We start from the raw sequence: 72089 nt of genomic DNA on the forward strand, positions 1-72089 counted from the left end.
AAGTTGGTTTATTTTGACCAGCTGGACTTGGCGGACTCTTGTCCTAATAATAACAGAGTCCCAAATAGCACTGTTCAGTCCCTTTTATACAGAGGTTTAAGACTAGGGAGACAAAGGGTGATGGTATGCAAACAGAACTTTGGTTAGTTTCTTCAGTGTTTGATCTGAGTATCAGATAGGTTATTTCCTTCAGGTGAGTTGCATATTCCCCACATTCCAAGCCAGCTTGGATTTAGCATATCTTCCATATTCCATCTGGATGCAACCTTGAATACACCTTCAGTCTTACATCCTTTCTGAACATTCAAAGACTGTAGGACCTATATTACTTATTTGGACATTTTGGGGACTAGGTATACTTGGAAACAATTTTGAATTTATGCACAGGCTATATCATATTCCCCCTTTTGAGGCCAAGCTTAAGTTATTACGCTTCGGCATCACTATTGTCTGAGTCCCTCTGGACTGACTGATATGTATATAGAGCCATGAGATGGGCGGCTGTTTGCCTTCTTACTATACCATTTATTAGGGTGCACATTCTGTTTATGATGAAAGGGAGGAAGCATGGAAGAATGGTACATGCTCCTATGAAGAAGGCAGTTATTCCCAGTAGAAGCTTGAAATTGTTTACTATTGACTGCTAGCTTCCAAAGGGATTATTTAAATTCCAACCATTCCAGGTTTGCACTGGGACATGAGCAATTTTTACTATTTTGCTTGTAATTTCATCAATAACATTTCCAGTGCTATCTAATTCAAGGCAGCAGTTAGAGAGATTGAACTTTCCACAAACTCCCCCTTCAGCTGCCAAGAGATAGTCTAGGGCAAGACGGTTTTGATAGATAGCATTTCTGAATTTAGTTTGCTGTTGGGCTAGTAAGTTTAGTGCATGGGCAGTTTCATTAGTTATTATCTCTACCACAGCTTGTAGGCAGATGGTTCAGTTTAACATATAGATAGGGGTTCGATAACCCCACATGCCATCCTCTGTCTAAGTTGCTGGCCCATAGTATTGGATTATATGCCCAGGGGGCCATTCCTCACGTCCCCAGTTAGTGACAGCCCTTTTTTCTCTTATGTTTTGATATACTGGCTGGCTTAGCTCTTTCCCTTCTGTTAAGAGAATGAGGAAGAAGGAGGGTTTTATTGTGCCAAGCATACAAGTTCCACACCAGTTTTGCAGAAGTTTTCAGAATGCAGCCTTCCCACAAATGCACTACAAACCATTTGGGGCAGTAAAGGGGCCCTTTGCATTGGAGTTCCACACTGTGATTAATTTGGGAAAAGAATGATTTATGAGAATGAGGTCAGATTCATTCCATGTTCCCCAAGGCTCTGCTGTATTTGTGATATAATTTTGGAATTTTCCCCCTGTACATGTTAGGTTTCCAACAGCTATAGAAGAGCTTAGGCAGGCCCTTGAAGCACAATATTTTCCTATGACAGAAATTTACAAGGGCCACATACTATCTTGGGGGACAGCTGGGAGGTCAGTTGCATTATATGGTTGGCTGTAATTGTATTCCCTGTTTTCCCAGGGCCATTGGTCTCCCATATTAGTACTTCCACATATGTAGCATGAGGAGACATTTAAGGCTGCCCCTACCACTTCAGCCAGGCTTATAAAGAGGTTTCTTGCTGCCTGTGGGATGGAAAAGGGCTTTTCCATTTCTTCATAGAAGGAGTGGAACACAGAATGGGCTTTATTTGTGAGTGGATATTCCCAATACCCAACCCAGATGTAGGCTCCTGGGTCTATTCCTTTACCATCAATGCAGAGGCCCATTTGGACTCCCTGAGTCTGCCAGGATTCAGGTTTAAGGATAGTGAGATTTAAGGGGTTACATTGACCACGTGACAATTAGCCAGGGCCATATCCTTGGTGAGGATAGCCATTTGTTTAGCTATGTCTGTGATCCAGGTGGCCCAGGTGACACGACCAGTAGGGGCAGTAGTATGCACCTTTGTATTTGCACCAAACCTCCCCCCCCTCCTTGGGCTGCACTTTTTATTTCTGGAGCACACATATGCTTATTGTTATGAATATACATCTGCTCCCAGCTGAGCCCTCCACAATCTGTGTTCCATGGTATTCCGGAGTCTATAACTTGACATGCATCAAATAGGAGGGACACTCATTGGTTCTGGCTAGTGACTGAGGTGGAGGAAAGTAGCTCTCCATTTTGATCAAGCACTCTTATTTCTCATTTATGGGAGACTGTTGGGGGTCTAGGGTCATAGCAGGTTATTTGGCCAGATGTGTTACAGACAATATAGAAGATTTCCTGCAACTGACAGGTTGTTATCTGGTCCTTGCAGGTGTAATGACTATGATATATTAATGCGGTGTTGACATGGGCCCCTGTCCGCACCTTTTGAATACATGGCTCATACTCTGTGGTGTCAGCCTGGGACCAGGAGAGGGTTAGGGCTAGAAGTAGGAAAAATAGCCAAAGGGGCATTGTAACAGATTAAACCGGATTCCTAATTTTCAGCTGTGTGTAGACCAATCAGCTTCCAGGGTGTGATTGGAGCAGAGCTCAGTGTTCTGTTCTCAATCTTCAGTTGTGCGTGGACCAGTCAGCTTCCAGGGTGTGACTGGAGCAGGGCTTGGTGTTCCCCTTTTTTGCAAGATGAGTTTGGTTGAGCTGTGGGATCTGAAATATAGGTCCAGGACTCTGGGGCAGCTTGCTTGACTCGGCTATGGTGTATCCACAGGGTGATTTCAGCTACTTTAACTGCAGTGGGGATGGATAAAATGACAAGATAGGGTCCTCGCCATTGAAGGATTAGTGGAGCTGACTTCCAGCCCTTGACCCAAACTGCATCTCCTGGCTTGTACAGGTGTACAGAGCTGTCTAAGCTAATGGGGGCCCTTTCTTGGATCCAGTGATGCAGGTTTTGTAGGGTTTTTCCTAAACTGATCATCTGCTGAGCTATTGATAAGTTTCCTTTTTCTCTGAGATCCCCTTCTATATTTCTGATTAAGGGAGGAGGCCTCCCAAAGAGGATTTCATAAGGGGTTAGGCTTAGTTTTCAGCTTGGGCTGGCTCTAACTTGTAGGAGAGCACTTGGAAGTACTTGCACCCATGTTAGCCCAGTTTCTTGGCAAATCTTGGCAATATAAGTCTTTGTTGTATGGTTCATTCACTCTACCTTTCCTGAGCTCTGAGGATGGTAAGCAGTGTGCAGTTTCCATTGGATGTGTAGTGCCTTTGCAATCTTTTGAGTGATTTCAGAGACGAAGGCAGGTCCGTTGCCAGAGCCAATTGAGAGCGGTAGCCCATAGCAAGGAATGATTTCCCTGAGGAGAACCTTAGCTACTTCTTCAGCTTTTTCTGTTCAAGTGGGAAAGGCTTCCACCCAGTCAGAAAACATGCAAACAAGGACTAGGAGATATTTATAGCCTCTGGATCATGGCATTTCAGTGAAATCAACTACTAGATCTTCAAGAGGCATACTGCCAGTTCTCTGGACTCCTGGGGCTCCTGTGGGCCCCTGGCGAGGGTTATTCTTTGCACATGTCACACACCGTTGGCATACAGCATGGGTGATAGTGACTAGTCTTGGTATGTAGAAGAATCTTTCTAACACTTCCTTAAGATGGGTTTTTCCCAAGTGTGTGTTCTCATGGTAGTCTTGAACTACAGTTGCTGCTAATATTTGTGGCACAACTATTCTGTGATCAGGCAATGCCCACCATCCATTTTCTCCTTGTGTCCCACCCTCAGAGAGTATCCATTCTCTCTCAGCTTGAGTGTATTTTGGCTCTCGGTGACTCAGAGGCTGCGGGACAAGAGCAGGCAGTGTATACTGGAGGTTCTGATAATTAAGAGGTTGAGAAATGAGAGCAGTGGCCAGATTTTCAGATAGGGATCCTTCCCATGCCACTCTTTTTGCTTCAGCGTCTGCCCTCCAGTTTCCCTGGGCAATGGGGCTGTGGCTTGTCTGGTGTCACTTACAGTGCATTACAGCCACTTTGACAGGCTCCCAAATGGCTTCTAGTAGCTCCAGAATCTGTGTGCCACATTTAATGCTCTTCCCTTCCGAGTTAATGAGTCCCTTTTGTTTGTATAAGGCTCCATGTGCATGCAGGGTAAGAAAGGTGTATTTGGAGTCTGTGTAGATGTTAACTTCAGCTCCAGCTGCAAGTTGCAGGGCTTGGGTGAGGGCAGTGAGTTCAGCTTTATGTGCTGATGTGTTATCTGGGAGGTGTTGCACCTCTATTGTGGTTTCAGATGTTACTGCAGCATATCCTGCTCGTTGATTGCTGCCCTGCATAAAGCTACCCCCATCTGTGAAGAACTCCATGTCAGGATTTGCCAGTGGCTGGTCTTGGAGATCTGGCTGACTGGAATATACTTCTTGCAATATTTCCAGGTGGCTATGGGCTAGAACCCCTGGCTCCACAGGTAGCAGGGTGACTGGACTTAGGGTTTTTACAAGTTCCAGCTGGATGAATGGATTTTCACATAATAGGGTTTGATATTTAACCAGGCAGCTGTTAGTAAGCCAATGTGTTCCTTTGGCTTCTAAAATTGTGATTACTGCATGCGGAACCCGGACAATTATAGGTGCCCAAGAGTTAATTGTATAGCTTCCACTGTAAGCATGGCTGCAGCTGCTATGGCTTGCAAACATGAGGGCCATCCCTGGGCTACAGTGTCCAGTTGTTTGGATAGATACACTATAGGTCTTTGCCAGGAACCAAGGTATTGAATGAGTACTCCTACTGCGATGCTTTAGTGGTTGTGGTGGTAGAGGTAGAACAGCTTAGTGAGGTCTGGAAGTCCGAGGCTTGGTGCTTCCATTAGAGCTTGTTTGAGAGCAGTGAAAGCATTTTTCTGTGGGCTTTCCCAGAGCAGGGGATCATGATTCCCTCCCCCCCTTTGTGGCTTCATATAAAGGGCGTGTGAGGACCCCAAAATTGGGGATCCAATTGCGGCAGAATCCAGCTGCCCCAAGGAACTCTCACAGCTTCTGGTGGGTATTAGGCTCAGAGAGACTACAGATCACTTTCTTTCTTTCAAGTCTCAATTCACGGTGCCCCTGCATTATTTTATAACCTAGATATTTGACCTGAGGTAGGCAGATTTGGGCTTTTTTCTTAGACACCTGATAGCCTTTTTGCTGTAGATGCTTCAAAAGAGCATGGGTTCCACCAGCGCAGTCTTGATAGGTGGGACTTCTGAGAATGAGGTCATCTACATATTGGAGAAGAAAACAGTTATGGCTTCCTGCTTTAAAGGATTTGAGATCACTGGCCAGGGCTTGTCCAAAAATAATGGGTGCATTTTTAAATCCTTGAGGCAATCGCATCCATGTTTGCTGCCTTTCACCTGAGTTTGGATTTTCCCATGTAAAGGCAAAAATTGGCTGGCTCCGGGTGCTACCCAAATGCAGAAGAAGACAGCCTTAAGATCTAGGCATAAAAAGTAGATTGCCGATGAGGTTATTAAGCTGAGAAGAGTGTTAGGGATTAGAAACCACAGAATGAAGGGTTATTACTGCCGAATTGACTGCTCATAAGTCCTGGACTGGGTGGTAATCCCCATCAGCTTTTTTAACTGGAAAGAGCGGAATGTTCCACGGAGACTCGCATGGCCTCAATATGCCCTCATTCAGTAATCTCTGAATATGTAGCTGGACCTTTTCTTGCACTTCGCGTGGAACTGGATATTGCCTCATGCTTACTGGACTGGCCATAGGCTTTATTTCAATAATAATTGGAGGAATGTCATGTGCCATCCCCATTGGGTTTTACCCTCTGCCCATACCTCAGGCACATCTTCAAAGGGAGCTGCATGGCCATGGATTGGCCAGTCTCACTGAGGCAAAACAGTCTCCATTCCTCCTGCAGAGGAAGGGTTAGCACTATATTCGGAGGGTCTTGTGGCCTGTGTCAGTGTGGATTGCCCTGTGGCATCAAAGGTGGGGTTGAAGGGGTCCTCATATATTTTTTTGTAATGTAATATTTTTACAAAATCAATTTTAAAAAATTTAAAAAAAAAAAAAAAGGTAATTTGAGCCTGCAGTTTAGACAGCAGGTCTGGACCCAGGAGGGGGACTAGGCACTCTGGAAGATAAAGGAATTCGTGAGTGACCTCCTTTCCCCCAATGTCGCAGTTCCTCGCTTGAAGGAAGGGCTGTTGGGCACTTTTGCCAGTTGTCCCTACGATAGTGGCTTGTCTTTTTGATAGAGGCCCAACTGGCTTGGTCATTATAGAATGTTGAGCCCCAGTGTCAACCATCATATGTATGGTGTGGCCCCCAATTTGGACTCAAACCATAGGCTCTGTGGGGCTGAGAGAATAGGAGCCTGGTCTGTCCTAATAATCTCTATCAGAGTCCTCCATTCCTGCCAGCCCAATGATCTGATCTGCAGGGGTTTTTTTTGAACCTCTTCAGACCCAGTGTTTGGGTTGTGATGCCCCACTGGCTTTTCTGGCTAATGTTTTGGCTGCAGAGGCCGGGTCAAGTGGCCAGCTGGGACACTCTCACTTCCAATGTCCATCTTCTTTGCAGTATGCACACTGATTTTGCCCTAGACATGGGTCTTTCCCTCTCCTTGGGGCTGGGGCTTGCCAGTTTACCTTCCTTGACACAGGAATGGATTTTTCCACAATAGCCACTGCCAGAAGATCTGCCTTTTTTTTCATTTTTCTATTTTCTTCCCTTTTTGTTTCTATATCACGATTGACATAGACCTTAGTAGCTACTTCCATGAGCTGAGAGATATTCATTCCAGCAAATCCATCCAGTTTCTGCAGCTTTCTTTGGATGTCAGTCTGTGATTGGGCAACAAATGCTGCATTTACCATTGTTTGGCTCTCAGGAGCATCTGGGTTAAAGGGCGTGTATACACAAAACGCTTCACACAGTCTCTCATAGAATTGAGCAGGACTCTCATCCAGAGCCTGTAGAATTTGACTGGTCTTTGCCGTATTCACTGCCTTGCAGCTCCCTGCCTAGAATCCTTCCACTAAAGCCCTATGGAACGTTTCTAGTCAGTTGAGCCCAATGGCGCTATTCAGATCCCACAGGGGATTCTTTCCTCTGGGAACTGCAAGCGGGGGTATTGATCACTGTCCAATGTTCCCTCAGGTGGGTGCTCTCTAAGCCAGGTAGAGCTCCCTGCATGACATGCATTCTCTCTTCAAAGTTCAATAAAGTCATTATAAGTTGTTTACAATCAGCCCAGATGGGTTTGTGGGTTTGTATACTGGACTGGAAAAGGTCTGTCATGGCCTGAGGTTTCTCCAAGAATGGTAGGGTGTGGCTTTTCCAGTTAAAGAGATCCATTGTCATAAAGGACTGATAGATGAATGTCTGGTTTCTCCCCTGAACCTGGCCATCTGCATCGTAAAAGATTGGGGTCCGGGCTTCATGGAGAGGTAGCTGGAAGGCAGCCTTTCTCTTTGCTCCCTCTGCCCCTGGGGCTCCCTGTGGTTTGGATTGCCCCCTCTCAGCATCTCCTTCCTGACTGATGGGCAGCACTGCAGTGGCATTGCCAGGGGCAACCGGCTGTAAAAGCAGCTAGTCTGCATTTTCCCTTGTGGAAGGTGCCAAAGACCACTGCAGAGATGGTAAAAGCTGCTGTGGGGATGACATAGGGCTCTCAGGTGCAGATGGCAATAAAGGCAACTGTGGGGATGGTATAGGTGCCCTCTCTGATGGCAACAAAAGCAGCGGCAGGGATGGTGTGGGTGTCACACTTCCCTGTGCAGATGATGATGACAGGGCACTGCTTAGGGAGACTAGCTCATTTTCATTCCTTAGTTTTGCCGGGGTGGGAGTCATTGCATAAGGTGGTGGAAATTCATGTTCGTATGACCCTTCAAAAATAAGTGGATTGGCACTGGACTTGGGATGCACTTTCTCTGGGCCTTTTGCACGATGATCGTTTGGTCTGGTCCCTGGGATGGCCCTCCTTGGTTTCTGCATTAAGCAAATTCTAGCTTCCTTAGTCACGCACTTCCCTAACCAAGGTGGGTTTTGGCTCACAGCATTTTCCCAAGCATTGATGTAGGGGAATTGGTCTGGATGCCCTGGATTTCCAGTTACTGCATCGTGGACTTTGTGGATGATCTGGGGGTCCAAAGTGCCCTCCTGGGGCCACCCCACATTGAAAGTTGGCCATTCTAACTCACAAAGCATCCTAAGCTTTCCTGGCTGAAACCTTATGCCATACACATCTTCATGGAATGCACAGGGGAAGCTTTTCAGCATACAACCTAACAGGGTTTTACTGTGTGTGTTTCCCATTTTCACCCTGTGCCGGTGGTGCACAATAGTCACTCAAGCCTTACGTTTTGTCCGTCTCTGGCTGCATCCCTCGCGGGAGCTTTTGGCACCTCTTGACCTTAGCAGATCGGTAATAGCCCCCAATACAGAAGAGGGTCCCTGCAAAGGACCCCAGACCGCCCTTGATCGTATGAGGTTGCCACGGAACTGCGGATCAGGACTCCGCACTCGCCCCGCAAAAGTGATTTTCTGCATCTCACTCAGGCGCCACAAGCACACGCACACAACCACCCCCCTTTCCTTTCCTCGGACCTGGAGAGGAGACAGCTTCCTCCTGTATTCTCAGGACTACTAGGGCCTCCCCTTTGAGAGTTGATCAGGCTCCCTCCTAATTTTAGAATTAGGCTTTTCCTGCACTATGCCCTCGGGGGTCTTACCAGTCCATCGTGGGGAGCTCCTTGCTTTGTTCTCAGGGATTCTCAAACCTTCTGGTGCCCCCAGGTCATCCGGGAGGGCTCCAGTGAAGACTGCAAACTCTTTCTGGACTCAAGTGGGGTGCCCAGGGGCACCCAGGGCTGGGTTTCACCCAGGCCCTCCCAGCCTCCCCGGAGACATCTGGGAGGGGCAAACAACTGTTGCCACCTCTGACCTCAGTGCAGTCCCATCTGGGTCACCAGAAATGTTGTAGAGAAATTGGGTGTGCACAGTATCGAAGGCCAGGACACAAGAACTCTGAGAAGGAAGTTGGTTTATTTTGACCTGTCGGACTCAGCGGACTCTTGTCCTAATAAAAAAACCAAGCCCCGAACAGCCTTTTTCAGACCCTTTTATACAGAGGAAATAGGATTAGGGAGACAAATGGTGATTGTATGCAAACAGACTTTTGGTTAGTTTCTTCAGTATTTTATCTGAGTATCAGATAGGTTATTTCCTCTAGGTAAGTTTGATTTAACACATATTCTCCACATTCCAAGCCAGCTTGGATTTAGCATATCTTCCACATTTGTATGGATGCAATCTTGAATACACCTTCAGTCTTACATCCTTTCTGAACATTCAAAGACTCTAGGGCCTATATTACTTATTTGGACTTTTAGGGACTAGGTACACTTGGAAACAATTTTGAATTTATGCACAGGCTATATCAACCCTGATTTCAATGATCAATATTAACTTTCATTTTTGTCTTTCTTTGGATGCAGATTGGGAGGCAGTTGAACTTTGTGTGGTTACATGTGTACTTGAATACTTGTGTTGGTGTTGAATCATACTTTAAAATGCCCTGAGGCACTTACTGCTCAAACCCAGTAAACTGGATGGTCCCTTATAATGTGAATATGATCACACCAAAGAATGCCTCAAATACAGTTTTTTATTTTTACAAATTAGATACATAACTAAAGGACAAAATGGGTCTAATCAGTGGTTGATTTTTCTTCCTGGGTTTGTTGCCTGATTGGATTTAATCTTTCCAAACATTTTCCTTTATTGCAGATCAACTCTGATATAACTTTGTATGCAAGTATGTGGGGCTCTAAACTTTACCAGACAAGCTTGCATACAACCCATCATTGATACTTTTGACTCCGTCTAGAATCATAGAAGAAATCTCTTAGAGTGAAGTATAGGAGCTAAATAACTACTAAGTGCTCAGGTTCACTTGGAGTGCTTTTACCTTGTAGATGAGAAGTCTTCTCACTTTGAATGGCAGTACAAAGGCTCTACTCAGACTGGTTTTCTTCAGTGCATCATCTATCTTTCTCAAGGGAAAAGAGTTCACTCTTGGGAAGCCTTCAGTGCCCAAAGGATAATCATACCACCTTGTAGGACTTCTTAGGCCCTATCCTTGGTTCCATTCCATTCTTTTTAGCCAGTGTCTTTATGGAACTTAGTTAAGCAGGAGCTCTTAACTATGACTGAACTGTCATCATTACTGGTCAGCCTCACAGTTTTAGTTCCTGGCCAGTCTCACAAAGTGGCATCTCCTCTAGCACCCCACTCTACAAATTGCTCTAGTTAGGCCACTTTCTGACTGAGTCCCAAAGGACAAATTGCCACCCTTGCAACTGACCTGTCATACTCTCTAGCTTCAGAAATAATCAGGTCATGACCAATTTGTTTCATCTGTATCCCCATCTACTTCCTTCCCTCCAAATTATTTGAACCATATCCCCAACAACCTATCATTTCCTTTTCAGTCCCAAATGTCAGTTTTGTGGGAAGTGGTTTTGAGTTAGGAACATGTACCTGAACAGAAGGTCCACTCTTTGGCCACAGACTTTGCTTCTAAAGAAGTAACAAATGAACCTCTGAAATTCTAATTTTCTGTTCTGTAGAACATGGTCAAGATTATTATAATATGTAAAATGTCTATGATTTGGATAGATTGGCTTGGCACAGAAATATATAACAGAATATTGTTTTTTTCTATTTTTTATTTAGGGCTGGTACTTCAGTTTATCATACAGATTCACAACCATGTAATAGTTCTTTCTCCTATACACACACACTAATTTTTCTCTTGAGACAAACTTTCACTTAGAAAGGGAAATTAGTTCCAATTTGCCTTATAGTGCAGAAAACTTCAGTATATTATTCTAAGATTTTTCTAGACTTTAAATAGGAGTAGCACAAAATGTAGTTATGTTACCCTCTAGCAAAGTTTAAAAAATTATATTACCTTTACCTCAGTCAGGAATTTTATCCTCTCATGTTTATCTTCTAACCTCCTGCATTTGTCCCCTATTGTGTATTTTGGGTGTAAGGATTTGGGTCATTCCTTGGATGAGAAAAGGCTAATGGACTAGAGAAGGGAAAAACCTTGAATCCTTTAGGTTGATATTTATATCACACTTGGGAATCATGTATTTATAAATGGAATTATATTTTCCATTTATTTGCAAAGTCTCATGGGTCTAGTACATTATTTTTAAGTCATGTTTAACAATATTTATGAGATTTTTTTAGGTTTAAAAGTAAAACAAAGTTACATATGCTTTAAATTTTAAATGAATGCACAATGAATGTAACTCCTCTCATTGTCTGCTAATAAATGTATTATATTTTAATACCACAAGGGAAGAGAGCTATAAAAACATCCATTTTTGAAAACTTTGATTGTTCTTCAATAGAGCGTTTTCTGGCTGTTATTCATTGTAGTAAAATCCCATTATTGGCACTAAGGTTGATTGACTAATGGTTTGCTGCCACAGTGCAATGTAGCACAAGTAATGACAACTTCCAATCTAGCCTCTTATTGGAAGACTGTGAAGAAGCTTTTCTGAAAAACCCTGAAGGAAAACCACGATTAATTTATCATTGTTTGGAGGATGGGAAAGTTAGTTCCAACTCTGTCCAGCAATTGATTGATCAAGTTTCTAATCTGAACAAGACCAGCAAAGTCAAGGTAAAATTCAGAGGGTTTCCATTTTTAATCTTCTATGTGAAAATTGATAATAGAAATATCAAGAATAGTGGGATTTTAACAAAGACAAGGAAATTAGGTAAGGATATTTTCATGTAAATTGATATTTGCTTCCATGTCTTTAAGGAACTAAGAATGAATCAACTCATTCATTCATTCATTCATTCATTCATTCATTCAACAAATGTATTGAGTACTACTTTGTGCCAGGCACTGTTTTGGTACTTGGGATACCAAATAAAATTGTAGACCTTTCTATTTCAGTGAGGAGAGACAGATAATAAATAAGTTTAATAAATAAGCAAAATATATATTATGTTAAAAGGTAACAAGTGCTGTAGAAAAGTGATTGTAAAAATATAGGCAGGTCCCTACCTCACACCATATTACAAAAATCAACTCAAAATGGATCACGGGCTTGGGAGCAGGTGTAGCTCAGTGGTTGAATGCCTACTTTGCATGTAATGAGGCCCTAATCCCCATTACTCCTTTAAAAAAAAAAGGATCAAGGACCTATATGTAAGAGACAGAAGTATCAGACTCCTTGAAAAAAACATAGGAAAGCATCTTCAGGACTTTGTGTTTAGCAGTGGTTTCCTAGACTTTATACCTAAAGCAGAAGCAACAAAAGAAAAAGTAGTTAAGTGGGACCTCATCAAAATTAAAAACTTTTGTGCCTTAAAGGACTTTATTATGAAAGTAAAACAACATCTTACATAATAGGAGAAGATATTTGGAAACCACATATCTGATAGAAGGTTTTATATTTTTTTTATTTTACTTTTTAAAAAACATCAATTTTATTGATATACATTAATAAAGCATACAATTCATGCAAAGTATATAATCAGTGGTACTTTGTATAATCACATTCATCACTTCAGTCATTACTAGAGCATTTTCATTATTTCAATAATAATAAACAACAAGTGGACAAACAAGAAAATTCTTCACTTCTCAATTTTCTATGCTTTTCCTGCCATACATAGCTGCTCTGTTTCTGGCTATCCCTGTACATTTATTTATTTTAAAGCAGTTTTATTGAGATATATTCCCATACCATACAATCTATCCAAAGTTTATAATCAATGGCTTTTAGTATAATCACAATGTTGTGAACTCATCATCACAGAAGATTTTGGAAATATTTCATTACTCCCCAAAGAAAAACCCCACACTCCTTAGCAGTCACGTCTCAATCCCTCCATCCTTCCTCAGCCTTACATAACCACTAATCTAATTTCATCTTTTTAAATTGATTTATATTTACATTTTATATAAATGGAATCATACAATATGTTGTACTTTGTGTTTGGTTTCTTTCATTTAGCACAATATTTTTTGTCTGATATTAACATCTTGTAGTGTTAACATAGTTCAGTTTCAAAGAAAAATGGTTTTATATATGCAGTTTTACCCGTATTCATAATTCACATGCAGTATTGCCATACTGTACATTCCCATGTTACATTTTTTAGCTTTCCTTTTAGTAATATGTGTGACCTTAGACATTCCCTTTAAACCACTGCCATGCCTACATAATAGTACTGCTAATTACAAACATGTTGTGCTTTCAGCTTTTCATTTCCAAAATTAACACACACCTGTTTTACAAATTCTGCACAAGTTAACCCTCAGCTCTCCATTCTCTAAGCTCATTCTATTTTCTGGTGACCCATACTCAAGTTATTAATTCCATGTACACAATATATTTAGTTCACAGTAGCACAATCATACAGCATTTGTCCTTTTGCATTTGGCTTGCTTTGCTCAACTTAATGTCCTCTAGCTCTATCCATGTTGTCATATGCTTTATGACTTCATTTCTTCTTACAGCTGCATAATATTCCATTGTGTGTATACATCACAGTTTGTTCATCCATCTATTGATGGACACCTGGGTTGCTTCTATCTCTTGGCAATCATGAATAATGCTGCTATGAACATCGGTGAGCAGATTTTCTGTTTGTGTCACTGCTCTCAGTTCTTCTGGGTATATACCTAGTAGTAGTATTGCTGGGTCATGTGGCAAATCTATAGTCAACTTCTTTAGGAACTACCAAAGATTCCTCCACAGTGATTGTACCACTCTACATTGCCACCAAAATTGAGTAAGTGTTCCTATCTCTCCAAATCCTCTCCAGCACTCATAGTTCTCTTTTTAATAGTGGCCATTCTAATAGGTGTGAAATGATATCTCATGTAGTTTTTATTTTTTTAAAAAAGAGACTTAATTTTATATTTTTTACAGTTTTCCTTTTTTTCCCTTATTCTCCCCTCCTCCCCCACTGCCCCATTGTCTCCTCTCTGTGTCCATTCACTGTGTGTTCTTCTATGTCTGTTGTATTCTCATTAGGTGGCTCCGGGAACACATCCTGGGACCTTCCAGAGTGGGAGAGAGGTGATTATTCTCTTGCTCCACCTCATCTCCCTAGTTCACTGCGTCTCTTATTGTCTCTTCTCTGTGTCTTTTTTTGTTGTGTAATCTTGCTGCGTCAGCTTTCTGTGTGGGTGGCTCCTCCTGTGCAGGGCTGCACTCCTTGCATAGGGGACACCCCTGTGTGGGGCAACACTCCTTGTGCACAGCGCACTACACTTTGGCCAGCTCACCACATGGGCCAGGAGGCCCTGGGTATAGATTCCTGGACCTCCTAAACGAGAGGTGGAAGTTCTATCCATTGAGCCATATCCTCTTCCCTGTAGTTTTGATTTACATTTCCATAATCTCTAGTGATGTTAAACATTTTTTTCATGTGTTTTTTTGCCATTTGTATATCTTCTTTGGACAAAGGTATATTCAAGTCTTTTGATGTTTTTAATTGGGTCATTTGTCTTTTTATTGTTAAGTTGTAGGATCTCTTTGTATGTCATGGATATTAAACCCTTACCAAATATGTGATTTCCAAATATTTTCTCCTATTGAGTCAGCTACCTTTTCATCCTTTTGACAAAATCCTTTGAGGTGTAAAAGTGTTTAATTTTGAGAAGGTCTCATTTATCTATCTTTTTCTTTTGTTGTGAATTCTTTGGGTATAAAGTCCAAGAAACCACAACCTATCACAAGGTCTTTAAGATGTTTCTCTACATTTTCTTCTAGTAGTTTTATGGTCCTGGCTTTTATAATTAGGTCCTTGATCATTTTGGGTTGGTTTTTATATAGGGAGTGAGAAAGGGGTCCTTTTTCATTCTTTTGATTATGGATATCCAGTTCTCCCAGAACCACATGTTGAAGAGACAGTTTTGGCCCATTAACATAGCATTGGTAGGTTTGTAGAATGCCAATTGGCTGTAGAGTTGAGGGTTTATTTCTGGGCTCTCAATTCTATCCCACTGATTAATGTGTATCTTTATGTTTTGACTAGTATGTTTCAAGGTTAGGCAGTGAAATTCCTCACACATTGCCTCTCTTTTTTAGAATGCTTTTGGCTATTCAGTGCACTTTCCCTTCCAAATGAATTTGGGTAATTACCTTTTCTATTTCCTTAATGTAGGCTGTTGGAATTTTGAGTGGTATTGCATTGAATCTATAAATCATTTGGGAAGGATTGAAATCTTGATATTTGATCTTCCAGTCCATGACCACAGAATGTCATTCCGTTTGTTTAGATCTTCACTGATTGCTTTTAGTACTGTTTTGTAGTTTTCTGCATATAGGTCCTATACTTCTTTGGTTAAATTGATTCCTATGTATTTGAGTCTTTTTGTTGCTATTGTAGATGGAATTTTTACCCTGATTTCCTCTTCAGATTGTTCAATACTAGTGTACAGAAACCCTGCTGATTTTTGCATGTTGATCTTTTATCCTGCCACTTTGCTGAACTCATTTATTAGCTCAAGTAGCTAGAATGTCAGCACTTGTTTAATAACCATGGTGACAGTGGGCATCCTTGTCTTTTCCTGATCTTAGAAGGAAATCTTTCAGTCTCCTTTATCATAATAAGGAATTTTCCTTCTATTCCTATCTTTTGAAGTGTTTTTATCAAGAAACACTGGATTTTGTTGAATGCTTTTTCTGCATCAATCAAGATAATCATGTAGTTTCTTCCTTCAATTTTTTAATATGGGGAATCACATTAATTTATTTTCTCATGTTAAACCACTCTTGAAAAGCAGGGATAAATTCCACCTGGATGTGGTGTATAAGTCATGATATGCTGTTGAATTCTATTTTCAAATATTTTGTTGAGAATTTTTGCATTTATGTTCATTACAGATATTGAACTGTAATTTTCTTTTTTTTAATAGTATTTTTTTAAAGATTTATTTATTTATTTCTCTCCCCTCCCCCCCACCCCAGTTGTCTCTTCTCTGTGTCTGTTTGCTGCATCTTCTTTGTCCACTTCTGTTGTTGTCAGCGGCATGGGAGTCTGTGTTTCTCTTTGTTGCGTCATCTTGTTATGTCACTTCTCCGTGTGTGTGGCACCATTCCTGGACAGGCTGCACTTTCTTTCGCACTGGGTGGCTCTCCTTATGGAGCGCACTCCTTGCACATAGGGCTCCCTATGCAGGGGGCACCCCTGCATGGCAGGGCACTCCTTGTGCACATCAGCACTGCGCATGGGCCAGCTCCACACGGGTCAAGGAAGCCCGGGGTTTGAACTGCAGACCTCCCATGTGGTAGATGGATGCCCTAACCACTGGGCCAAGTCCACTGCGCTTTTATAGCATCTTTATCTGGCTGTGGCATTAGGGTGGTGTTAGCCTTCATAAAATGTTTTGGATAATTTTCCTTTCTCTTCAATATTTTGGAAGAGTTTAAACAGGATTGGTCCTGGAGTTTTCTTTGTTGGGAGATTTTTGATGATAGATTCAATCTTTTTAAAAGTGATTGGTTTGTTAAATTCTTTTATTTCTTTTAGTGTCAGTGTGGGTTGTTTGTGTTTTTCTAGAATTTGTCCATTTCATCTAGGTGGTTTAGTTTGTTCCCATACAGTTTCTCATAATATCCTCTTATAATCCTTTTTATTTTGTGGGATCAATCGTAATTTCCCCCCTTTCATTTCTGATTTTATTTATTTGCATCTTCTCTCTTTTTTTCTTTGTTAGTCTAACTAAGGATTTTTCAATTTTTATTGATCTCAAAGAACCAGATTTTGGTTTTGTTGATTTTCTCTATTTTTTGTTTCATTTATTTCTGCTCTAATCTTTATTATTTCTTTCCTTCTGATTTCTTTGGGAATGGTTTGTTGTTCTTTTTCTAATTTCTTCGGTTGTTCAGTTAGATCTTTGATTTTTAGTTCTTTTTTCTTTTTTTTTGATATATGTGTTTAGGGCTATACATTTCCCTCTCAGCACTGCCTTTGCTGTATCCCATAAGTTTAGATAAGCTATGTTCTCATTTTCATTACTAATTTCACTTACTTCTTTGGCCCACTGATTATTTAGGAGTGTGTTTTTCAGCCTCCACACATTTGTGATTTTACTTCTATCCCATCTATTATTGATTTCCAGTTTAATTCCATTGCAACCTGAAAATGTGCTTTATATAATTTCATTCTTTTTGTTTTATTGAGACCTGGCTTGTGACCTAACATGTGGTATATCCTGGAGAAAGACCCATGAGCACTTGAGAAGAATGTATAACTTGCTGATTTGGGAGGCAGTATTCTATATATGTCTGCTAGGTCTAGCTCATTTATCAGATTGTTCAAGTTCTCTGTTTTCTTGTTGATCTTCTATCTTGTTGTTCCATATAACGATATGAGTGGTGTGTTGAAGCCTCCAACTATTGTTGTGGGTATGTCTGTTTCTCCATTCAGTTTTGCCAGATTTTGCCTCCTGTATTTTGGGGTACCCTGGTTAGGTAATAGACATTTATGATTGTTAATTCTTCCTGGTGGGTTGTCCCTTTTATTAATATATAAGGGCCTTTTGTATCTCTCATAACTTTTTTACATTTAAAGTCAGTTTTGTCCAAAATTAGTATAGCTACCCATGCTCTTTTTTGGCTACTGTTTGCATGAAGATCTCTTTTTCCAGCCTTTCACTTTCAACCAGTTTGTATCCCTGCGTCTAAAGGAGTCTCTTGTAGGCAGCATGTGGATGGCTCATGTATTTTTTTTAAAGATTTTATTTTATTTTATTTTATTTTATTTTATTTTATTTTATTTTATTTTATTTTATTTTATTTATTTATTTATCTCCCCTTCCCTGTCACCCCAGTTGTCTGCTCTTTGTGTTCATTCACTGTGTGTTCTTCCATGACTGCTTCTATCCTTGTTAGCAGCACCCGGAATCTGTGTCTCTTTTTGTTGCGTCATCTTTCTGCATCAGCTCTCCATGTATGTGGTGCCATTTCTGGGCAGGCTGCACTTTCTTTCACACTGGGTGGCTCTCCTTACAGGGTGCACTCCTTGTGCACAGGGCTCCCCTATGTGGGGGACACCCTTGCGCACATCAGCACTGCATATGGGCCAGCTCTACACAGGTCAAGGAGGCCTGGGGTTTGAACTACAGACCTCCCATATAGTAGGCTGATGCCCTATCCATTGGGCCAAGTCCGCTTCCCATGGCTCATTTATTTTTAATCCATTCTGTCAGCCTATATCTTTTGATTGGGAGTTTAAGACATTCACACTCAATGATATTCCTGTAAGTTAATTATTTACTTCCACCATTTTATTCTTTGATTTTCATATGTCATCTTATTTTCCTCTGTCTTATTTACTCTTTGGTTATTCTTTCTGCTATTCTTGTCTTCTGTACTCTCCTGCAAGCTTCTCTCTCCTGTCTTTTTCTTTTAGTCTGTAAGGCTACCTTTAATATTTCCTGCAAGGGTGGATTCTTTTTTATGAACTTTCTTAGTTTTTGTTCATTTTTGAATATTTTAAACTCACTTTCATATTTGAAGGACAGTTTTGCTTGATAAAGAATTTTTGGCTGGCAGTTTTTCTTTTTTCATCTCTTAATTGTATCATACCACTGTCTTCTAACCTCCCTGGTTTCTGATGAGAAATCTACAGTAAGTCTCATTTGGCATCCCTCACATGTGACGGTTTGTTTCTCCCTTGCTGCTCTCAGAATTTTCTCTTTATCTTTGATGTTTGATCTTCTGAGTAATATGTGTCTTGTGGTAGGTCTATTCAGATTTATTCTGATTGGGATACATTGTGCTTCTTGGACATGTAAATCCATTTCTTTCATGAGTGTTGGGAAATTTTCAGCTATTATTTCCTCAAATACTCTTTCTGCCCCTTTTCCCTTCCCTTCTCATGACATATACATCATTGCATTTTTGTGTTACCATTCAACTTCCTGAGCCCCTGCTCATTTTTTCCATTCTTTTCTCTCTGTGTTCTTTTCTATCTTCAATTTTGTCTGTTCTGTCTTCTGTATCACTTATTCTTTCTTCTGTCATTTCGAATTTGCTGTTATATGTTGCTAATGTGTTTCTAATCTTACCTTTCATGTCTTTCCTTGCCATGAGCTCTCTTACTTTTCTGTTCAGTTTTTCTGGTTCTTCTTTGTGCTTCATCCATGTTTTCTTGCTGTTATCTCTTTAGCCATATTGTCTTTCAATTCATTAATTTTCTTTTGGAAATTTGTGTACATCTCATTGATTAGTTGTCTCAGATTCAGTGTCTCTTTTGGAGCTTTGGTCTATTCCTTTCCCAGGGCCATTTCTTCCATTTTCTTAGTATGGCTTGTAATTTTTTGCTGATATCTAGGAATCTGGTTAGGAAGGTGAGTTTACTCAGATGCTCAATCACTCTTTCATAGGAACTTAGTGGGAAAAAGCTGTGTGTTATTCCTGTTCTTTGATTCTTGGTTTAACCTGATCTGGGTCTTTAGGATTGTCCCTGTTAGTTGCTCAAATCTGGACCTGGACCCAGTAATGGATTGCAGACCTGCTTCCAAGGGCCTTGGGAAAGGAGGTTGTAAAGGCCGGATAAAATTTTTTTTTACGGGTAGTAAGAAAAGGTATATTTATTATTGCACAGTGTCTCTCAATACATTTGAAAAAGTCATTCATATTTATTATCATGCTATTTTTCTTAAGAAAAAAAATTGTTACCATTTCACAACTCTGCTAATACCACATAATGCCACAAATGTTTTAATTTCAATAATAAAAGCATTAAAAAACCTTTTTTCTCTCTTTTAATATGTTCTTCCTCCCAGTCCACATATTTTCCCCTAAAATCATTTGTAAGAATTTTGAAGATTAAACTTTGCCACAATTGTGTCTTGGTGTGGAAGTATTAAACTATAAAAGTAAAACCTATAGCATTAAAGAACAGATACAAATAAGAAATGTGGATCTGACAACATATCCAACTTCACTACTAATCAAAAAAGGACAAAAGCAAGATTGTACTTCCAATTTTTAAATTGTAATAAATACACACCAAAAATGCTTGTACATGGAGAATTGATCTACGTTCATGTCTTTCAGATGGATTCTCAAGTATCGAGATTGTAGTTCAAAACCTATGAACATTTGCAGACATTTGAAGAATATTTTCAAAGTATTTTACAGAAGGACAACACCAAAGCATATTTCTACCAGCTATGAATGAGAGCATCTCTCTTACTGCTGGCAAGCATGAAAATTGACAATTTAAAAATAGAAAGATTTTCCACCAAAGTTAATGGACAAAACATTTGAAATCATATTTGCTTTAATTTCCTCCCATGCACTTCCTTAGTTCTCCAGCAGAAGGCGATTGTTGGCAGCCTCATTTCAAATCCTGGTTGGAGTATGTTTGCTGCAACAGGGACCATATCAGTGTGATAGAGGATCCTGCCCGGAAGTTAAGAGCCTTATATTCAAACTTCTCTGAGGCAGTTCTCCAGCCTTTGCTGGCAGTCCCATCCCTTTTCTGAGGTAGGGAATAAGTCCACTCCCCTCTGTCTTCAACCAGTCCAGGTCAGTAGAGAGGGAGATTGAGAGGGTCGGCTCTCCTTAGCCCCTTGGTGGCTTCCAGGACAAACAATGGTGCGGCCCCACCTGTCCTGGACAGGTTCATAGGCACAGCAGACCAGATTTGTGGGTCAGAAGCTGAGTCAGCCTTGGGCTGCATTCCTCTCTCCCCCCTTTCTGAGGAGCTGGATCTCTGGGGCCCCCTTTGTCTGTAGCTGCAAGCCCCAAGGCCTGGGAATTCAAGAGTGTCTATAGGATGGGGAAGTTGCCAGACTTGCTCCTTCTAACTTACAGTTTTACCAATGTGATTCTTTTCCTTTGCCCCTCTCTCTTCTGGGCAGGGTCCAGCCTTCTGGTATGCTAAGCCCTACAAGATATTTTTCCAGGCCATTTCTGCCTGTCCTCTAGCTATTTTTCTGGAAGAGAAGAGAGTCCTATGTCTTTCTCCATCTTTCTCTGATAGAGCTTTAATTTCCAGAATATATAAAGAAATCTTGCAACTTAACAAAAAAGACATATAACCTAGTTTAAAAAAATAAGCCAAAGATTTGAATAGGCATTTCTCCAAAGAAAATATTTGAATGGCCAGAAAGCTCATGAAAAGATTCTCAACATCATTAGCCATCAGAGAAATCAAATCAAAATCACAATGAGATACCATTTCATACCCATTAGAATGACTGCTGTTAAAGAGGTGGAAAATGGCAATTATTGGAAAGGATGAAGAGAAATAGGAACACTAATTCATTGCTGGTGGCAAAGTGAAATGGTGCAACTTCTGTGGAAGACAGTTTGGCAGTTCCTCAGACAATTAGGTATAGAATTACTTGATGACCTGGCAATCCCACTACTAGGTATACAACCAAAAGAACTGAAAACTAGGATTTTTTCCACACTGATGTTCATAGCAGCCTTCTCCATAGTTGCCAAAAGATGAAAGTAAGCCAAGTGTCCATCAGCGGATGAATGGATCAACAAAATGTGGTGCGAATATATATATACAGTGGAACACTGTTCAGCCATTAAAAGGAGTGAAGTTCTGATGCATGAGACAACATGGATGACCTTGAAGACATCATGTTGAGTGAAAAAAGCCAGACATAAAGGACCAGTATTGTGTCATGTCACTGACGTGAAATAATTTTAATAAGCAGACTCGTAGAGTCAGAATCTAGAATGTGGGTTACCAGGAAATGGGGTGGGGATAGGGAATGGAATGTGAGGCATAAAATGTACAGGGTTTTATTTGAAACGATGGAAATGTTTTAGTATAATGCATGATGGTGATGGTAGCACAATATTGTGAATGTACTTAACAGCACTGAAATACATATCTGGATGTAATTAAAAGGGGGAAGACTAGGTTGTATATATGGTTGTAGAGTAACAATTTTTTAAAACTCTGTGGAACTGCACTACACAAACAGTGAGCCTTAAATTAAACCTTGAGCTATAGTTAATAGTACAATTATAAAAATTATCTGGTTCAGAACATACTTGGCAGAGGAAAGAGCAGGATCGGAGGAAATGGGAGTGAGCCTGGCACGTTTAGGGAGAGAACAGAGGCCAGTATTGCTAGAGCAGAGTGACGGAGGAGAGCAGAGGAGGAGAGAGAGCCAGAGGCAGCAAGTGGCCTGATCGTGAAGAACCTTAGAGACCATTTAAATAACCTTGGCTTTTCGTTTTTGGAATGGCATAGGAGCCGTTGGAGGACTTGAAGCAGTAGAATGACAGGATCTGACGTGGTCGTGTGACAGTGATGTCTTAAGCTGCTGTGTTGAGAGTAGACCTTGGTTTGGAGGGTCGTGGGGGAAAGCAAAGTCAGGGAGCTATTGTAGTGTTCCAGGCAGGAGACGCTGGTGGCTTGGACCAGGGTGGTAGTAGAGGGGGCCATGAGAAGTGGCTGGATTCTGGATAAATTTTGACAGTAGAGCCAACCAGGTTTCCTAATGGATTACATGTGGTTAGAGAGGAGAGAAATAAATAGCAATATATGACTACAGATATGCTCTGTGAGTGGCCATGACAGGTTCTTCTCTGTGCTTTTCTCGCAAGGACTGAGTCTTCTCTCTGCTCACTGAGGATTAGTGTAAAGAGAAGCCTTTTTATAGTGACCTTTCTAAGAACATTGGGAAAAACAAAAAGCTGAGGATGGGTTTGAGAGATGTGTGGCAGGATTTTAGAACAAATTATAGGCTTTGCAATACTGTAGACTGAGATACCTTGATATATGTGTTTATAATTAGTGTTAAGAGTATATTGAAAACAACTCTAGGATTTCTGTGCCCAGCCAGAATTTTTCTTTGCATCTTTTAATGTGGAAAAGACAGCTTGAGAGTAGCAGACATTAAACCAAAGAACTTTAAGGATAAAAAGAAGTGTACTTTTATTATAGTTCATCTCCAGAACCATTTCATTCTTTGTTTTAATTATTTTAGTATCAAGCTACTCTTTCAGGTCCCATGAGAAAAGATATTAATTCCCATCACTTACCTTTATCCTATAAATACTGCTTTTTAAAAGCAATATACCAGAATGCTGAATTTATTTAATCAAAATAGGAGTAAAATAAGCTCTCTCTACCATGATTTATACTTGTAAATGTAAAATGAATTTCCATGCCAATTCACTTGATAGGCTTTTTGAAACCATTCTAGTTTAATAGTCTAATCTTATCAAATATTAATCATTTATTAACCATATGTATGTTCTTTATAGATAGGGCATTCTTCTTTCAATAAACTCAGCAAAGTACCATTTTTATATAGCAAAGTATCATTTTGCTTTTTATATTTTGTAGAGTTATAACTGCTAGTATAAAATTTGATACTGGTGTATTTCAAAGGTTATTTATGTTGAGTGGTATGGAAAAAAGACAGAATTTGCACACATAGGCAAAAAATGTATACTTTTTGTTTTGTTGTAACATTGTCCACACAAAATCCCCTATAACTGAATGCTCTGGAAAATATAAAAATACAGACTCCATGTGACCAATGTGTGACTTCAGACATATTACTGAACTTACCTAGTTTCCTTCTCCATAAAGTGGGGATAATAATATTTTCCCTGTAGAGTTGTTGTGAGGATAAATGTAAAGTACTTAGAACAGTCCTGGTGCATTATCTAGCGTTATAAAATTATTTATCCCTATATGGGAACTCTGTATTTTATGCATGATTTTTCTGTAAACACACAACTTCTCTAATTTAAAAAATGTATAAAAAAGTGTTTACCACTACTACTCCCTCCCCCTTCTGTTATTCTTATTTGTATATCTTACTTTCACACTTCTCTTTTTTTCCAGATCATTGATCACTCAAGAGATCCTGTAGAAGGAGTATATAAAACTTATGCTTATGTAGAAAACATTATTAAACAGGTACATATGCAAACCCTGTAAGATTTTCATCTAAAATATCTTAGACTGTTTTCCGTAAAATGGAGTTTTCCAGAGGAAACCACTTTTTTTTTCAAACCACTTGTTATTTACAAACAATGCGGCTGTTTCTGTTGGCAGTTCGTCCTCACGATCTTACCATGATATTTCTCGCACTAGGCATCTTTCTTTCTCATCTTTCTCACAGAGGTCTCTGGTGCTTGAATGCTTGTTATATGTAAAACATATTTCAAAAGTGCCAGTTCAAAGGTAAGTATTTAAGGAAAACTTTAGGTTTTTGCAATAGAGTCTCCTTAGCTTTCCTGTACACTTCGAATTTTTATGTATCAGAAAAGTCCTTCTCAAATGTTTCCACCACATGATCCCTGACAGCAGAGGAGGAGGACAGCTCACCTCTAGGGTCTGAGAACAGAGGACCACAGAGGTATCTCCAGGTCAAACTTTCTTTGAAGCTTCAAGTATTATCTTGAGGTTTTATAAGAGTTATATATTCTGCTCAGTAGTATGCCTGTTTATATTTAATATAAAAATCAGCTTTAAAGTATACATTAGCAAAAATGCTAATAATGATTATAAAACAAAATAGCCCCATCTTCAAGTAAAATGCATATTAAAGGAAAATATACCATGGTTAGCCCCTTGACCCCCTTCCCAGGGTACTGGGGACCTATTGAGAAGTAGGGGATTAGATTATCTTTTCTGATTAATTTGCATTACCAGTATGGAGATTTGTTAGCTGAGAAGAGTGAGCTCCAAACCTAATGATACGAGTTCTGCCAACACCATTTGTGGAGTATTCTTTAGTCTAAAGGCTATTACCGATTTTGATCTTTTCGATAATATTGTGAATTTTAGGATCATGATAAGTAAAATGCATTGGGTAGAATGAATGGCCACAAGTAAAAATGAACTTATTAACCATCTTCTAATGCTTGAAGGACAGACAACATATTTTCAGTCATCTAATATGAAGACTAGACATAACGGCAGAGGTATTTGATACCAAGAAACCCCATCTTAGTAATTAAATTCTTATAAAATGTAACACAATCTATTTCTTAGGCATTAATACAAATTTTTAAATTTTTTCATCCACCAGATATAACCAAAGATATTGTGAAACATTTTTCAGGAAACAAATTCCATAAGATTCAAATACCCCCCTAGCTTTATTTTTAATAAAAGGAAAAGGTTTTCTTTTTTATTGTTTTTAGTATTTCCTTTTTTTCTCAATTGATGTTTGTTTTTGTAACTATAGACATATTTTTGTAGTTGTACAAAGGCCTCCTGGCTCGGATTTGCCTTCGTAAGTAGGTAAAGCTCACTGCAGACCTGTGTGCTGTCCCACACTGCAAGGTTTTTATACTCATTCATGTTCATGTGCTTGTTCTTGGTGTTTAGGACATACTGGGCTTTGAGAACACAGACCTGGAGAGTAAGGATTTGGGCAGTGAAGATTCCATTCCAGAAGAAGATGATTTTGGTGATGTTCTGTGGGACATACATGATGAACAAGAGCAAATGGAAACTTTTCAACAGGCTTCTAATTCAACCCATGAGTTGGGATTTGAGAAAGTAAGCATGCTTGTTCCAACAAAGATCAGTCCCCATTTAATGGCTGTGTTGTGATTGTGTTCCCACCTAAACAGAGTCAAGGTGAAGACTGCCCTTATGTTTTGATTATCCATGTTGAGATGCAATTAAGTTTATTGTATAGTGAAAGAGTCAAATAAACTTATAAACATCAAACATTTTCATCTATAGATTACGATTTATAACCCACATGCTCATTATGCCACTATCTGTAACCACCCAGACCAAGATTAGGATTTTAGGAAGCCTGGTAGAAATAGTAAGGCAATTCTTAAAAGAATCAAATTATCAAAACATTCAGAAAACAAAGCACAGAAGTTTATCCAATAGGCAGATTAGTCCCTTTTTATTGGTCTAATCAACATCCTTAAATATCTGAACAAATTAGTAGAATTTGAAGTGCAAAAGAATCTATGTCCAAGTTCAAAAAATACTTAATAGTGTAAAAAATCAGTGTAAGAACTAACATGTTAAAGAATGTTATAGTAGCTAACATCAATATCTGTGCTTTAATAATTTAGACTGCCTGGGTTTGTGTCCTGTCTCCACCATTTCGTACCTGTGGATTTTGATCAAGTTACTCAACCACACTAAGCTTGGATTCTCTTGTCTGTAAAGCGAGAACAAACATAATACCTCAGAGGGCTACTGAAGATTTGATAAAACAATACATGCAAAGTTTTTAGCAGAACACTTACATAGTAAGTGATAGATTAGTCATTTTATTTATTTTATGAGAGCGGTATTATTACTATTATTAACTAAATGATGGAGGATGATTATAAGTCAACTCTATTTAGTATTCTGGGGCATGTGCATCATCACAATTTAAATTCCCTTTTGTTCCTAGTATTACCAAGGACTTAATGTTCTAGTGGCAGCACCAGCACCGATTCCACCTCTTCTTGTATCTGGAGGACCAGGTTCTAGAAAGTCTTTTTTTTTTTAATCCAAGTGGTATGATGCAGTGCAAACTGTTGTTGTTTTATGTTGTTGTTGTCTAAATTGCTGAATTCATTCAACAGAACACCTTATTGCATGTCTGCCTTCCTGTGTGACCTGTATAAAACATTAAAGAGAAAAGGAGTAAAGTAATAGGCTCATGCCCGAAGTATATATATAATTTGGATATAAGAGAAAGATATAGGTTAACAAAGAAATAGGAATGGTGGGCATTTGTACTTACATACATAATTTATATAGAAAGCACTAAGGGAATGCTGTATAAGGAAGTAGGGCTGTGTGGTGTGGAATTAGGTGACTTATGGAGGTGATGTGCTTTTATTTTCAAACATTGACTTCATCTTAAAGGTTTCATTGAGATTTTAAATATTTGAAAGCATAAGACAAATATGCGCTATTTAGAATGAAATAAATCTTAAAGAACACCAAAAGGCAGGATAACTGTTACCATGAATGCAATCTAATTCTTTTAATCATGGACTTCAAATAATATGAGAATAAATTTTTTTCTTTCATTTTAGTTTATTACAATACTTAAAAATAAAAGAAATAGTAAGTATATTCTTTCACTCATAAATATCATTTACATTGAAGTGTTAGCATATGTTGTTTCCTTTTTATTGCCCTTTTAAGTCATATTTGGGAAATAATATTTTTATACTTAATAATTAAAGATACATTCGTTTTACTAATACCTTAACCTCCAGTACAGATTACTGTACTTAAATTAGTTCATGCCAATTTGTAATTAGAATGGATCTATAATTACTTTTGAAAGTTTATTTAAAGGATCAACAAATGGAGTAAAAATGTAAATCTCTGTATTTATGAAGGTGGCTGACCATGTGGTGCCTGAGGGTGGCATTTGATGTTTAGTGAATTGTGAGTTCTTTTTTGTTGTTGACAGTAAAGGGGCTTCATCAGTCTTCAAAAAAAGTCTTATCTTTTTCTTCCAGGTTTCAGTTACAACAGAAGAATTCCCCTAACACACTAATTCTTTCTCATTTTGTGGGGAGGCCCATGTCAACTGGCTCAGAGTCTTCCTTAATTATTAAGCGACTCACTTTAAAGGTATAGTATGCCAGCTTTTAGAACATTTAGCATTTTAATTCAGATTCTGAGATTGTTGAGGTGGGTAAGTCCCTGATGATAAACCAATTTTCATTGGTATCCATTTGTTTTGATTTTGTAGAAGCTTTCAAATCAACACTTTATACACCTGGGTCATCCTGGCGACTCAATTTGGGTTTAAAAGTAGGGCTGGAATATTTCCCACTAGCTGTAATAAAGTGTCTCTCTCTTCATTGGCATGTGTTCTTATCTTGTAGTTGATGCAGTAAGCTTCTTGAGGAGTTTCCATGTTGGCTAGAAAAGCTCTCTGCCCACCATCAGGGCAGCAGCATCATCATCATTGATTCTATAGATCAAGTTCAGGTACTGTTTTCACTTTGTAAACTACTAATATACTCAGGCAAAAATATTAGTAATGGCTGTAGCAGACTTTCACATGATGTATTTGTGAGAAGAGGTTGATGTTGTTTATTTTACTTTTGCTTAACTCCTAGGGAGGAAGCATGTGGATAAACGTATATCTTATGTCAGTAGACACTAGTATCTTTTTGGGAAAGTCCAACTGCATTAACACAATTAGCAAAGAATGGTCACTTTGGCATATTTTTAGAAGCCTTAATGTTTTCTTAAGTGTTCAGAATTCAGAGCAGTAATAACAGTGTTTTACTATTTGTTCTTTTAATGTTCTAAGAGAAATAATCCCAAAATAAGATATCCTTAATTAATAACAGAGTAAGAGAAACTTAATGAGAATTCCATTTTACTTGGGGAGCTTTTATTGGGTTGTCTAGTAGATTTTAAATTAATAGATTGATTTTGTTTTTATATTTTTAAGCAAGTTGAAAAACACGTGAAATGGCTGATAGATCCACTGCCAGTGAATGTAAGAGTAATTGTTTCTGTGAATGTAGAAACTTGCCATCCAGCATGGAGGTAGGATGCTAACTTTTAGATTACATAAAGTGTTTCAAGTGCAAATAAGGAAACTGTTTTTGATATGTGTTTGTTGTTTTCATATTTTTCATGTAAGTATCAGTGAGGATGGGAGAAATGGATGAATTAAAGTAAAGATAGAATCTGTAGGATCTGGAGAAGTTTAGATGTGACAGGTGAGAGAGAAGGAAAAGATATACAAGTTTCTGACCTGAGAATTCAAGTAAATTGTGGTTCCATCTGCTGACATAGGAATCACAAAGAAGGCTCAGGTTTGTGGGGGAAAGATCCTGAGTTTAGTTTTTAGACATGATTAGTTTGAGCTGCCTATTGTAGCTCCAAGTAGCAATGTCTAGTGGGCAGTTTAATTTATGGATGAGGAGAACAGGGAGTGCCAGGCAGGGGTGATATCCTGGAGAACTGTTTTTCTGTTTAGACATTTTTCTCCTAATTGCCTCCTCCCCATGAAATGTTAATACCACACATATTCTGTATATCAGTGTATGTGTGTATGATATGTATGTATGTCTGTGCTTGTGCATAAAAAGAATAAGCTTTTTTCACACACACCACCTCCCTCAACCAATTTGCACCATCCTTGTGAGAATGCATGCTGTAGGAAAATTAAATTCAGACTGGATTATATGTACCTATGGAACATGCTGTGTCTTTTCTTCTTCTTAAAGGAACCAATACCTACGTTTTACTTTTCCTGATTGTATAGAACATAGAATTAGAATGGTTTACCACCTACTTTTATAATAGTAATACATATGGTCCTTATTTTATAATTTTTGTTGTGATTAATAGTTGAAAGTAATGATACTCATGTTAGGATGAATGAAATAAATTAGTATTACTATTAATATGATTAACAGAAATTAGCTTTGCTTACTTTATAAGGGTATTATTAAAATGTAAGTTCTTAATGAATTCTAACCTTTGTGAGTAGATTATAGCTTTTGTATTATGAGAAGAGAATTTCATTTTTTTTTCCTTCAAATAAAAGATTGTGGCCTACACTTCATCTTTATCCTTTAAATCCAAAAGATGCAAAGTCTGTTATAATTGCAGAATGTGACTCTGTAGACATTAAACTGAGTAAAGAGCAGGTAAGTGTTTTTCATTTTGATGCTCTCTTTCATTCTATCAGCTTTCCTGCCTTTCTTACATGAGACTCAAAATTAAAAATAAGAACTCTCTACTATTATAAGGTTATTTGGCATTGAGTAATTACCTTGTAAAATGCATTCCATCTTAAAAACTAATGACATTTATAGAATAGGCATTAAAAAGATTTTGGTCTTAAGATTTACTTTGATGTATAATAGGAAGTATCTTCAAAGCAAAACGCACTTGCACAGTGATGGCTTGTGTAACTTTGTGGCAGGAGGGCTGCCCACAGCCCGGCTTCCCCCGTGGCGATGCCACTGATGGGACGGCAGGGACGGTGTTGTGCTCGCCGGGGTATTTGTTGATGGCTCAGTTGTAAAGATTGCTCCATTCCAGGATGGTTTTGTATTTTTGTTTTGTTTTTTGGGAAACTGATGCAGGAGTTCTGCTACACTGTCGTTCTACTACAACCTGCTGTGCTCTTTATGTCACCCTTTTCAGCAAAATGGTTACACGGTAAGTGCTGGCTAATTTAAATGCTCTTCTGCGTGTTTTGCGTTTGCTGCAGACCCTTCCTCACCGTGTGGAACTGAGAACGGATCACTCCAGCAGTCTCTTGGGCCACTCAGATTCTGTTTATTCTAACAGTGATACAAACAACCTGTGAGAATGTGACTACATTAATGACTGAAGATTGAGTAGGTCATGAATTGTCATGACTTGCTGGATATGTTTGCTCAGTTTTCATCATACTAACTCTCCCTACTGGGGATGGCAAAAGAAGGCCGTCTTCACCTTTGGGACCCACCCGTGAGTGCTCTGTATCACTTGCTCGAGGCCCCCGGCGCTGAGAAAGGGAGCATGTAGCCAAGGCACAAAAACGTTATTTTGTCATGTGTCCTTGAATGTAGGTAGATATGTATGTCGGTTGGAATTTTTTTTCAATTTTATTGAGATGTGTTAATAAAGCATAGTAATAGAATTCATCCAAAGTGTACAACCAATGGTATTTTGTATAAGCGTGTAGTTGTGTGTTCATTGCTTCATCATTATTAGGGCATTTTCATTATTTCAATGATAATAATAAACAAAAACAGGCAAACAAACAAGAAAATGCCTCACCTCTCATCTCTCTATGCTTCCCCCACTCTACATAGCTGCTGCTTCTGGCTATTCTCTCCAAAGTGTATAATCAATGACTTTTAGTATAATCACAATGTTGTACATTCATCATCTCAAAAATTTTAGAACAATTTCATTACTCCAAAAAGGAAGATTCCACAACCCTTAACATTCCTTCCTCTGACCTACATGACCACTAATCTCACTTCATTTTTATAAACTGATTCATATTTACATTTTATATAAATGAAATCACACAATATGTAGTACTCCATGTCTGGTCTCCTTCACCTAGTATAGTGTTGTGGTTTTTTTTTTTTTTGGCTGATATTAACATTTCATACTATTAACTTACATTTGTTCAATTTCAAAGAAAAACAGTTGGAATTTGTAATTGTCTCCATTCTCAAAATCCTGATAAACTTTTCATTTTAAAATAGAAATTCTTTTATACATATCCATTAGTATTTTGCCTTTCAGTAAGGCATTAGAATGTTCCACTCCTTTTTTCTTCCATACATCTTTATCCTTAGTCTATTCTAAACCAGAGTTTTAAAAAATTTAATATTTAGGTATCAATCACAATAGATAATAATCCTACCACAACTCGTATTTCTAGACACTGAATTGAGTACTCCTAGCATTTAATTCCATACTCTCATCGTAAGCACCAAATTTTAAATGAAAAAACAGTTTTGTAAAACTTTCAGTTACCCATATTTCTACCATCCTTTTCTACTGTCATCAGTTTTGTAGCACTGTATCTGGCAGCTGTCAACTTGAGTAGCTGGCATAAGTACAGTTTTAGAATGTGAGACTTCTTCCATACATTTCATAATGCTTATTGAAATGATCTATTTTAAAAGGGACCATGGACCACTTTTGTTTTTTGTGTTCTTTACACATCTTAATGTTTAACAAAGAGACTACTAGTAAGTATTGTGTCACTATTTTAAAACAAACCTTTTCTTTAATGATTGTTTTTAGCCTGTTGTTTTCCAAATTCTGGCTGTAAACAAATGTAGTTTGCATGGGTAACTAACTAATAAAACTTAACATAAAATTATTTTCCTGTTTTCTGTATATATACAGGTGGCATGCTTCTGGGTGATAGAGCCATGTCTTACTCATTTTTATAGTCATAATGAATAGCAGCATATATTCAATAATGCATAGTAAGTCCCAGCATATGATAATTGAATTGAATTAAATGGTACACCAAAATTAACTCAATGACTCTAGCAGCCCCATAAAACTGCATTTTCCTGCATCATGTTTTATTGAATTCCTGTTATCAATTGCAGTACAAAAAATAGAAACAGTATTGTTTTATTTACCCCCAAACTTTCACAAATGTTGGTAGGCCATAAGAAATGAAATCTATTCTCAATTCCAACAGTGCTAGGCAGAGAGGAAATTTAGATAATGTACTTCATCAGTGTTTCCAGTGTCAAGATACTGTTTCATTATATAGACTTGTTCTGCAATCTATACAGGAGTCCATGGCCAATGATACAGAACTAATGAAACAGGTAAAGTATAATTTAGAAATTATGCAAAGACGATTACTTTATACATGAATTAAGGTAAAACTTTTTTTAAAATTTGTGATTAAATATGTGAAATAAACATATACAGGTACATTTGCAACCATAGTGAGCTTGTTAGCCAGAAATGATGTCTTGGGAGAATTTGCCTTGTCATGATTACCACTAAGATTTATCATCTCTTTATATTCATTGGCTATTCTTGTTTCCTCTTTTGTGAATTGTGAGTTCAAGTCCTTTCCCCATTTTGTAAACATATTGTTTGTCTTACTCTCATGTGTAGGAGTTGTTTTTTTTTAGTGGTAATACTGATATATATTTTAAATTAGAAAGATAACCTGTATTGATTACTTATTACAAAAATAAGGAAAAAAATACCAAAAAACAAACCCATAAATTCATTTGAAGTAAAATGAAAAAGACAGTTGAGCATTGGTCTCATGTTTTCAAACTTTCTTATACTTCTGTATAGGTTTCAATTTATTTAATATCCCCATGATCAGGATTAACAAAAGTTTCTGGGTGAGAATTTAATAAATCTGACTAGATTTGTTTTATATTGAAGAAGAGAAAAGGTAAGGTAGGCATTCTTGCTTCTAGTGAGATTAATGCCAATCCTAATTGCACTGCAAGTAATAAAGTTTTTTGATCACAGTTTAGAATTGTCTTTTTGTAAAAAACAAACAAACAAAAAAACCTTCCTATAAAGTCATTATATATTTCAGCATATCTGAAGAAGCCAGCTCAGGAACGTGTAACTGCAGAGCATTAAAGATGGGGTGATAGCAGAGGTGCCTGCGCTGTGTGGCGCTGGGGCTAAGGCTGGGGTTGGTCTTTCAGGTAGAAGTTTCCAGGCATTGGAATTGTCCTGAATGATGTTTCAGTGATGGATGCAGGCCATGGTATATCTTGTCATAACTTACAAATTTGTGTGGAAGAGAGTGTGAACGATAATGTGGGCTACCGTCCACATTTGGTGGCGCACTCCGACGTGTGTATCCGTTGTGGCAGGTGTGCCACGCTGATGAAGGATGTTGGTGTAGGGAGTGGGGGAGGGCTGGGGTGGGACTGATGGGCATCCCCTACATTTTTTATGTACCATTAACGTAATCTAGATATCTTTAAAAAAAAAAAAGTATAAAACAAAACAAACACCAGCAGAACCTTTCAGGCTCATTTCAAGAACCAGGTAATTCCCAAGCCATGGTGGAATTCACTTGGATTGTATAACCAAGATTTTAAATTACATTTTAGAATTCTTTATTTGTGTAAGGTGATTGAAATGACCAAGAAATAATAAAATCAAGGCAAAAGAATTGAAAGATTAGGTCATAAATACCAATTTTTTTCTTGTGACAAGTTCTCATAGGTGTTTTGTTACAAACTATTTTCATTTTTAAGAATATGAAATGCATAGAAATTCTTAAATGTACTGCATACAAATCCTTCGTTATAGAGTTGGCAAATAAAAGTGTACTGTTTGTTTCTTGTCTTTTAACTTTATTGTATCATTCATAATACAAAGTTTTATTTTGATGAGGTCAAAATTATTAACTCTTTTCCTTAACAGTTAATGCCTATTATGTCTTGTTTACAAAAAACTTAGCTCTCATAAAGTTACTTAGATATCATTTATGTAAGTGTATCTGCATGATAAATGTAAAGCCCCCGTCAAGCAGCACACTCACATGTTACCATGGGCCTGTTTCTAGACTCTCCTGCTCCAGTTTTCTCTGCCCCTTGCCAATACCACACTGTCATGGTTATTAGAACTCTAAAGTAAGTCCTGCTATTTGCTTGGGCAGGTCCCCTTTCATTATTATTTTTCACAATTGTCTTGGCTAATTTGCCATATATGAATTTAGAAATGGCTCAGCAAGTGTCATGAATTTTAATTGGAATTGCATTGAGTTTAAAGATTAAATTGGGGAAAATTATGTGAGTTTTCTCCTCCATGGAAACCTAAATAACCCTCCCTTTATTCAGTCAATTTTTAGTGTCTTTCAATAGTGTTTTGTCGTCTTCTCCGTAATGGTCCTGCACATCTTTTTAAAAATTTGTTTCCAAGTATCAGTATCATATAGTTAAAATTAACATTTTTAAATTGTTTGTTGCTTGTGTGTTTAATTCTTCTTTTTGAGTATTTTATCTCCAGCAACCTTGCTTTTAGAGTTTGAACTTGAATCCATTTTTATGTTAATTTCTCAGCTTGTAGGTTCCTGGGTTTTTTGTTTTTTGTTTTTTGTTTTTAAGATTTTATTTATGTATTTCTCTCCCCCCCTCCAATAGCCACTCTCTGTGTTGGCTTGTATTCTCGTCAGGCAGCACAGGGGATCAGTGTCTCTTTCTACTGTGTCATCTTGCTGCGTCAGCACTCCTTGTGTGCGGCACCACTCCTGAGTGGGCTGTGGTTTTGTGCTGGGCGGCTCTCCTTGCACAGGGACCACTCCTTGCATGGGGGGCACCTGTACACGGGGGCACCCCTGCGTGGGCCGGCACTCCTTGCATGAAGCAGCACTGCACATGGACCAGTTCCACATGGGTCAAGGAGGCCCTGGATATCGAACCCTTGGACCTCCTGTGTGGTAGGTGGGTGCTCTATCTGTTGAGCCACATCCGCTTCCCTCCTGGGGTTTTAACTTCTTGTCCCACCCTCACATCTATAAGCGTTCTTGTCATTGTCCTGTGCCTATGGGCACATGTTTTGCTCATGCACTTCCTAACTGGAGGTAGGGCCTTTCGGAGGTGCTGGTGTTGGCAAGCATTCCGTGTCCAGCTCCTCGCCTGGGCGTGCGAATCCCAGTTACTGGCCCTGCTGCCTGTCTTGTCACCTCAGCCATGCCTACGCCACCTTATCACCCTCAGCCTCAGTTTTGGCACTCGGTGATTTCCCTTTCTTAATCTGCAAGTTCAGCTGAGCATTTAGAAATGTTTTGTTACATTGTCAGGTACTGTTAGGTGTTTGTTGTAGGAAGGTCATTTTCTTCCACCATCTTCCCAGAATTGGAACCCTGCATCAGTTTTAATAGTACATTTCATGCAGTTTTACTTTTCACTACACTTTTTTTCTGTGTGTGCTATATTTGGTGTGCTAAATCTTATATATGCACTCTTAGTTGATTAAGCCTTTTGGATGGTGTGTTTTATTGTCAGAAATCTTTTTTGGTTTAATACATCATTTTAATGATAAGTTTGAATAAAAAGTTAACAAAAGAATTATTGTAGAACTTTAAATGACTGCTGGTTACTTGCGGAGGTGCTGTATGATCATGTGGATTTGTTTTTCTCCCTAGATTCTCTGCCTTGTCAATATTAGTCACAATGGTGTGAGTGAATCAGAACTGATGGAACTATCCCGAGACGTCCTGCACTGCCCTCACTTCCCTTCTTCACAGTTTATACAAGATGTGTTTGTTGACTCAAGTTTCAACATTTGCAAGTAAATATCATTTTAATAACTTTGTAATAAGGTTTTTTTCTTTTTTCTTTTGCTTAGAAACATCAACATATCATCGCATGGTTTTACAATGTTGTTATTTTAAATGTTTCAAATATAAGACAAAATTGAAATTTGGTATTACAAAAGATTTTGTAATGATTTTAGGTTAGCTATAAAATTTGCTTATGTACTACCTTAAAGGGGTAGCTATTACTTTAAAAGTAGAATTTTTTTAGAAGAGAAAGAATACTGTTTTCAATTTTATGTTCCATTTAATTACACTATAGTAATGAGCTTGTCCTCTGTAGGTCAGTCTGCCTCCATTCACAGCCCAATTCTTCATAGCTTAATAGCTCCACAACCTTGGCAACTTTCAAGCTTATCCCAGGGACTGTAAAGAGACAGCCCTTGGTCCTTCTGAGATGGTAGACATGATGTCTGGCACAGAGCAGTAAATGCTTAGTATATATTGGCTAATACTATTTTATCATTTGCAGTTCTGTGGTTGATTTATAGATGTGTACAAATACAAATGAAGTCTTTTATTTGAGTATGCTTTATGGTATTTGTGGGTGTGACTGTTATTTCACTGATTTAACCTTCTCCTTTATTGTGTATTTTTAAAATATGTTTTACTCTTTTTAGTACTTTTTCACTCCAAATTTATGGGATCTTTAATATATTATCTAAAATTTTGAATTCAATTTCATTTTGAATTCTTAAAATATTAGTACAGATATCTTTATTCTAATTTATGTTTTTCACATGAATATATCCTGAATTTAAAAATATTCAAATGCCATTTCAATTACACAGCTATAAAATTGAAAAAATTATCAATTCTTTTTTAGACATTCACTGTTATATGTATAGCAACTTAGAGAAAATAAGATGTATTATTTTTCCTTTTTTTCTCCAGGCTTGGGAAACAGTAAGATTGGAGTATATAGACAGTCCAAGCATTATTTCTTCATATAGGCAAAAGCTCACTAAGTATTTCACCATGCAGCTAAGGTATTCTAAATGTCCATGTTGTTCTTATGTAGCTTCTACAACACACTCTACCTTTGGGTCCTTAATATTTTTCCAAAGGTTTAAACTTAGGTGAAATCAAGTCAGGATTATTTTTATTATTTTTATTTAATTCTAGTTAAATAGTTTAAAATATTTGTGCCATTGTGTATCCAAGGGTGTATATTTAGATCCATTGAAGTTTTTTTTTTTTTTTGGTAGTTCAATTTTAGGAAATGTCTTTAGAGTTTGGTTGGTTGGTGGTACTGAATTTTATTGAATTTATTTTCATAGTTTGGTAAAGTTTATGACTTTGAGCTAACTTTCTCAATATAGAGTATTCTTAAAGAGTCAGGGGCATATGATAAATATGTTTTCCTGAAGACTGTTTGAAGCAATCTCATTGTGGGAAGATATCATTGAGTACTGTCCCTTCTCTTGTAATAGTCAGGACAGAGTGACTTGGAGAAGTGCAGACGAACTCTCTTGGCTTTTTCAGCAGCAGGGAAGTAAGCAGAAATTGCAGCATTGCCTCCTCAATCTCTTTGTATCTCAAAACCTTTATAAAAGGTAAGAAACTTGTTGTAGAACATCTTTGTCCAGGGAAACAATAAAATGGATTTAAAATAGTTGTTCAGTTTAGCAAAGAGAACAATGGCATTTTCCATTTAAAAACTGGTCCAGTTTATAGTGGTACCTGAAGTATCGTGTGGGAGAAAGTTTAGGACAATTTGCAAATATGCCATGAAGTCTTCTTTTCCAAGAGTAAAAGTAAAATGATAGTGTAATTGTTGCAACATAAAATCAGAGCTGGAATGTCTTCTGGGGCAGGTTTATAGCTTACTGAATTTAAGCACCCAGAATTGTTCATATTGTCTGCCTCTCAGGACCTCAGACAACTCAAAGTGTGGCCTTTAAATCAGACTCTGGGCTCCAAACAGGATCTTACTTGTGTTGAAATTAAAGAAGGGGTTACCTTGTGAGTCATAAATTTATTTTGTTTGTCTCCTCCAGGTTGTTTGAATTTATCAGTGGCAGAACCACCTCTTTATGAGCCGTACTTCTGATCTCCTGAGCCTCATGAGGATTTTCCTGCCTCACTTAGAAATTTAGTCACTTCTCATAACATAGTTTGTTTTGCTCTTCAGTGAACAGTCAAATTTCTTCACTGAACTCCTTACATTATTTCTGATTTCCATCCCACTTTTCTGTGTTTGCTCGGAAATCAAATTCATTCTTAGGTCTACCAGCTCTGCCATCCTACTCAATATCATTTACAAATGAATAAGCTTACTTTCATCAATCTGTTTCTGGATGAAAATACAACACAGACACTGTGATAATTTGCTGTATTTCAATAGTTTCTTCTGTTCTAATTTCCATCATTTGAGATGATTTTGGGGTAAGTTCAGCAGTCAACTATATATATCATGAGATGTCTAAAAAGGAAGGATGCAGATAAATTTCTATTATTGAGTAATCATAATGTTGTTAGTGATAACAGCCAAGCTATGGAGGATTTACTATGTGCCATTGTCTAACACCTGAAGCACATAGTGTTGGTATCTCCATTTCTGCAGATAAGGACAATGAAGTGAAAAAGGTGGGACAACCTGCTCAAGGTCACACAGATTCAAGTCGAGATCATTCCAAGTTTATAGCCTTACCTTATTATACTATACTTACCTACTAATCAGTGTAACTAACACAATATGAATTGTGGCATTTTCACTATTTTAAATTTTGTTTTTTTATGAAATTACTGTTATTTGTTAAAACAGAAGACACTTTGCTGAGTTGCTGAGTTATTGGCAGTTTGTTGACATAGACAAAAGTGCGATGGCAGCGGAATATTTTGATTCATTGAAGCAGTATGAGAAAGACTGTGAAGGCGAGGAGACCATGATTTGCTTAGCTGATCTTTCCAAAACTCTGGGGCGATTTCTCAAAGATCTAGGCCTTCTTAGTCAGGTAACTTCATCGGGGAGCCAGTGATGGTGTGGGATTTCATGAGGTCTGACACGTTTACTCTTCTTTCCTTGTAAGGGGTTAGTACAGCTTTTCATTTATTGTGCTAAGATTCTTAAGGGTTCATCAGATGACAGATCTTATAGTATTTCATTTTTTAATTGCCCTTTAACCTTTTTATTTTCCCAGGCTGTGGTGCCGTTGCAGAGGTCTTTAGAAATTCGAGAAACAGCTTTAGATCAGATCACCCAAGAGTTGCTCAGTCCCTCCACCAGCTAGCAAGTGTGCATGTGCAGTGGAAGAAGTTTGGCAATGCAGAACAGTTACATAAACAGGCATTGGAAATCTCAGAAAATGCTTATGGGGTGGACCGTCCACATATTGCTCGGGAACTTGAAGCACTTGCAACTTTGTACCAGAAGCAGAATAAGTTAGATTTAGATCAGTCACACTCTGGTTTTATGAGGGAGAGTTTCAGTTTTTAATGTACTTTTGTGATAGGCTTTGTTTGGTGGCTGTGTACTTTTCCTTGTTCTCTATTCTTTTGAATGCACCATGTTCAAATAATATTCATCTTTATTCATGGGGTTAACAAAATTAAAACTACAAGATTCATCTGTATTTGAAGATGCGTGGAGGGTGTAGTATAGACTTTGGAATCATAGAGGCCTGAGTTCGAGTTCTGTCTCATTGCTGATTAGCTTTGTAATATTGAGAATATTAATTAGCATAATATGGAGGTCAGCAAACTATAGCCTGTGTGCCAAATTCAGCCAGCCGCTGATTGGAATCTCTTCCTCTATCAGAAATCATTTCTTTTGTTCCATCATAAGTGATATACTAGAATTTTTTCTTCTAACTTATAGAAGTACTGTTTAACACAGATTTTGTAAGAATTTTGGATTTATATTTGACCAAAAATTACCTTGTATGGAAGGTGACATAAAACTCAAATTTTGGATTTTCATTTAGTTAGCTTGCCCTACTGAGTTAAACCCAGTTAAAAACAAATGCCAGCTGCTTGGAGAACTACGTTCATTCCTATTCCATAAGATTTTGTTTCCTGAAGGTTTTTGTTAGAGTTTTATGTTTCCATATGAATATCACTTCTAGAAATAGTAATATATTTAATAGTCAAAAGCAATTTTTACACTAGGAGAGGAATATTTTCATTTCACTGAAGTATGATATTTAGAACATGTTTCTTTTGACTTATTTTACCTTTTTTTTTTTTAAAGATACGAACAAGCTGAACATTTTAGGAAAAAATCCTTTAAAATTCATCAGAGAGCCATGAGAAGAAAAGGCAACTTGGTAATGAAAGATTTTTTGTGTTGAGTTTGAACTAAAGAGGTAAAGAGCATTTTGGCATAACATAATATAGGCGCATAACTCTCACATTTAGGAGCTTTATTTTAAAATGACTTCTGAAAAAGGATAAAAATTTTCTTATTTGCTTATATGTATTTAAAGGATAGTATTATTGAGAACAAATTAGTAAAATTTTGAAGTTCATTTCAACGTTAAACTTTGGGAGATGGATTTTAAAGCTGGTTTGATTCTTTTTTTATAGAGTTGGAAAAGGGAATAAAAGAAATTCAGTTAACATTTTATCTTAGATGCAAATGTAGAGAAATTCTTTCTCTTGAAAGCAAGAAATATTATTCTTTAACTTGCTGGTAAAATCCAAACATCGCATGTTTCTTTGTTATGACTTAAAGTGCTAGGTGCAATTTTAAATACTTGTTTAAATGTTTAAGCATTGGGGCTGGTAAATATCTGCAAGTTAATTCTGTTTTCTAATCTTTTGAAACGCTTTGAGGTATATGTTCACTTTGCTAAAATATCTCATAATCCTTTCACACAAAAAGCTTTTATTTTTAGAATATGATGCCATGTGGAAATGTGTAGTCTTAGTAACCATTAGATTCATTGTGACACTTAAAATAATGTGATTTACTTTTAAAAAGAAAAAAGAAAAATCTTTTTATTTTTCCTTTTTTTACACTCAATATATTGTTCCAGAATCACGGATTATGCTTACTTGGTGATTGCTTTTCTTTCTGTGTTTGCTCCAGTATGAATTTGCCCTTTTACGTAGAAGGGTTCCACAGTTAGAAGAGCTCACTTTAGGTAAAGACACGGCTGATAATGCCCGGACGCTCAATGAGCTGGGCGTTCTCTACTATCTCCAAAATAACCTGGAGTGAGTACCACGGTGTCGGGTAATGAAAACATGTATCCGTTTGTCTCTTAGAAGCAAGGCTATTTTCCATTTCTCTCAAATTTATCATAGAAAAAAATTGCTAAACGCTAGAAAAAACTGATAAAAACCATGCCAAATTTCATGTATTTTCTCTGCTTTCACAGTGTTTCCTTAATACTTAGAATTCTGTAGCTTCTGTAGTTTGTTTTATGTGTTTATGAAAAGTGAAACTTGAGATTACTGGAGATAAAGACAAGAGTAAGGATGATTGCTGGTTTTATTCCTTCAGGTTCTTTGGATATAAAATACCAAAAATGGCATTTATGTGTACACTTTCTGAAAAAGTATTTTTGGACTTCTTTGAATGTCAGAAAAAAAGAACAGATTTGACATTTTGGATGTTAGAAAAAAATGTAAATATTTATCCCAACTTCACAGAGGTTCTTTTTTTAAAAAACTATTTAGTATTAACATCAAAGGGAGAGGGAGTAAGTAAAAGTCTTTTGTTTGAGTTAGGTCTAATATTAAAGTTTTAAGAAGTTTGTTTAGGAAAATATTTATGGGGTTTGTCTTTAGGAGAAGTGGATAATACATATTTTAGAATCTATATTTTAGGCCCTCAAATTTTGAGGGAAAGCATTTTTAGTTTTCGGAAAAGGGCAGGAAGGGATGGGGTGGGAAAGAGGGAGAGAGAGAATCTTGAGCTTAATCCTTTAACTATCTTGGATTTAAGAATAAAAAATGTTGTATCATTTCTCTACATAACGACGAGTGATTCTGACCTCTAGAGTATAAATTAATTAAACCATTTTGGGTTTTGTTCATAGAACAGCTGAACAGTTTCTAAAGTGTTCCTTAGAAATGAGGGAGAGAGTGCTAGGACCAGACCACCCTGACTGTGCCCAGTCTTTGAATAATCTGTTGGCACTGAAGTGGACACTGCTATCATTGTTACCAATTCTGCCCAACTTTCAATAACAGGAAATAGTTAAAAGAGTCTGGAAGGGGTTTAAAGCGAAAGAGATAAGTGGAAATGAGTTTTTATGATGCTATCTCTGAACTATGTACAGTAGCAAATGACTGACATTTCTCCACCACCAGGAACAGGGAGAAGTAAATTGGTGATCCTAAAGGGCTTTCTGAATCATCAGAGAGTGTTTTCTTATTCATATAACTTTACCTTTATATTTTTTACCATATAATCTCTTCATATATTTTATTCTATTCTATAACTTTAGCAGTTGAACTGAGAAGAATGCTTTTACTGAGATTTTTTTTTCCCTCAAATAATTTAAAAGATTTATTTATTTCTACACACACACACACACACCATCTGCTGTGTCAATTCACTGTGTGTTCTTCTGTGTCTGCTTGTTAGAGAGGGCACCAGGAACCGAACCTGGAACCTTCCAGAGTGGGAGAGAGTTGTTCAATCTCTGGCGCCACCTCAGTTCCCTGGTCTGCTGTGTCTCTTATTTTCTCTCCTGTGTCATTTTGTTGCATCATCTTGCTGCACCAGCTTTCCGCGTGGGCTAACACTCCTGTGCAGGCCAGCCCTCCTGTGAGGGTCAGCATGCCACATGGGCCGGCTCTATGCAAGGTCCAGCTCTCCACTCAAGCCAGCTCACTGCACAGGCCAGCTTGCCTTTCACCAGGAGGCCCTGGGAATCGAACCCTGGGCCTCCTATATGGTAGACAGGAGCCCAATCACTTGAGCCACATCAGTTTCCCTCAAATAATTTAATACCATATTTTATCTTAATGGGAACAGCTTTCTGATCAGATAGTTTTTATTGCCTTAACATTTTTTCCCTCAGATTTCACTGTCATTTTTTAGGGGAAACTTGACAAGGCTATACCTTTGTATGAATTGGCTGTTGAAATTCGACAGAAATCCTTTGGCCCAAAGCATCCTAGTGTGGCAACTGCCTTGGTGAATTTAGCTGTTCTTTATAGCCAAATGGTAAGTTCCCCCATTTTAATTCTTTACAAATGAATGATGTTTTGTTATAAACTAGAGAGAAACATGAGTTAGGTATGGCACATTACCAATGATTAAAGAAAATTTAGATTATTTATCCTCTAATGCTTCCTTTAATACTTGAGACTACTGAAGATGGTTCCTTCCTCTTCATGTAAAACACCAACTGAGTGTTTAGTTTAGTATATGAGCTTAATATTTAAATACTGGGGACTCCTAAGTCCTATATAAGAATGTCTTTAGGCTTGTGGCATTTTCCTCTGATAAGTAAAGAACAGATGTGTACTCACTGGGCAGTCAAGAGAGGTTTGTGCTTATGTTTACCAATTAAAGTCAAATGGTTACCAAGTCAGGTCTAAGGCTCAGATTTTTGGCTACTATACTGCATCTCATATTATGATTGTTTATAAATTAATCTATGGATATTAACTTAAGTGCTTACCACAATAGGCCAGCTTAATCTCAAGCAATTTCAGAAACCCACTGTGTTCAAGTAAGCATTACTGCTTTTTTTTTTAATAAGAAAAAACACATTGAAGCTTTGCCATTGTATGAAAGGGCATTCAAGATTTATGAAGACAGCCTGGGTCGGATGCATCCTCGAGTTGGAGAAACATTAAAAAATTTAGCTGTGCTTAGGTAAGAATTTTTTCACTTTCCTTCTACAGCCCAACTCTCTTTTAGAGCAGCTTTGACTCCTCTTAGGACAACACAGAATATTTATTGCTGCATATCCAGAGGTGAAATAAAGGCTGCACGATGCTCTGTAGAGGAGTATATAATGGCAAATGGTGAAGGATGGTTTACATTTGTAACTAATTGGTTGTGGGAGCAAAATGGTCAATTTGACGTCCTCAGAGCTTATTTACCATGAATCGTGTTTGATTTTTGCTTCCTCATTTGTGTTTACATGAGGACAGAGGGAATACCTTACCTCCCCTTGCAAATTCCCTACATCCATTACTACACTGTCTTAATACTATCTATATAAAATACTGCAGTGTTCCACAGCAGTATAGATGGAAAGGAGAAGAGTTTGGATATTTTGTCTGCTGAAAAAAATGGTAACTTGTTTTTCTGTATCCTACAAGGTCCTTTAGAATTGTTAAGAGGTTATGTTAATTTTCATTTTAAGAATTTTTTAAAAAATCAAAGCTATGAAGGAGGAGATTTTGAAAAGGCTGCTGCACTATATAAAAGGGCAATGGAAATAAAAGAAGCAGAAGCATCACTTTTGGGTGAAAAAGCTCCTTTACGACACTCATCAAGTGGAGACGCATTTAGCTTAAAAACAACTCACTCTCCTAATGTTTTCCTTCAAGGACAAAGGTAACAGCAGCAATCCCAATTCAGTGCAAATGCACCTTAGGGTAAAAATTAAGAAACATTTAGAACACTAGAATTTAAAAACTGTAAGAAAAATGTTAGGTTTTTAAGAAGAGTTAACTTTTACTAACTTTATGTGATTTGACATTTGTATGAAATTGTATTGGACTACACTGATGTTTGAATCATGATTGTGCCTGTTCTATTTAAAATTTTCCTAGTGTATGGAATGCAAGCATATAGACACAATTCTAATGACATGAAGAAAGGATTAGTCTTCTCCATGAGCTGTCAGAAGAGTTAGAGTCAAGTTCAAGAATTCCATGATTTTTTCCATCTCTCAAAAGCTTTACACCTTGTTTTCTTGGTCATGCTTTTTAGCAGTAGTCTTTCACCTCTCTACCTTAAAGAAAAATTTTGAGGATTGAATGGACAATATTTATTTAAGATTTGGATTGTCTTAAAAACTAGTCACAGGAATCACTGATTGGTGCATTAAAAATAAAAAATTCTATGTTTTGTATTCTACACCTTTTCCTTGAGCAGACTGGGCCAGACCCTCTGCTTTTCCTTTGCTTTACATATTCTGTGTTATTACCGTGTAGTACATATCTGCATAAGGTCTACAGTCACATTGGTGCAGTAAAGGTCAAGTTCTTTGGCATTTATTGACCTTTCCCCAAAATTGGATGTGATATTCGTTATCTTCTTTCTTAAATAGTCTCAAGTCTGTGTCTTCATTTACTTCAAATGCAAATTACTTGGCCAATTTTATACTGAAAATTAAGTATTTTTTACAGATTTTATAAATGTTACATTTTAGATATTGTTTTGTACCAATTGCTGTATTTATATACAATAATTTTTATAATCAATAATTTTAATACATGTAACTTTCTGTGTTAATTATAAAGGTGAAAGATATAGCAGCCACACTTTACTGTTTTAAAACAAAAGTGCAATGTTAAGTCCACTTTTCCCTTCCAGTTTATAAAAGAGGGCTAAAGTTTGCATTATTACTTAAAAGTATATTGAACATTACAGAATACTTTTATGTGTCCAATACTTGCTGAGTAGCATCTTCAAGTTGAGGCGCTTGGGTGACTCTACAGGGTTTTGATTTTTCTTTTTAAAATTTTTATTTCAGTACCATATATACAACCTGAAATTTCTCCATTTAACCACATTCAAATATATAATCAACTGCTGTTAATTATATTCACAATATTGTGCTACCATTACCAAAAACATTTCTTGCATCCCAGATAAAACTCTGTTTATTTTAAGCCTTAACTCCTTATTCCCTATTCTTCCCTGTCCTCTGGCAATCTATATTCAGAAAGTCAAGTATAGATTTGCTGTATGACCTGGCAATCCCACTTCTAGGTATGTACCCAAAAGAAAGCAGGGATTCGAAAAGATGTTTGCACACCAATGTTTATAGCAGCATTTTTCACAATTGACAAAAGATGGAACCAACCTAAGTGTCCATCAGCAGACGAATGGATAGAGACAAGGTAGTATATACACACAATGCAGTATAATTAAGCTGTGAAAAGGAACAGAATTTTGATATATGTGAAATGGATTAACCTTGAAGACATCATGTTGAGTGAAATAAACCAGACATAGGACAAATATTTTATGATCTTACAGGTGTGAAATAATTACACTAAGCAAATACATGGTATCAGAAACCTGAATACCAGGGGCTGATGTGTAGGGTTAGGGGGTGGGGAATTAAAGCTTAATTGACAGTTTCTGTTTGGGGTGATAGAAAAGTTTTAGTAATTGATGGTGGTGACAGTAGCATAGCATAAATATAATATTATATATTCTGAATGTGGTTAAAAGGGGAAATTTTGGGTGGTGTCTGTTACCAGTATAAAAATTACATATTAATGTTAAAAAAAAACATAGGCTTGTACTGCTCAGAGAACCTAGTGTAGACTGTGGGCTCTGGTTAATGTCACAATTACAATAGTGTCTCATCTGTAATACAATAGTGCCACACTAATGCAAAATGGGGGCAGGTATAAGGAAATTACTTCCATGATTTTTCTGTAAGCTTACAACTTCTGTAATTAAAAAAAAAATCTCTAAAACTAGAAAAAGTATTTCACAGGTGATGACAGCTGAATTATAAAGAAATGGTAAAAGATAAATTTCAAGGGTAAGACAAACTATGCCCTTATTTTCTTAATGGTAAACACAAGAATCACAACAATATGATCTGATAACCTCAAGTGTATATTAAAAACATTTGATATTTGGGGCATTCTGATTAGTTTTTAGAACTTTATTTTACACATGGGGTGTCTTTTTTTTTTTAACATTTCTCCCCCTAGATATATAATTTAGACATTCAAATCTTCAAAACTAAAACTCACCAAAACAAAAGATTCAGAATAGAAACAGCCTGCTGGTAATGGTTATTTATTGGTTTCCAAAACATTAGGAGTTTTTTTCAACCAAGGATCCCAAAACATTAGGGATTTTTTTCAACCAAGGTTCTGTATGCTTTTGTTACGTTATCCCTCCAGAGAAAACCAGTTTTCTGGTCAGGATCAAGGGAAGATAGATACCTCTCCTGGGAAAAAATACACGTCAGTCATTGTGGAGGCTTAACTCTTGACAACATCTAGGAAATCTAAATTAAATGAAGTAAAATATTCAGAAGGTAGCCTATGTGATACGGATATCTTAAGAGCCTAAATTTTCTGTCTCTTGCTCCACAATTAATAGAGTGATTCCAGATATACCACAGATGCAATAATTTCTTTTCCTTGGGACAGTATAAAATATAATTTGTATTTCATAACAGAACCTTTATCTGTCTATCCATAATGATAGCTTTACAAACTATTACAATGACTACATTTTAACTTGTATTTCATCAGGAAACCTTTAAGAAGATAAGATGTCTTTATATTATAGGTTAATTTTAACTCATTGTAGGTCAAGTTAGTAGCAGTGGGCAACTTTCTTGTACAGAGCAATTCGAAAGACAATTGCACTTGCTAGCTCTATTGAATAGAGCTGCATTTGAGGATCACATACTACTTTATTATCCATGATCCTCAGGCAACACAAGACAAGGGGTTTTTGGAAAAGGAAGACTACAGCATCAGATCAATCCTGCCTCACCCTCTCACAAACCACCTCACCCCCCCAAATCAGTCAAAACATTTAACTGATGAAGTTTTTGGTAAAATTCATAAACACCTATAATAATCCTTTGATGTTTACTTATTAGAGTGGCACATGAGTTTCGGGAAAGTGATTTGGTTGGGGAAGGGAGCATGAAGCAACAAAATATTTTCAAAAAGTATAACAATTCAGTGAAAATTTATACATCAGTTGATGTTGCCTTAAGTTTTACTGATCTTAAAACAAATGTTTTTAACTGCAAGGGAATAAGCTTCAACATAGGAAATCAAATATTTGCCAGTCCGTTATTTATATATTCTTCATCTTGGCCATGAGGTCTTCCAAGCTTTCACTAGAATCTTCCACTGTTATCCCAGGTACAGAATCTTCTTGCTGTCCACTAATGAAGGAAAGAAGCATGTAAAATTCTTGATTTAGGAGTATGTACTCAGTAAACCTAACCATTTTCAACAAGTTTATAAAGCAAATTTTCTTTAATAAATATGTCTTCTAATTTTTAGGAAAGAAAAAGTCCTTTATTATCCCTACCTGCCACTCAAAATAAGGCAGCAATTTGAATAGTTTTGAGATCTGTACTGAAGTAGTATTTTTAAATGGTGGTATGGCTAAAACTATCAATGTACAAATTGATTTTGATATTTTCATCAAAATCTAGAATACTCGATCTGTTAATGAGTAATTGAAACTATTTTATGTCTATGTTGTCAGTTTAAAATATGCTTTGTATATCACCATATTAGCACTGAATACTTCTCACATCTTAATGCTATATAGTGTAAAATATCAGAAACAAATACCGCATGGTGATGATAAATACAAATTTTTTCTTATATGATATTTATTATGGATAAATCAGATTTTAAAATTACAGTTTTTGGAATTGTATAGGCCACTGTAATCCCTTCAGGTAAGTCAGGAATTGGACCCAAAGAGTTTTTCAGTTCCTCTTCTGAAACCTCAGATACCAGCTCAATACCTAGAGTTAAATTTGATCATATAATAATTTTAAGGATCTTAATTTAACAAGCAATAACCATTAAAAATGTGTAAGATATTTTAATAATTATATTCACTGCCATGGAAGATTTTGTTTTATGCTGCAATTTTAATTCATAAAGGAATACCTACCCCACTCATTATCTTCATGTATTATCTCTTTCTCTTCTTGAACAACCTCCTGTTTGGGTAGTGCTGCTACCTTTTTCTGTAGAAATCAAACAAGAGATGTTTTTATCCATTCTCAGTTCTCTGAGGCATTAATCAAGAATTCAGATAGGCTTTTTATACTAGCAAAAGCAAGTAAAGATTTTGTACATAAATTTACTTCCATTTTAGAAGTAAACAAATAAAAATTTAAAAATTGAGGAGGAATCTGTTTATCTTGTATTCCAAATCTAAATACTTGTTTCTATTTCTTGAGTTATTGCCCTGAGCACTATGATCCTTCATATATTCTCATAGACTGACATATACCTTATATTCGTTCTGTTGCTTCCTGCAATTTTTGTCTTCACACTGAGGATTTGGTTTCATGGACATGGTAGGAAAGAAATCCTGCATGGCATTGTATCCAAGGTAGAAACTAACAGTACCAAAACCTAACAGAAATCTGGAAAAATGAAGCAAAGTAGATTTATATAAATAAAACCATAAAAGTTCTAGAAGAAAGTATCTGAATATTTAAAAAAATGATTTGGAATAGGTAATGATTTTGTAGCATGATACCCAGAAAACTCTATCTTGCACACAGGGCCTGGCTCATAGGAGATGCTTAAAGAGTTACTGAATGAATGAAATAAAAGGTTATTTCACTAACTGTGGAACACACTCTTATTTTATGAATCACTAAAAAATATAAAAAAACCAATGACATGTCAACAACATTTAAGAAGCATCCTGATTTCAGAGGTTAAAACGTGGGAAAAGTGTGTCTTAAAAATTCCTGAAATATGATACCAAATCCTTAATTTTTAAACATTTTCATATATAATGTACACACACTAAAATATATAATCTTAAATGTACAGCTCAAAGAATTGTTACACAAATCTTCATCCAAGTAAGCATTACCAGATCAAGATATAGAATGTTTACAGTATCCCAGAAGTCAAATCTGACTCCTCTGAAAAGCTTCTGTATAGAGAAAAAAGATCACGTACAAAAGAAAGGATAAAAGGACAAACATTTTCAAGTGCATATTCTTAATATACAAGGTCTTACAGTATGTCACTAAGGAAAGACAAAAAACTGAGCAAAGAAGATGGGCAGAAAATTTACAGAAAAAGGTACGTGCTCAGCCCTTGCCAGAATTAAATGAAAATTACAATGAGATCCATTTTTCATCTATTAGATTGCCACTATTATCAAAGTGTTGGGGAAACATACTCTTATACTGTAGTGAAATGTACATCCTTTGGAAGGGAAACTTCTATAATATCTGTGAAGATAAATACTGTACTGGGGCGAAGTAGCTCAAGGGGGTTGAGTGCCTGTTTCCCATGTACGAGGTCCTGGGTTCAATCCCTGGTACCTCCTAAAAAAACCAAACAAACTGCATTTACTCAAATTCCTCATCTAAAAGTTCACAGTACAAAAGTCTAGTACATAAAGATATATGCAAGATATATGCAGCATTGTTGATAATAGTAAAAATCTTTAAGTAGCCCAAATGTCCACCAACAGAGGGCTGGTTAAATATGATACATCCTTAAAAGAATACTTTGTAACCATGCATTTTCTCTCTCTCTCTCTCTCTTTTGTACCATGCTACAAAATGTTTCAGTTAGGGCTTACCGAAGCTTGTACAGGCTATTTTCTCTTACGTGCAACAGCCCTAGACTGTTACCTTGAAAGTTCTTATATACGCTTTCTACCATTTCTTTTCTGGCAGCAGATACTAAGATCAGGATGCCTCCTTGTTTCATGTTCCAGTTTGATCTTAATATATAGGAGGCTTAAGAAGCACATAAGAAGCTAATTAAAGTTGTAAAGTGAAATAAAAATTATGGACTGAAAAAAACCTAAAGGTATTCTGCCTTTAATAAAATGATTGTGAGTTGGTTCATAAACTCTTGGACATTAATTTTAGCTAATATGGTACCTTTTTCTTTCTTTTTAGTTACAGTTTAGATAGGTGTGGTTGCTAGATACGGTTTTTGGATAGCAGAAATGATACCCTGGTTAGTTTTTAATCACATTCAGATTATTTTTAGTAATAATTAAATAAAGATAGTAGAAGCCCAGGGTTTTCATGTCTATGTCACTACCCTTTGGTCAAGCCTGCAGAGATTTAAATCTTTTTGCGACGGTTTGCTCGGTCGGTAGAGGTGGGGTCCCGCTTGGGACGAGGGGTCGGTCCCGCTTGGGACGAGGGGTCGGTCCCGCTTGGGACGAGGGGTCGGTCCCGCTTGGGACGAGGGGTCGGTCCCGCTTGGGACGAGGGGTCGGTCCCGCTTGGGACGAGGGGTCGGTCCCGCTTGGGACGAGGGGTCGGTCCCGCTTGGGACGAGGGGTCGGTCCCGCTTGGGACGAGGGGTCGGTCCCGCTTGGGACGAGGGGTCGGTCCCGCTTGGGACGAGGGGTCGGTCCCGCTTGGGACGAGGGGTCGGTCCCGCTTGGGACGAGGGGTCGGTCCCGCTTGGGACGAGGGGTCGGTCCCGCTTGGGACGAGGGGTCGGTCCCGCTTGGGACGAGGGGTCGGTCCCGCTTGGGACGAGGGGTCGGTCCCGCTTGGGACGAGGGGTCGGTCCCGCTTGGGACGAGGGGTCGGTCCCGCTTGGGACGAGGGGTCGGTCTCACAGGGGTTGCGCGGTTTGGCTGACGGGGTCGCACGGCAAAGCCGACGACGAGGGGGTTGCCCGGAGAAGCAGGCGACGAACTGGGGACAAGGGAGGCCAGGCCCTTGTCGGGGGCTCTCAGGACTGGAGGGCGCACGGCAGAAGAACTACCGTGGAGACAAGGTAAACACGCAAGTCCACTTTATTGAGGGAGAGGCAACAGTTTTATAGGGGCTGGGGAAGGCTGATTGGTCGAAGCCACGCCCTGTTCTGATTGGTTGCCGGAGAAAGGTCAGTGGGCGGTACTGGGCGGGGGAGGGGTGGTGGTTAGGGATTGGCTGTTACTGTTGCTGGGGTAAGTGGCAGGGTTTAGTGATTGGTGGCTGCTGTTGCTGGGGTAGAGGGCAGACTGGAGTTTCCCGCCCACGCCTGGCTGTTGCTGCTGTGGGGGGAGGGAAAAGGGCAGACTGGAGTTTCCCGCCCACGCCTGGCTGTTGCTGCTGTGGGGGGAGGGAAAAGGGCAGACTGGAGTTTCCCGCCCACGCCTGGCTGTTGCTGCTGTGGGGGGGGGGGAGGGAAAAAGGCAGACTGGAGTTTCCCGCCCACGCCTGGCTGTTGCTGCTGTGGGGGGGGGGAAAAGGGCAGACTGGAGTTTCCCGCCCATGCCTGGCTGTTTCTGCTGTGGGGGGGGGGGGGAGGGAAAAGGGCAGACTGGAGTTTCCCGCCCACGCCTGGCTGTTGCTGCTGTCGGGGGGAGGGAAAAGGGCAGACTGGATTTTTCCGCCCTGCGCCTGCGCAGGGAGAAAGAAGGCATCGTGTGGCACTATCTGGGAGGAGGGGCGGCCACGGAAGCATGGCTGCCGAGAAGGGGAGACCCGAGGGCACTCTGCGCCCATGCCGAGCTTCCTTCAGGGGTGGCGGTGGGCCCGACCAACCACCCTATTACAGGGGCAGCGGTTTGGAGTAGGCCTACCGCGGCCGCCGCCCCCCACCAGGTCAGCAAACCACACTTCAGCCCGAGGGGTGACCGCATCTTTTGGTTAAATGCTTCATAAATATATCAATACCAACGTATACCACATAACATGAGCTCTTACAAATGCAGGGAGGAAATAATATTCTTATATATTCATATACACACACAATATGATTATATATAATAGACACACATGTATAAAAAAATATTTAAAACAATTAAATACTTAGCTGGTTATTTAAAATTTTTAAATTCTTCAGGAAATATTTCTATCAAAAGCAGATAAGACTATTCTGAAAAATTAGCCCCCATTTACTTTAACACATTTTGTACTAAGATTCCAGCCACCACTCCCATCGTAGTAGGAAGGCTGGCTGCACAAACACCTTCCCGTTTCAGAGTCTTTTCATCAATATTTGCAGCAACGACAAGTGGTGGAGCACACTACATGAAAAGGAACAAAAGAAAACACGTTTCAAAGGAAGGAAGTATGAGATATTCTGAATAGCATTCTATCATATTCAAAGTGTTCTTTTTCCTGTAAAGTGTACTATATTTTTAATACCCCTAAGAAATTCAGTACCTAACAGTGAAAAATAGCCCAAAATGAATAATGTATACCGCAAAACAAGCAGATTCTCCAGGAATTATGAGCTGTATATGTCCTGAAACTGCATTTTCACTGACCCCAGACGCCATCCATGTTTGTCCAAGTTCATTACAAGCCTTAGTAGAAATAGGTGAAAACAAAGGAAGAACGTAAGAGAGCAAGTAGTTCGTCACCAATTCTTCTCATGAAAAATTCAGGTCAACTAAATGAATTACCAAGGATTTTAAAAATTAATTTTCTGAATAAAAAAGGGGGAAGTTATATAAATGGAATTCTTAACAATTGCCATTGTTCATTTGAAGAATAAACTGACAGTATTCAAGCAAGCAATCAATAAATATCTGTTTAAATTGAACCATAGATTACTGGATTTCTTAAGTAAAAATTTATGTAAAAATTCACTTTTCTAAAATAATTTCAGCGACAAAAAAATCCAAAATTTCATTTGATAAGTTAAAATAATACAAAAGAATTGTTTTACTTTTGAGAAACTAAAATTTTATTTTTTAGAAACCAAAGTTTTTATTGGCAATTTGTACAGTTACAAATTTACTTTAAAATACCTAACAAAAGTTAAAACTAAAGCTGACCAAAAAAAAGAGTAGTACAAAATATTAATCTATTTTTAAAAATTGTGTATCAGAAGTTATTGCTATTTTATACTTTCGTCTATCAGTATGAGAGATTAGGCTAATAATACAAAATATGCAACATCTGCAAGGCAAGACAAGTCCTATAGCTGTTGAAATAAATTTCAAAAGTAGCCTAAAAGCACACCAAAAATAACTAATATACAGGGGGAGCAGACACAGCTCAGTGGTTAAGTTCCTGCTTCCCATGTATGGGGTCCAGAGTTCAATTCCTGATACTCCTTAAAAAATATATATACATTATTAAAAGGTTTAAATTCAGGATTTTTAGGATGGATAATATATATTGACTATATAAGAAAATACATAAATCTATAAGTATAATATCTTATACAACAGGAATACTCACTGTATTTATTGTCATTCGAGCTTCAAAATTGTCTACACAGCTAAGAACTAGGTCAACAGGTTTTCCTTCTTCTAACCCACCATTACTAGTCACAGAAAAATTTTATTTGAAAATCTCAAGACATAATGCATTCTAATTAGACTTTGTTCAGCCGCACAGTCTTTGAGTAAATGTTTATGTATCTTAGAAGCATTAGTTTATAGCAAGTACTGAATAACTATTATGAATAAAACATGTTACTGTAGTAATAATTCCTCTACAAAAATTGAAGGGAGTAGTCTCTTCACAAGAGTTAGCATTTCCCTATCAGCTTTTTCATAGACTTTTGTTCATTTTATACAGTCACTATAAATGTGAATGTAATAAAAATTAATTTAATACAGTTTACTATTTCAGTGATGTTATGCCAGTCTCTGTAGAGCTGATTTTATGTAGAAATAACATATGGAACACAGAACTTATATTTTGGATCTTTTGTTATAGCATTACAATTTACAGGGTTTGGTTTTTTGTTGTTTTTAGACAATATATACTTTTAATTGAGCTCCTAATACACAGAAATGGCACAAAAATTACAAGATTAAAATATATTAAAATATATATCGATGTATATCTACAACTCAGTATATTTTCTAATAAATATTTAACTGAACTGGAAGTTATACAAAAAATCATAAGTAAACATTTTCACCTTGTTCTCTCCATGAAATGCTGAAAGTTTTCCACTGTGGTGATATTGTAGTTGTGCACTTCAAAAAGAACATCAGGATTAATGTGTCTATGAGAGAAAAGGGGAACAAAGATAAAGATTACTAGTAGGAATAATAAGAGAAATCAAGAAGGAAAAAAGTGAAAAAAGCTAAAGAGCATTTAATAGAATAAAGAAAAATTCAAGCTATTTAAGGAAAATCCAAAGTCCTGTTCTATTTCATGTTGCATTTTCGAGGACTAGGTTCAAAAGCAAGTAGACTGATAAGAATTATAAAAATGTTCCTACCCCAATCTTGGTCAATCTATATGCTGGAAATTAAATCATTACCATCTCTGGTAGTTAAAGTTCAGCCTAACAAAAAGTTTTTCGTTCCTCGTTCAATTCAGTGCAAGTACCACAGAGGAACTTCTAGAGCAGGGGTTGGCAAATGACAACTCCAAGCCCATGGCCCAAATCTGGCCCACCATCTGTTTTTGTTACAGCCTGAAAGCTAAGAATGGTTTTTACTTTTTTTAAGGTTTAGAAAAAAATCAAAAGCAAAATAACATTTCATGACATGAGCATTATGAAATTCAAATTTCAGGGTCCATAAAAGCTTACCAATCCACCCCTCTAACAGGAAGAGAATTCTTTGTTAATGGAAACCTGCATTTGTATAGTGAAAAATTGGGGTCCATTTTACATATCAGGTTAACTCATACCCAAATATACAAGGATTTCACTTCATATGGTCCTTAACAGCTATTCCATTTACCTCAAAGTATGCTCAGCTGCTTGAACTTTACTTAATCCTGCTTGATGAGGTTGGAAGAAAAGTCTATTCATATTGGCCAGTTCCACCTTGTCATAGTCAAAGAGCAGCAACTAAAATAAAAATAGTGGTACTCTAGTGAAAATCTTATCGAAAAACTGACTAAAAAAATTAACTAGTGGACTTCACATTTGATGTGTTTAAAACAGTTTAACTAAAACACTAGATGGCCACATATTAATTCACTTAATGCTTCTAACAACAAACAAGGTAAGTACACAGGTATTATCATCTCCATTTCAGAAGTGAGGCAACTAGGGCACTTGCCCAACCACTTCTCAGCTAATATTCAGTAGAAGCAGGATTCAAATTCACACTTTCTCAATCCAGTGTCTGTACCCTAAACAGAATGCTCTCTTGCCCCTCTAAATCAGGAGATCTTAACCAGGGGTCAACAGATGCCCAAGAGTCTATGAAAAGATTTCAGGGGATCTGTGAACTTGAATGGAAAAAAAAAAAATCAACTTATCTTTTATCTTTATTTCTCTTATTATCTTTATTTCTCTGATATCTGATGTTGAGTGTCATAAAACTATCTCCCATTACATTCTGAGAAGGGGTCTGTGGTTTTCACTTGACTGGCAAAAGGGTCCGTGGAACAAAAAAGGTTAAGAATCCCTATAGTAAATGAGTCACTGAAAATTAATTTTCATCTTATTCATTTGGATTTTTAAAAACTGCCAAAATCCTATTTTATTCTAAAATTTTAATATTATGCTAAAAACCAAGAACCTATTACATAAATGAACCCTTTAAATAAGATAAAAATGTTATAACTTACAACTATAGTATACCTGAATCCTTTTGTGAATATGACACTACATATACTCATGCCAGCAAACACCATTTCAAATAGGATTGTTCACATTACTATAGAAACCAATTGTTTCCAGCCATATACTTAGGCTTGTTTCAAACAGCATCTGTCTCTCTGTTACATCAACACACACGGTGTTTGCAAGGATCACAGATCCCATACCTTATCAGTAAAAAGAGGTTGGCCCCAATGATCTCCAAGGTCCCTTCCTGATTTACAATTATGGGAGTCTGTAATACAACTTTCAGTATCTTAAATTTAATAATGAAAACAAATATGGGATTTTCTTCTTCTAAATACAGAAACTATAAAGAAAAAAATTAATCCAACCCATATCAAAATCTAGATAACTCTTAACTGCTAGAAAAGATACCATTTATCCCTCTGTGGTAATTTTCTAATCATAGAAAATTTCTCCAAAACATGATTTAAGTTCATTTAACAAATACTTATTAGGTCTGGAAAGCTATTAAATTTGCGTTTGTCTCATAGGTTCTTAGGAGTAGGTTGTAGGAAATACTAACTTGGGAATAGAAGGTGTGAATTGTAACTCAATTTCTGATACTCATTTGCTAATTGTGGGTAAAAATAAATTCACATGTTAGGCTTGTAGCATCTATAGTAAAGCAGCTGATCTGGATCTGGTAATCTAGGGCACTCAAGGGTTTCCAGATACTATTAAGATGGAAAAGACTCTGGGTCTTCATCTTCCACTTCCTTACTTAAAACTCATGAATCAGCTTCTTATCTGTTTTATATATTAAAGAAAGACTTCCTGAAACTTATCTAGTTAGAGCCTTAGCTTCCAAACTCAAGTTCACATTGGAATCACTTGGAGAATTTAAAAAAAAGACAGGTAGCTGAGTCCCATCCCTAGAGATTCTGATTACAGTCTGACATCAGAATTTTTTTAAAATTCCCCAGGTAATTCTAATTACAGCAATATTTGAAAACCACTGATCTAGATCCTTACTGCTCAAAATGTGGCCTTAGACCAATAGCATCAGCATGGGAACTTGTTAGAAATACAGGCAAGCGCCCCAAACTTTAATGTGCATGTGAATCACTTGCGGATCTTATAATATAGTCTCTGGTTTAGTAGGTCTGGGTTAGGCTTCCAGTCTTCATTTCAAGCTCCTAAATGTTGGTGCTGGTGCCCCTGCTGCTCCATGAATTTGACTTTGAATAACAAGAATATGGTGGTTCTGAAATTGTAATACCTGAATCAATAACATCCAGATCACCTGGGAACTTGGAAATGCAAATTCTTAGGCCACCCCAAACCTACAGAATTAAAACCACTGGGGTAAAGTCTGGCAATCTGTGTCTTAACCAGCCTTGTGATTCTGATGCAAATTTAAGAACCACTGATCTCGATGGTCTTTAGTATTCCTAGTCCAGGGGTTTTCTTAACCTTTTTTGTTCCATGGAACCCTCTGCCAGTTAGGTGAAAACCACAGACCCCTTCTCAGAATGTAGCAACTGATAGTTTTATGACAAACAACTAGTGTCAGGTCTGACAACAACCGTAATTTTGAATAATGGATGAGCATAAGTGATTTTTTGAGATATTCAATGACTATATGAAGACTACTATAATTTATTGCATACATTCAAAAGTGAAAGAAATGCTAGATTTCAGTTAGAGATCAGAAAAAATATAGTAAGTTGATTTTATTCAATTCAAGACCACAGACCCCCTGAAATCCCTGGTTAAGAACCCCTAACCTATTTAATCATCTAGAGTACTCAAGCTAAAATTGCTAAAAATTGCTAAAAGCAATTTTTGACTGGCTTTTTAAAACTTCTTGAGAGGTATTAAACATTTTAATAAACATTTTTATTATTGTGCTGTTTGGCTTTTCTATCTTGATAAAAGAGTGCCAATTTTAAAACCATCTTCTTTAAAGAATTTGGGACATATGTGAATCCACATGTTTAAAGCATTGGTACTTTGTAGGAGAATTCTTGCTTTATCGAAACGATAAACTAAAAGGTATATGATTGTGGAAAGCTTATCCAATTACCATGTATCTAACATTTAGCTTTATAAATGAAAGATAGGTAAACTTACCACCCACAATCCAAATAAATTTTATTAAAAAGTAAAATATGAATGGGTTAAAAAAAATCTGGATCATTCTCCAGTTCAAACTCAAAGTAATAAAGGCACATGCTGTAATCTATCTAGCATAAAGCATGTGTTTGGAATATTGGATGTTTTAGTGTTTTACTCACAGGCTATCAATTTAAAAGCTTCTTTCCTAAGTTTCTTTATCTAAAACCATGTAAGTCCAAATGGTCATATCACCCAAACTAAAAAGTTTCTGAACACAACTTAGTTCTTTCTTTAATTAGCAATAACATCAGCTTCCATTTGAGTGGGGATCTGTCTTAAACCCTCGGAAGAACGAGCGTCTGAATAAATATGCCACAAATCAATAAACCATTAGTAATGAGGAAAGAAACCTAACCTGTACCTCATTTACTCCAGGAGTTAGTATTTCTCTATATGATCGGTGAAGAGAAATGTTTTTACCTTACCAATGCCACATCTCGTCAGCATTTCAGCACTCACACTACCAACTCCACCAACACCTACTATTGCTACAGCACAAGTACGGATTTTCTGTCAAATGAAAAATTATGTATGTGTTGCTTAGTAACTTCATCAATATGTCACCAGAAATTTTCATTTATTCAAATCATCTTCAAAAATTTGGGAAGGTTTATCATACCTCATAATCATTTACAATTCCCATTCGCTTCAATGCCATCAGGCGGCTGAAAAAAAGGAAAAAAACATTTTAGACATTATTTCTGCTGAATTAAGAAGCCTTAGGAAAGGAAAGGGACGGGCAGGACTGGTGAAGTAGAATGGTCAGAGACGTTCCCGAGCACCTGATGAATGGTGCCACTCCTGGGCTCCTCTCCCCGGCCCCTGGTTTATGAACCTTTTAGAAAACTTGACGTTTATGCTTAAGGGATTTTACAGTGAACGTCACCTTCTGGAAGTTCACCAGCTGCAGGGTTTCCTCGAGACTGGCATGATTAAGGCCTCCTGTGGAGGGAGGTGGCCTAGTGAGGCAGAGGCGAGAGAACTCTGGGTTCGTGTCCTCTGCCGGCACAGCAGCAGCACCATGTGGCTGACTCGCTTCGGTTTTTTAAAGAGAAAGGGCATCTGACCAGTATAGCACGTAGCCTTGCCCTTTGGGCAACGTAATTCCGATGAGGAACAGGGAAGCAGAGGGGCATCAACTGGGGGCGCCGTTCACCTGTAGGGGTTGGAGTCCACCACCTCCGAGCTCATGTGCGCCACGCCAGGCCGGACGACCCCTCCGCGGGCGCCCCCCACGGCCTGCCGGCTGTTCTCCTCGACCAGGTGCCGCTCCAGGTCCTGCAGCTCCTGCTTCAGCCGCTCCACACACTCGGCCACCACGGCCGGGCCCGCTGCCGCCGAGGCCTTCATCCCGGCCTCCCCGCCGCCCCGCGCTGCCCACCAGAGTAAGTGAGGAGGCCCCCACCGGCCTCTCGGCTCAGTCAGCGGAGGGCCCAGCGCCCACAGACACGTCTCCACCTCCCCCGCGGTTCCACTTGCGGTGCGTGGCTGCCTTTATACCCCTCAAGTGATCCCTCCCCGCGGCTGCTTCCGGTGCGCCGCGGCTGCTTCCGGTGCGCCGCCGCCGCTTCGCCCCTCAAGGTGACCCCTCCCTTCTTTGGCTTCCGCTTCCCGGGGTCGTGGAGACCGATGGGCAGGGCCGGTGCGCGTGGCCCGCTGCTCGGGCAGGAGAAACAGAAACGCCAGGCTCTTTTCTCCTGGGCCGGAGGTTCTGAGGAGCTTTTCTCTGACCCGCACCCTCCAGGATCTTGCGCCGCCGGCGTCTTACATTTGGGGTGGTGGAGGTCTCTCCCTTCTTGTTCCCCCTTAGCTTTGACCGCCACGTTGTTTTCTTACAAATTGAGGCCTCCACCTCTGAGGCTGACTGGAAAACTCTCTGATGTCCAAACACACAGCCGGAACTTCTGGCTTTTCCCAGCGGAGCCGTAGTCACCGCACGCTGGGCAGCGGTGCCCGGAACGTGACTGGCTGGAACCACCGCCCGCAGAGCAGCCCCCGCCCCGGCGGCCGGGCGGTCCCGTAGCTCCTGGGGCTGGAGGAAAGCTGACCCTGGAGCCTCGTGGCGACCTGCGGCCTGCCTCGGCGACAGCCGTGGAGCCCGGGAATAGTGGTGAACCCGAAGCGGCCGAAGTGCTGCCGCAACACAGGTTGGATCGCCGATCCCTGGAGGACCACCTGAGCCGGCACCTGCCGGGCTTCAGGACCGAGCCTGAGGCCGCCGTGACCGTTGCCCAATACAGGTGTATGCATTTATGTTTCTTTACTTATTTCAGTGAAAATAAAAAGTAGCAGTAAAGAAGATGGCTGGGAGAGAGCTTTGGGGTGTAGAATTATAAAGCACCGTACCCCAGTGGTTATTGAAATGCCAACGAGAAGGTGGAATAAAGGGGTAGTTGAGATTTCTTGCCTGGAATTATAATACCGGGTTTCTTGCCTTAAATTGTAAACAAAGTAAAACAAATCAAAGTTCAGACTACAGGTGTGCCACTTGCTGTGGTAATCCGGACTAGTTATTTAACCCTTTGAACATGAAATCTCACTTTGGTAAACTGTGATGGTTATATCTGCCCTACCTTTGTTGAAGAGCTACCTAACTGAAGGACACTTAATTCTGAATTAGCTTGGGTGCTAAATAACCAGAATCATGCTAGATAAATGAACTTAGCTGTGGCATAAACATTGCTCCCAGAAATGTTATACAATCTTAATTTAATATATGTATAGAAATATGCATCCACAGAGAATATATGCTCATTTTTTGGACCCAGGAAAAAGTTCATAAAAATTGAAGACATGTTAGGTCACAAAGAAGTTCTCTAATTCAAAAGTCTCAATCTTGTAAAGACCATATTTTCAGAATATAAGTGCCCAAAGTTTAGAAACCAATAGAGGAAAGCTAAAATACACATGTTTAGGAACTATTAATAATTCACGGGGAGCGGATAATGCTCAAGCAGTTGAGTGCAGACCTTACATATGAGGTTCAATCCCCAGGCCCTGGTCCCTCAAACAAACCAAAGAAACAAATTCATAAATAAAAGACCCAATAATCTAACTTGATAATAGAGTTGATCAAGGTTTAGTATATTAAAATCAATTAAATTTCTGTACCTCAACAATTGAAATTTAATTTTGAAGAAGGTATGATTAATAAGTGCATCAAAATGTAAAGTACCTAAATATAAATCTAAAAAAGATGTGTAAGACCTTTGTAGCAAAAATTATAAAACTGTATTAGACCTTAAACAAGACTTAAATAAATTGAGAGGCCATGTTCATGGATAGGAAAATTCAATATTGTAAAGTTTCTGTTTGTAATAGAGTGCATGAATCAACAGTATAGGTATAGGATGGAATATCATATTGTTGTAGAATTTGAGAGAGGCTCAATTATTTGTGTATAGAGAGGCCAGGACTCAGGAATGATTTTGAGAAGGAAAAATGGTTTATTGAAGGCCAGCTGGACTCGGGAGCTTTCAGTTTGAATCCCGAGCCCCGAAAAAGATTTTCAAATGTCTTTTATACCGAGAGGAAAGGCCAAATGGTCGCTTTGTTTCAGTTCTCAATAGGCTTCAATTAGCAAATATATCTTCCACATCTTAGGTAAGCTTTTAGCATGGACTTCAGACTTTCTAGATAAGCCTTTAGCATATTCGATTTGCATTTCTCCTGAATACTTAAAGTTTATAGATCTTGCATTGTTAAACTGTTTCCTGCTCCCCAAGGGCAGGACTGCAGCCTTTCATCATCCCACACCCACAAGTCACAGATAGTTTAGATTATCTCTGAAGAGACAAAGAGCCTGCCACCCATAGCCCACATCAATATAGCTGTGAAAATGATTCAGCTATGTCTATACAGAAGAACATAGACTCTTAGGAACATGCGTGAGGAAAATAGGCAAATCAATATGATTTCCTTTTAGTAACGTTTAAAAACAGGGACAAATAAGTAAATTTTGGTTAAGGAGATAAATGTTACAGTAAACGTATGAAGAAAAGCAAAATAATGATAAATACAAAATTGAGTTACTTCTGAGAACTTGAGAGATGTAATTTTCTCTTTCTTAAAGTGGGTAGTGAAAACACTGCTGTTTGTTATATTATTATTCCTTATGCCTTACAAATTTTGTAAATATTCTTTTTTACCTAATTAAAATTTACCAAAAAATTTGCAAAAGTGTAGAACAGATCTTATTGGAAATACAAACTATGTTAAATTAAAGCATTTCATTCTTTGATACAGCAAAACTTGTGATTTGCAGCGGTGTGCCTAATATTTGTCTGGCACTGTTCCAACCACTGAGGCTATAACAAACAAACAAAAAATCCGTGTCTTATTGGAACTTCCATTTGGGAAAGACAGACAATAAAAAGACTTGAAGGAGGTGAGGATGTGAGCCATGTGGCTGTCTGGGGAGGGGAACTGCAAGAACACAGGCCCTGAGGGGGTGCATACCTGGTATGTGGAGGGAGGGAATACAGGCTTGGAGTAGTGTAAAGATGGGCAACAGTGACCCTTTCCACCATTGTGAGGACTTTGGCCTTTACTTTGAGCTGAGATGGGGTGGCAGAGATTTTTGAGAAGGAAAGGCACGTGATTTTCCTTTTATGAAAGAAATCTTTTTGCCTATTGTGTTGAGAGTTGACTGAAAGGGATCAAAAGCAAAAGAAGGCGGATCAGTTATTATGTCTATTTGCATCAATCCTGCAAAGAGATATTAGTGGCTTGGACAATAGTGTAGCATAGGTGAGAAGTGGTCATATTCGGGATATATTTTAAAGGACTGGCAGATCAGATGTGGGGTATATTAAAACAAACAAACAACTATTCCTTTTTTGCCTTAATAATTGGAAGTACAGGGTTATCATAAACTGAAATGGCCATGACCAGAGAAGCAGATTTGAGGGGCAATATAAGAGATGCAGTTTTGGAATGGTAAGTTTAGAGGTGCTCTTTAGACATACAAAGGAATATGTATTAGTTTAGCATTCAGGGCAGAGGTCTAGACTAGACGTACATTTGGGAGTCATCAACACAGAGAAGGTATTTAACACTACAAGTGTAGAGAACGTACCTAGAAAATGAGTCTGCAAAGGGAAAGATTAGGTCTAAAGACTGAGTCTCAGGCATTCTCTAACTTAAATTGGAAAATTGAGGAGGAACCTGCAAGGGAGTCTGAAAAGGAGTGGCTTAGGTTGAAGAAAACCGTGGTTTGGTAACAGTCATTAGTGACCCTGAAAAAAACAGTTTCAGTGGAAAGATAGGCAGAAAAGGTTGATTTAAGCAGTTTCAGAGAGAATTGGAAGAAAGGAATTAGAACAGGTGTAAACAACTCTGCCAAAGGGTTTTAGTTTTTCTGCCAAAGGGAAATAGAAATATTGTCATGAGAGAGGGGTGTTGGGTCAAGAGAAGGCTTTTTTATGCTTGAAATAATAGCATGCTTGTCTGCTGATGGCAGTAATCAGAAGAGAGAATAATTTGTGGAGGAGAGAGGGCCAGAATGAAGTCCTTGAGTAGACAAGAGTAGGCTGAGATCTAGTTCACAAGAGAAGGGGATGTCCTTAGATAGGAATATGAACATTTTGTCAACTCTGGTGGGAAGACAGAGAATGGATGTAGACGTTGGTATACAGTAGCTGTGGTAATCTGTGATCTTTTTCTCTGGCTTCTTCCACTTAATGTTTTCAAGGTTTATCCATGCTATAGCATATATCAGTATTTCATTCCCTTTTAATGGTTTAATAATATTCCATTGTATGAACATACCACATCTTGCTTACGCATTTATCAATTGACAGACACTTGGGTTGTTTCCACCTTTGGGATATTATGAATAATGCTGCTATGAACATCTGTGCATAATTTTTTGTGTGACCATATCTTTTCATTTCTCTTGGATATATGCGGAAGAGTGGAACTGATGGGTCATATGGTAACTATTTTTAGTTTTCACTTTATATTGCACCTGGTTCATTTCTTATCATGAAAGTTCCATACTTCATATGTAAGTCAAGAAGTACATCATCAAAAATGCATCCAGTCAGACATTTGGCATAAAAAAAAAAGTGCTTTAAGGTTCATTACAATTTGACTCTTTGCAACTTCTCCAATAAAATTGTCCCATGTCACCCCCCACACACATACACAGGATTAAGTGATGCCAAGTTCAGTGCCCTTTGATATGATTGGTGGGGAGGATGGGTCTGGCTTGTATGAAAAAGTTGTAGACACCAGAGCTGCTGCTGCATTCTGTCTGGCCTCACTCTTGTTCTTTGGAGATGGTATTTTAGGCTGGGGATAAATAGGATTGTATCAACCTTTGAGGTATTATGAATACAGCTACTATAAACATTCATGTACAAGTGTTTTGGTGGATATCTGTTTTCAGTTATCTTTTATATATCTAGGATTGAAATTGCTATTATGAAATGGGTGTATATTTAGTATAGATGAAACTGCCAAGTAGTTTTCCAAAATGGTTCTACCATTTTAAACTTCCACCAGCTATATATGAGAGATCCAATTGCTTCCATCTTTGCCAGCCCCTGGTGGTGTCGGTGTTTTTAATTTTGGCTATTTTAGTGGATATCTTTCTCTCTTACATCCCACAACCAATCTATCAGCACACTTTGCTGGTTTTATTTTAACAGTGCACCCAACATAGAACCTTCACTACTATGGCTCTGGGCAAACCCACCATTCTCTTAGGCATATCCTCCTAGTTGACTTTCCTGCTTTTGCCTTTGTCCCCCTTCAATCTCTTCTCAACCGAGCAGTGAGAAGGACATTGAATAAATGTGTCAGGTCATGTTATTTCTGTGCTCAAAATCCTCCCAAACCTTCTGTCTTAGTTTCCCAGAGCTGCTATGAAAATACCCCATGCTGATTAGCTTAAACAACAGGAATTTATTGTCTTAGTTTTGGAAGCTATAAGTCCAAATCACAATGTTTGTAAACCATGCTTTCTCCCTGAGAAACTGGCTTTCCAGTTATCATTGGGGTTCTTTGGCTGTAGATGCATCTCTGTCTCCATTACATCCTGATCTCTCTCTTAGGGCTTTTGTCTCCTTGTGTAATTATTTTGCTTATAGCTAGAGACTTTAGCCATATGGGATTTAGGCCCTCATTCAGTTTGGCAACACCTTAACAAATAACATTCAAAGGTTCTATTTTCGAATGGGTTCACAGCCACAGCACTGGGGAGTAGGACTTGAACATGTAATTTGCAGGGGCATGATTCAATGTAAGTTTCTTATCTCACTGATACTACAAGCCAAAATCTTTAAGGGGCCTGCCAAGTTCTTTGTGTTCTGCCTAGACACCCCAACCCTGTCACCTCTTTGTCTTTCTCTCCACTCATTTTGCTCCAGGCACTCTGGCTTCTTTATTCCCCCTTGAAGATGCCAGGCCTGCCTAGGGCCTGTGCTCTTGCTGTTACTTCTGCCTGCATTGTTCTTGCTCCAGACGTCCGTGGACTCTCCCTTGGCTTCTTCAGGACTTCACTTCAACGTCACTGCCCCCACTGAGGCCTTTCATGATCATGATCTTAAAACTAAAATCCCACCTTCCTGCCTCATTTTCCCTCCATCGCATTATCATCCTCTAACCTACTACATATTTTACTTATGTTTTAAATTATTGTCTGGTTCCTACAAGTAGAATGTAAGCTCCATGAAGAGAAAGATATATAGAGCTCAGGGGAGTGCTTTGCACATGGTAGGCACACAGTAAATATTGAGTGAATGAATTACTCTTTCATTACAGATGAGAAGTCCGATACCAGAGCTGATATTTTATGGGCAACCTTATCCCATCTTCGCAAGCTTGGAGTTTATACACTTCACCAGGGTGTGTCTAAATCTTCTCTTATTCATTATGCTGTAGTCCCTTCCTTCTGAAGATTTGAACTTTTCTTCAGCTTTGTATATTAAAAAGGTATTTTCCTACCTAAAGTTCTGTGTTCCCCTTTCCTAGAACTTATAATGGATGGATGTTGGAAATTTTGGATCTCTCTCTTTTTTTTTAAGATTTATTATTTATTTATTTCTCTCCCCTTCCCACCCCCTTTGTCTGCTCTCTGTGTCCATTCACTGTGTGTTCTTCTTTGTCTGCTTGCATTCTTGTCAGTAGCACCAGGAATCTGTGTCTCTTTTTGTTACGTCAGCTCTCCGTGTGTGTGACGCCAATCCTGGGCAGACTGCACTTTTTTTCATGTGGGGCAGCTCTCCTTACACGGCGTACTCCTTGCATGGCAGGGCACTCCTTGCACACATCAGCACTGTACATGAACCAGCTCACCACACGGATCAGGAGGCCCTGGGTTTGAACCCTGAACCTCTCATGGTAGGCGGACGTCCTATCTATTGAACCAAATCCACTTCCCTGGATCTCTCGATATTTCCTCTCATACTTCATGTTTTGTCCTTCTGCTTTGTGCTTGGACTTCCACACCTGGTATTTTACCTCACTAATTTGATCTTCAGTTGCTTTTATTCTGCTCTTTAGCTCTTCTCTTGATTTGATGGTGAGAGTAAATTGTTTTACCAAGTTTCTTTTTTCTCCCCACAGCTCAAAAAAATTTTTTATGGCTTATGGTTCTTCTGTTTATTTTTATGGTGCAGGTCCTCCTTAAATCCCTCAAAGAATATTAATTCTGCTCACGTCACAGATTTTTTTTCACTTTTCCCTATTCCTTGTTACCCAGGGGATTGATTCTTCTCTTTATTTAGTTTAGGGCCTCTCTTTCATGCTGTTGATTCTTTGAAAGTTGAGTGATTCTGACAAGTTTTTGTAGCTGGAGTGTATTTCCTTAGTCCATATGGGAATTTCTGCTCACCTGGTAGAGTAAGCTGGTGCCCTGGGGTCTGTGAGTAACCTGGGGCACTGCTGTACTCCCCTGGGCCAGATACCCATGCCGGGGCCTCACTTATCAGAACTCCCATTGTAGAGAACTGTGTCAGCATGCTGGGCTTGGCAACACATTTGGGAGTTATCTGCTCCGAGAGCAGAGGAGGAGGCACTAACCCAGCGGTTCCAGCATCCTTTAATTAATTTTCTGGCTGATCACCTACTATCCCTTCTCCCAGCCTGTTTCCTTGGATCCAGGTATTGTCATAGGAACACTTCTGCTAAAACTCATGTTTTGTAGGTAATAGGGTCCTCTTCTATCTGTATGGATCATGGAGTCTCCAGCTGCCAGAATGTAGTTATCTGACTTGATATCACCTAGACACTGCTGTAAGGAGCTGCTAGTAGAACCCCTCTTGACTTTCCAGCATTGGAATGGATTTAATTTTCATTTCATGTTTCTCCTGACATTGCAGTAGGATTTGGGGAAGAAGGAAAGTACATCTTTGTATTTGAGTTTCTCTCTACTCTCATCCAAATCAGGACAGTCCAATCCAACCTTTGATCTGCAGAAGGTTTTTCAAGCACATGTACTCAGGGAAAAACCACCGGGTTTGCTTCTTCCTAAAGCATACAAGGTATGGTATTCAAATACAGATGCAGTGATACATAAATTTTTTTAAATGATTATTTTTTTAATTAGAGAATTTATATGTTTACAGAAATAACATGTAAGAAATACATTTCCATATACCCCCCACTGTTGTTACTTTGCATTAGTGTGTTTGCCTTTGTTACAATTGATGAAAGAATATTATCATTTAACTATTAACTCTAGAATATAGTTTACTCCCATTTACCACCTGTATTAGTCAGCCAAAGGGGTGCTGATGCAAAATACCAGAAATTTGTTGGTTTCATAAAGGGTATTTATTTGGCGTAGGAGCTTACAGATACCAGGCCGTAAAGCATAAGTTACTTCCCTCACCAAAGTCTATTTGGAGCAAGATGGCTGCTGACCTCTGTGAGGGTTCAGGCTTCCCAGGTTCCTGTGTTCCTGGGGCTTGCTTCTCTCTGGCTTCAAGGTTCCTTCCTTCCTGGGGCTGGCTTCTCTTTTCTCTGTGAGCTTACTGCCTCGGGCTCCAGCTTAAGTCTTCAGCATCAGACTCCAACATCAAAACTCCAACATCAGAAACCCTCAACTCTGTTCTTTGCCATGCCTTTTATCTGTGAGTCCCCACCCACTGAGGGGTGAAGACTCAGTGCCCTAATGATAACTCAGTCATGCCCAGGTACAGATCAGATTACAAGCATAATCCAATATCTATTTTTGGAATTCATAACCATATCAAACTGCTATACCACCCTATTATTAACACCTTGCATTAGTGTGGTACATGTGTTATAATTCATGAAAGAATATTTTTATAAATGTACTATTAACTATATATATATATAGTCCATTTGCAATATAGTACACTGTATTGTATAAGCCTATGTTTTTTCTTTTAATTTTTATTCTAATATATGACCTAATTTCTCCTTTTAACCAAATATGTAATTCAGTGCTTTTAATTACACTTACAATGTTGTACTACCATCAGAACCATCTATTATAAAAAGTTTATAAAAATATATAAATCAGTGCTTTTAATTAAACTCACAATGTTGTACTACAGTCACCACCATCCATTACCAAAACTTTATAAAAAACAAGTACTGAGGAGGGGAGAGCAAGATGGCATCGATTTAAGTGTGCACTCACCACCTCTCTCACAAGAAACGGCTGAGTGGGAGCAAGATCCTGCCCTAGTGAGCTGTTTTGGGAACCCATGGAGCAGGAGGCTTCAGAGTACTGATCTAGAGAGATGGACAAAGAGGTAAATTGCTCAAGGTGTTGCTGGCTTGTTTCTTTTTTGCTGTGTTTCCTCTGCCTTGATTTCCCCTTTTCTGTATATACCGATTTTGTCTACCAGTGTTTATCTCTCCTTCCTTCAGCTTCCTGTCTTCAACTTTCGTCATGATTCTAACATCCCAACTCTCTGTTTAGTCCTCAGTTTTTCTGGTTTATATTTCTAATTCATCTATTCTGTTCACTTTCATTAACTTCATTTCTTTTTGTCCTTTCTTTTTTCTTTCCCTCTCTCATCATTCTGGCCTTTTAATTCATCCTATATATTTTCCTCTATTAAGGTTTCCATTTCATTGTAGGTACTCCACTTTATTATTCCTGTTACTCTACACTGTTTATATGAGTTAAATATTCATTTTCCTAGGTCTAATATAGTTCCTCTTTTAACTTTTACTATTATTATTACTATTATCCTTTTTCTTTTCTTACATCTTTCGCTTCCTCTAGCCTCAATCTTTTTCTTTCTAGGGAACATAGAAATCAGTAAAGAAACAGAACAAGAAGAACAAAGTGTCAAAGAGAAAACACACACACACAAAAACAGCAGCTAAATAAAATACTAGAGCAGAGAGAGAAGCTAATCAACAGAATAAACCCTTCAAGTTAAAAAGATGACCAGACAGCAACAAAATATTACAAACCATACCAAAAAACAGGAAGACATAGCCTAGTCCAATGAACAAACTAAAAACCAGGAAGAGATGCAGACCAATGAACAACTAATCAAAGCTGTCCAAAAAAATATAATAGACCAACTTAATGAAGTGGAGGAAGAGATTAAAGGTATTAAGAAGACACTGGGAGAACATACTGAAGAAATTGTAAACATACATAAAAAGATAATGAATATGATGGTGATGAAAGGCATAATCCAAGAAGACAAGAATACACTGGAAGTACATAATAGCAGATTTGAACAGGCAGAGGAAAGAATTTGCTGTGTGGAAACAGTACATATGAAATCAAATAGATAGTATTACAGCTAGATAAAAAGACAGAAGAAATCCAGTAGGGACTTAGGGATGTAAATGACAACACAAAATGCACAAACATACACATTATAGGCATCCCAGAAGGAGAAGAGAAGGGAAAGGGGACAGAAGGGGTGTTTGAGGAAATAATGGCTGAAAACTTCCCAAATCTCTTGAGGGAGATGCATGTACATGTCCAGGAAGTGCAACACACCCAAACAGCATTAATCCTAACAGGCCTATGCCAAGACATATACTTGTCAAGTTATCCAATGTTCAAGACAAAGATAAAATACTGAAGGCAGCATGAGAAAAGAGAACCATCACATACAAGGGAAGCTCAATAAGATTAAGTGCTGATTTCTCATCTGAAACCATGGGAGGCGAGAAGGCAGTGATACGACATAGTCAAGGTACTAAAAAAAATTTCCAGCCAAGAATACCCTGTCCAGCAAAGCTGGCATTCAAAAATGATGGCGGATTCAAAATATTCACAGATAAACAGAAACTAAGAGAGTGTGCCAACAAGACACCTGCCCCTCAAGAGATACTAAAGGGAGTTCTGCAGAAAAAAAACAGGAGAGACAGAGCTGGAGGAGAGTGTAAGAACAACTAAAAAGACAGAGAAATAAAAACAACATGACATACATAAATCCAAAGAAAATATGGTCCGTGTAAGTAATTCCTTGAGAATAAGAACACTGAATGTTAATGGATTAAACTCAGCTGTCAAGAGATACAGATTCGCAGAATGGATAAGGAAATATGACCCATCTATATGCTGTCTACAAGAAACCCATCTTAGACCCAGGGATTCAAGGAGGTTGAAAATGAATGGCTGGAAAACAGTCTTACAAACAAACAATAACCAAAAAAGGGCAGGAGTACTTATACTAATATCAGACAAAAGAGACTTTAAATGCAAAACTATTGTGAGAGACAAAGATGGACACTACGTATTAGTGAAAGGGATACTCTTTCAAGAATAAAGAACAATCATTTGTACTCCTAACCAAGGCATCTCCAAATATGTGAGGCAAACACTGGAAAAACTAAATGAAGGAATAGACGCCTCTACAGTTATACTGGTGGAGTTTAATACACCATATCACCATTAGATGGAACATCTCAACAAAGACTTTGAATAATATATTAGAGAATCTGGACTTAATAGACATATACAGAACATTACACCCAGATACAGCAGGATATACATTCTTATCAGTGCACATGGATCATTCTCCAAGATCAACCACATCCTAGGCCACAGAGAAAGTCTCATTGAATTCAGAAAGATTGAAGTCATACAAAATAATTTCTCTGACCACAACGGAATGAAGCTGGAAATCTGCAAGGGCCAGAGAACAAGATTAGGCACAAAGATATGGAAGTTAAGCAACATACTCTTAGACAAACAGTGGGTCAAGGAGGAAATCTCAAAAGAAATCAGTAACTACCTTGTAACCAATGAAAGTGACAACACAACATATCAAAACTTATGGGATGCAGCAAAAGCATTACTGAGGGGGAAATTCATAGCCATAAATTCATAAATCCAAAAAGAAGAAAGAGCTAAAATTGAAGAACTGACTGCACACTTGGAGGAATTAGTAAAAAAAAAAAAAAAAAAAAGGATAAAGTAACTCCAAAGGAAGAAGAAAGAAATAACAAAGATCAGAGCAGAACTAAATAAAATAGAAAATATTAAGGCACTAGAAAAAAATAAAAGAAGAGCTGATTCTTTGAGAAGATAAAGAAATTGGCAAACCCTTATCTAGTCTAACAAAGAAAAAAAGAGAAGATGCAAATACACAAAATAGAAAATGAGAAAGGGAATATCACCACTCACCCCATAGAAATAAAATCTATCATAAGAGGATACTTTGAAAAGCTATATGCCGACAAGAAGGACAATTTACAGAAAATGGGCTAATTCCTAGAAACACATAAGCAGCCTACATTGATGAAAGAAGAAATTGATGATCTCAACAAACCAATCACAAAAAAAGAGATAGAATCAGTCATTAAAAACCTTCCAACTAAGAAGAGCCCCAGGCCAGACCGTGTCAAGATGAGTTCTACCAAATGTTCTGGAAAGAACTAACACCAATCTTGCTTAAACTCTTTCAAAAAACTGAAATAGAAAGAACATTGCCTA

General features: G+C 38.1%; 2 protein-coding genes and 1 long non-coding RNA gene across 4 annotated transcripts; 2 read left to right on the forward strand and 1 right to left on the reverse strand.

The window, feature by feature from the left end:
* Positions 1–8046: 8046 nt before the first annotated feature.
* LOC139437772 (nephrocystin-3-like) lies at positions 8047–41878 on the forward strand. The gene is given in 23 exon segments (XM_071212453.1): positions 8047–8134; positions 11460–11653; positions 23842–23916; positions 25336–25509; positions 26378–26484; positions 27447–27561; positions 27781–27924; positions 28397–28494; positions 29504–29610; positions 30048–30123; positions 32129–32261; positions 35570–35628; positions 35630–35692; positions 35694–35715; positions 36179–36211; positions 36635–36729; positions 37174–37296; positions 38508–38697; positions 38884–38932; positions 38935–39124; positions 39933–40008; positions 40773–40900; positions 41728–41878. Coding segments are annotated over 23 exon segments (2490 nt in total).
* An 899-nt stretch (positions 41879–42777) lies between these two features.
* Positions 42778–44107, forward strand: LOC139437779 (uncharacterized). The gene is made up of 3 exons (XR_011647683.1): positions 42778–42863; positions 43405–43520; positions 44037–44107. It is a non-coding gene; the product is annotated as an uncharacterized lncRNA (long non-coding RNA).
* A 2445-nt stretch (positions 44108–46552) lies between these two features.
* Positions 46553–59613, reverse strand: LOC105744185 (ubiquitin-like modifier-activating enzyme 5). Of its 2 annotated transcripts, XM_071212476.1 has the most exons (12): positions 59355–59613; positions 58818–58863; positions 58619–58708; positions 55206–55315; positions 54431–54517; positions 53740–53824; positions 52752–52856; positions 52447–52574; positions 48852–48987; positions 48507–48582; positions 48248–48354; positions 46553–47750 (listed from the first exon to the last, which is right to left on the reverse strand). In XM_071212476.1, the coding sequence occupies exons 1-12, from the start codon at positions 59546–59548 to the stop codon at positions 47667–47669; spliced, it is 1248 nt and encodes a 415-aa protein (XP_071068577.1). In that variant the 5' UTR covers positions 59549–59613; the 3' UTR covers positions 46553–47666. The 2 variants fall into 2 exon arrangements, with proteins under 2 accessions (XP_071068577.1, XP_058145553.2); XM_058289570.2 differs by lacking the exon at positions 48248–48354 and having other exon boundaries at positions 46553–47757; positions 59355–59605.
* Between the last annotated feature and the right edge of the window lie 12476 nt (positions 59614–72089).

Source organism: Dasypus novemcinctus, chromosome 28 (assembly GCF_030445035.2).
Source record: "Dasypus novemcinctus isolate mDasNov1 chromosome 28, mDasNov1.1.hap2, whole genome shotgun sequence".
NCBI classification, from domain to species: domain Eukaryota; kingdom Metazoa; phylum Chordata; class Mammalia; order Cingulata; family Dasypodidae; genus Dasypus; species Dasypus novemcinctus.

Coding starts and splice junctions, on each gene's coding strand:
- LOC105744185 (XM_071212476.1), bottom strand. CDS start 59,548: ATGAAGGCCTCGGCGGCAGCGGGCCCGGCCGTGGTGGCCGAGTGTGTG. Junction 53,825..54,430: donor CATTTCATGGAGAGAACAAG/GTGAAAATGTTT, acceptor TTCTGTGACTAG/TAATGGTGGGTTAGAAGAAG. Junction 52,575..52,751: donor GAGAATCTGCTTGTTTTGCG/GTATACATTATT, acceptor CTTTTCATGTAG/TGTGCTCCACCACTTGTCGT.